Raw genomic sequence first — 72,089 nt, forward strand, 5'->3', positions numbered from 1 at the left:
GTGTATATGTATGTATGTATGTATGTATATGTATTTTATGTAAAGTACTTTACATATATAAAATACTATATAAACTATATAAAATAAATACTAATATATATAAAGTGTTTTAACATGCATCCTACAAAATAAAATTTTCTCGTTACTATATAAAATAAAAATAAATAAATATATATACACTAATAATAAACATTAATATATCGTTAACAAATTTTCTATTATATAATATGAAATAAATAATCGCAATTTATAAATAGCATTTTTTTTCCTGTATAATTTTTCCAAACTTGTAAAAATTTCCTAAACATATTTGTAGCGAAAATATTTAAGATTGCTAAACCCGCTGCAGTTTGTATGTACTTTATTAAATACTAGCTGGCGCTTGTTCCTCGCGCGCTCGGTATATTTGGAAAATATAAAGCATAAAGAACGTATTTTTTTTACGACGCACACATTTTTAGAAGTTGCAAGACGAGTGCACATAGCCTATGTTACTCAGGAAGATCTAAGCTATCCACCAGTGAAAGATTTTTTCAAATCGGTTTAGTAGTTTCTGAGATTACCCGAACAATGGAACAAACTTTACCTCTTTATATATTAGTATCATAGACATAGTAAGAATAGACCGAGCGTGTTCTCAACTTGGCAGTGAATCACAGGTAGAAAAAGAGAGAAAGCAGGTGAAGGATTGCTCTCTCTCTCTCTCTCTCTCTCTCTAAGGAAAGAAGAGTGGGGGTAAGAGCGGAGAGTGGGGAAGACGCGAACAGAGAGAGAAAGAGATCCTCCACCTACTTTCCGTCCTTTTCTAGCTGTGCTTCACGTTTTGCGCTTCACGCTCGGTCTATTCTTACTATGTCTATGATTAGTATAGAGTATAGACTAGTATAGATTACATTGAGAAAGGAAGATTTTTTATGCATGGCAACTTGGGACACCATATGGAATCATAACCACTTTTTAAAATTATCAATATGTAATGAAAAAAATATAGTACGGGTTTAGCAATCAAATAGTTTCGTGTGCTACAAATATTTTTAGTAAACTTTTAATATTTTTGAAAAATTATACAGGAAAAAAATGCTATTTATAAATTGCGATTATTTATTTTATATTATATAATAGAAAATTTGTTAATGATATAATGTTTATTAGTAGTCTATATATTTATTTATTTTTCTTTGATAATGACGAGAAAATGTTATTTCGCAGAATGCATGAAAACACTTCATTTATATATATTTATGTATATATATATATATATATATATTAATGAAGTGTGCATTACCGCATACAACATTACCGCATATTATCGAAATAATGTTGGGAAATTGCTTACAGTTCACTTGACGATCTAAATACTTCAGAGTTTTGAAGCGCACATGTCTTCCCGACATGTCGGTAATTCTCAAGTTTGTCGGTGATGTCGCTAGCGGACGGTCGCTGTAACGAGAGCTAGTGAAAAAATAGTTCACTTGCAACTCCAGGATCCCCTTAAGGGCCACTTCAACTAGAGACCTACATAATCAGAGAAGCGAAACGCATCGCCATTATTTTGGGCGCACCAATGAGACAAGTTTGGTATATGTAGTAGCAAATAGAGAACCTCAAGTAAGAGTATGGACATCGTGGATTCGCACCTGATTGGTGGGATCGAAAATGGCGGAATTGAGGTTTATCAATTAAGGGACTCTATCTAAATAAAATACATCTTTGTTAGAAAAAGAAATTACACCTAACATTAATTGTGAAAATAACAATATCTTTATAAAATAAATATTCCTGGTGGAAAAATTTATCATATTTTCTAAAAGAATTGGAACGTTTCTCAGAATAAATCAGAAAATTTAAAAAAATTTGAAAAATCATTACTTTTTATTATGTTTTATAAATTTTCATACATAGAGATACTAAAAATTCTCATCCAGTCATTTCTGAAAAATATTGAAGAAATAATTTTTCAAAATTTTTCAGAAATAACTGGATGAGAATTTTTTAAATATTTCAGTATCTCTAACAAGTAACACTACCCAAGTGCCACTCGCCGATTTTCTTGAAACTTTGCACACACGTAGTACATCGAAAAACACTAGACACGTGTCTTTTTATTTGTGCTAACAACGCATTTTAAGATTAGAAAACGCATTCGAAAATTTAACACTCTATAGCACAATGGTAACCACAGTGTAAGAAGATAAGGTGCTGTAACGAAGTACCTTTTCGTGTAAGAATCGTGTGATGTTAGCAACGTGCTTTGCACAGCGACCGCACGTAACGCTGACAGTTCGAAGCTCAATATATATAGCATTGCAAATGACGTGTGTACGGTGTGACGTGTGTGTGAATGTTTCTCGTAACATATAATAAAGAAATAATCGAAAAAATGGTGCGACGATGTGCTATACCACATTGTAAAAGCGGATATCGTGGGAAAGAAAATGAAAATGACAAAGTGTCTATATTTTCGGTGCCAAAAGATCAGTACGAACGCATGAAATGGGCTCAGATTTTATCATGTTCGTTGAGTGACAAATTATATGTGTGTGAAATACATTTTGATCCAATGAGTATTAAAAGGGAGAAGATTGCTAGTCATAATGGAATACTATTATATAAGGTATTATACAAGTTTTATTCTAATATGAAAAACGGCATTCATTAACATAACCTTTAACGTACTGATTTGCGTACTGATTTCGTTATCTGATTTATCTGATTTCAGCATATTTACAAACAGAAACGACTTATAGCTGGGGCACTGCCTATTCAAAGTAATAAATACCCTTTGAAGCGATTGAAAATGAATCCGGCCTCGACTGATCCGCAATCTGCACAAGCCTCAATTCTTGTATTAAATGACATAGATATTAATGCCAATGCAATTGACATAGATATTGACATAGATAACCTTGTTTATTAAAACAAGGGGAAAATTAGTGCATCCAAATATGACAATTTTTAAACTTTTTCAAACTATAGAAGCAGAATTCGAGGCACATGCGGACAGTGGTAATGTTTATCATCATGTTATCGAATCACTCATTGCAAATAATCATTGCATCACATTTCTGTGTAATGAACATAAAGTCGATGTTTTAACATATTGCATACATTATTATTTACTTTTAAGAATACGACAATTTGTGAAACAAAAAAATAAACAAGTACAAAAACTAAATCGTGAAAGAAAAAAACTTTCCAAATTAACGAAACATTAATTTCTATTTGTATTATTATGCATTTAATTATGCGAAGAATTTTTGTTGAAACATTAAAAAAGATTGAATATTATAAGTAATATTATGGAAGTAGTATTATAAGTATCACAAGTAGTATTAGTATTATACTATTATACGTATTATATATTATAAAATATATAAAATAAAATAAAAGTTCCACATTTTGTTCATCTTATAATACTAATACTACTTGTGATACTTTAATACTAATTCCATAATATTACTTATAATATTAAACCTTTTTTAATTTTATATTATAAGATGTTATGAAAACATGTTTTATTCCATTCAAATATGTTATTTTATTCAAATGTAAGAACTGAAATAAATCTGAAAAGCTTCTACATGTACTGGGTTGATATAATGATTTTCAGTGTGATTATCTCCCTTTCTCACTTCCCTTTCTCCCTGTCTACTATTACTATATATGTATGTACTTCGAACTGCCAGCGCCTCTAGCGGACACTTTATGAGATACGTCACTCAGAACACAGCCAAGGTAGGCCCGTTACATCATCTTATCTTCTTACACTGTGTGGTAACTAACGCTACTCCTGAGCGTTATTCTCTTACAGCTTTTACGACATTACTCTATTATGATTTCATTGTCTGAATGTTTGGTATTAATTTTACGAGATTCGGAATGGCAGATTCAAAATCGCGGACCAAAATCGCAGAATTTTCAAAACTTTTATTCAAAGTCAGTTTCGAAGAAGTGTTTTAGGCCGGTATTCATAGTCAAATCTTATATTTAAGACCGTCTTAAGTGAATCTTCAGATACTCCATAGCCAATGAAATGATCCATACAGCATCTTCAAATAAACTTAAGACGGTCTTAAATATAAGATTCGACTATGAATACCGTCCTTAGACCGTGATTACAATTTTGGTAACAGTTATATCAATCTAAAGGAATTTTGTCGAAATACTATTAACATTGTAAACAGTAACCTCGAAAACCACCACAAAAATGGTCTTTGAAACTAATTTAAAACAATTGGAATTTGGGTCCGCCATTTTGGATGCACCATATTGAATTTGTCATTTTTCATCCTCCACCTCTAGATTGATATAACTGTTACCAAAATCGTAATCACGGGTCTAAAACACTTCTTCGAAACTGACTGTGAATAAAATTTTTGAAAATTCTGCGATTTCGGTCCGCGATTTTGAATCTGCCATTCCGAATTTCGTAAAATTAATGCCAAACATTCAAACAATGAAATCATAATAGAATAATGTCGTAAAAGCTGTAAGAGAATAACGCTCAGGAGTAGCGTTAGTTACCATTGTGCTATAGAGTGTTAAATTTTCGAATGCGTTTTATAACCTTAAAATGCGTTGTTAGCACAAATAAAAAGACATGTGTCTAATGTTTTTCGATGTACTACGTGTGTGCAAAGTTTCAAGAAAATCGGCGAGTGGCACTTGGGTAATATTACTTGTAAGTATGAACATTTCTGTAAAATAGTAATAATTTTTGAGAATATTTCTGATTGTCTAAGTTATGAGGAATAAGAATCGTTACAATTCTAAAAAACATTCTGAGACATCCTGAGAAAATCTGAGAAAGTTTTCCACCAAGGATCCATACTGCTCGTTTTTCTGCATTTGTTGGCAAAGTTGCCATGTAACATCCTCTTTTATCCTTATTTGTACAACCTCATACACAACACCCAGTCATTTCGCTTAATATTTTTAACCCTAAAGTAAGGAAGGTTATATTGTATACTCCTCATAGATAGTGACCATACGAACGCCATTTTCGATCCACGATGTCCATACTCTTACTTGAGGTTCTCTAGTAGCAAAGAGGAACCTGAGAGCGGCCAGGCCGCCGTTTTACTTGATACCGTTTTACCGGGTCGCCTCCATTTGCACACGGAACGATTGGACACGTAATATTGGACATGGAACTATTGGACACCGACCGATTGGACACCGCACCAACCGCACCAACCGCACAATTAGACACTACACGATTGGACACCAATTTACAACCGATGATAAGACGCTACGACATTGTACAGGGTGGGGAAAAATTATTGGTCAAGCTTTTGCCAGTCGATTCTACTCGTCGAGTTTGCCAACATTGCATTATAAACATGGTGCCGCAAAATTAACTTTCAAGGTCATTTTCAATGTCAAAATTTTTTTATTGGCTTAGTCGATTCTACTCGTCAAGCTGAACAAAAGTCTCAAAGGGACCATATGCCGGAAATCAATATTTCATAGAGAAATCTTCGTTTGAAGTTTTTTTGCCTGAAATTTCACAAAAATCGAATTTTAAGAAGTCAGAAAATAAATCTGATGCTTATAAAGTTCTTAAAATCATGTTCTGAATATCCTGATCATGATTAGCGAAAATCACCCCCCAAAAATGACCCTGAAAAATTCGGTTTCAAGGTCAAAAATCTGCTTAATCTACTCTTAGCGCTACCCAGGAACAACGACGTGGACGTGGTAGATTTCTGTTCCCTTCGGGGTGACTTGATTACAGTGAGTTCCCCTCGCCTCTCACCTCGGGGTGACTTGATTACAGTGAGTTCCCCTCGCCTCTCACCTCGGGGTGACTTGATTACAGTGAGTTCCCCTTGCCTCTCACTTTATCGTCGTCGACGCTACCTACGAACAAACAGAACTGACCCATCGGCCCCAATAGCTCTGAGCAGTTGTGCTTGTCTGCCAGCTTCAATGTGACCACCACCGTTATCAATGCAAGCTTGGAGTCTCTCCACCAAATTATCTCGCACTCTACGGAGCACAGCTCGATTTCGTGCTAAAGTAGCAACCGCCTCTTCAATGCGATCTCGTAAATCCTAAGCTGTCCTTAAAGCTCTGCTTGACCCATAAACAATGGCTTTCAGAGCTTCCCAGAAATAAAAGTCCAGAGGATTCAGGTCAGGTGAACGGGCGGGCCATAAGTGTGGCGCAGAATTACGACCGATCCATCGAGTTCCAAAAACTCGTTGTAAAAAAGCGCGGACTTGCCTGTCGAAATGCGGTGGAGCACCGTCATGCATAAAAAAATTCGATTACGGGCATTCCTCGGAACCATACGTCGCAGTCGATTCAGGAGAGTATGACGTAGAAACCGCAAATACTCAACGCTTGACAATCGGTTTGAGAGAAACACAGGAGCAATATAATCATTCCCGAGTATCCCTGCCCAAACATTGACTGAAAAACGGCCCTGCTAAACTCTTTGGACCATTGCGTGTGGATTGCGTGTGCGCCAGATGCGAACATTTTGCCGGTTTAAAATGGAAGTGCTGGAAAAACTGGATTCATCAGTGAACACTATATTTTTCAGAAAGTGCCGATATCTTCGGATCTTGCGAAGCATCCACCGACAAAAACGAAGACGAGCTGTGCGATCACCAGGTCGTAACTCATGCACTACCTGCACTTTGTAGGGTCGTAGGCCTTCCTCACGGAGAATGCTCAAGACTGTTTTATGATCAACCCCTACTCGCGCGCCTGTGCGTCGTGATCCCATGACAGGATAAGTTCGAGCTAGAGCAATCACACGTTCCTCAATTCTCCAAGACACACGAGGACGACCTGCCCTACGGTGGTCAGCACCTGCAAAATTCATTTGCTCCTGATCATGTAATCGTTCATCGAGTCGTTGAAATTCTCGACGATCAGGCACGGACCCTGGACGTAATGGTCTACCATTAGCTTGGCGTCGCAACCAACTAGCATAAAGAGCTCGTGCTCGTGTGTAATTACCATGAGCACGATCAATTGCTCAAAGCATTAGACGTTGGTCACGCCCATCCCGAAGCGCCCGATCACGACCACCACGGCCACCACGTCGAGGCATGCTGCAGCAACGTTATTCTTAGAAAAAATTTGGTAAAAAATTAAAACAATTTTTTTTTAATTTTACACTGAAAATTGATTCAAGATCAGTGGCGGTCTTCTAATAATCACGAAAAAGGTCTGGATATGGATGGAAAGCTTCTTAAGCACAAGTAACGAATGTCTTATGGAGCGATATATTATTCCTCTCCGAGGCAAATGACCGTTGCTTTAAGGAACCAACAGCCGTTGAAATGTTACTGGGTACCAAGATACCCCGAAGAGAACAAAAATCTACCACGCCCACTTCGTTGTTCCTGGGTAGCGTTAAGAGTAGATTAAGCAGATTTTACATTCATCACAATTAATTTTACGAAATTTTTTGGCTTCTAAAAACTTCAAACGAAGATTTCTCTATGAAATATTGATTTCCGGCATATGGTCCTTTTGAGACTTTTGTTCAGCGCGACGAGTGGAATCGACTAAGCCAATAAAAAAAATTTGACATTGAAAATGACCTTGAAAGTTAATTTGGCGGCACCATGTTTATGATGCAATGTTGGCGATCTTGTAGAGTAGAATCGACTGGCGAAAGCTTGACCAATAATTTTTCCCCACCCTGTACATGCGCTGGCTCTAAGTCTGCAACATATTAGCAAAGTTCATTCTAATAAGTAAGAGTCAAAATTAGATGTAGAGTAAACATTGCTTTGTCTTGCAAAGTACATGCATGGATACTTTCCCTGTATAAACTTTCTTACTTTAATATTATTAATTTTTTATACTGGGAAATTATATGCTTGGGTGGAAGAGCACGAGGAGACGGGCTTCGCCCGTCACCTAGTACTCTTCCATATAAAAAAATAACAAAACTTTGGGGTGACCAAAAGTTTTGTAATTTTATTTATATGCTAATAATCTAAGCATATACTTTCCCAGGATAAAAAATTAATAATATTAAAGTAAGAAAGTTTATACCGGGAAAGTATCCACACTTTATCCACGCATGTATTTTGCAAGACAAAGCAATGTTTACTCTACATCTAATTTTGACTTTTACTTATTAGAATGAACTTTGCTAATATATTGCAGACAGAGCCAGCGCACGTACATTATCGTAGCGTCTTATCATCGGTTGTAAATTGGTGTCCAATCGTGCAGTGTCTAATAGTGCGGTTGGTGCCCAATCGTGCGTGTCCAATCGTTCCGTGTCCAATATTACGTGTCCAATCGTGCGGTGTCCAGTCGTTACGTGTCGAAACGGGATACGCTCCGTTAATCGGGTTCAATAAGATTCGTAGTTATAAGGCTGACCAATTACAGTCATTCCATTCTTTAGAAGAATAGTTGTGATTGGCCAGTTTTAGAACTCTGGAGGTTATTAAACCTCATTAACGTTGCTATGCAAACGTACTCATTGTTTTACTGATTTTGTTTCTTTTACGTTCTATTAAAATTATTTTAAGTTTTGTATATTAAATTACATATTTAAAAAAATATTTTTAATTTCAAGTTCTTCAAAATTCGTTACTGTGACAGTGACTTTATTTATAAAATTATTTATGCAATAATTTGCAAAATGAAATGTTCCATTCCTTATATTTTTATTTTAGATGGCCTCGTTTAAAAACAGTTTATGACAACGAGACGCAAAAAGGATATGCAGATTTTCAAGAAGCTGTAAAAACACGAGTAAAATGTGGGAACAGATTAAGGCCTTTTCTAACACAGATAAACAAGAAGTATTATCGTTCGTCTGAGATCATACCTATATTTGAAACTTCAGGCTCTTCCATTTTCACGTACTATAAGAACAATATAAATATTGATAAGAAGGATCTGAATTTATTAATTTATCCAGATGGGATAACACATTTTTCGAATTTTTATTTTGTTATAGATGAATTAATAAGGTTGCTTGAACGTCAGAAAGGTAAGAAAAAATAAATAATGAATATTTATTAAGAATTTTTATGTTTAATTTATGGATAGTTAGGCAGTTATATTATAACATATACATTAAGAAGATAAAACATTTGCCATATTGTTAATATACAAAAAATGTTAATCTTATAGAGAACATGAAGATGATTTGACAAATATGTATTACGGTAAAAAGCTTCTACCACTCCTGAGGCATTATCATCAAAGAAACGTATTGCAGGAATTTATAAAGCGCCCTGCTGAATAGCAACTGTTGGAAGAAGCGATAACGTTTGTCGCACAGTGGCATCAACCAGAGAAGGATATCTCTTACTCCTATATAGAAACGAAACTAGATAATATCGTACAAGAAGTGATGATGCATCTCAAAATTAAAAATCTCATGCATCCAATATTTTTGGCATCTTATGAACAGTTTTTATTTTGGAAAAGTAATAATATACCCAGTCAGCCAAACCTGCGAAGAAAAGACATTGGCAAAATCTGTTCGACAAAATATGTGAGCAGAGAGGCCACAGATTGGGTACAAAATCCAGCCAGTAAGCACACTGTCAGCAGTATGCCGACAGATTGGCAACAGATTCAATCAGAATAATGCAACAGATCCAGTACCATCTGTGTCCGCATTAAGATTGTGTTCTGCCAGCAGATCCTGCTTATAACATGATCTGACAGCAGATTGGCGGCAGAAACTGAACAGAGCCTGCCGACATAACCTGGCGGCAGATTGGCGGCAGAAATAGAGCAGGATCTACGCAGTGTAGTTGGCAGCAGATTGGCGACAGAAACCGAACAGAGCCTGCCGACATAACCTGGCACCAGGTTGGCGGCAGAAACCGAACAGAATCTGCAGCTTTTGACACTATTCAAAGTTACACGGCTAGGAATATGCGTTTTCGCTCCGCACCGCTAGGTGGTGAACATGTCGAGTTCTTACTAGAGCTCTAGATATTACAAGAGTAGCGCAAGCCCCGCCATGTTGGACCTAACCGGGCTGCGTTCCGATTCCTCGCCAGGGTACAAGGTTACAAGTGACTGTGTCTTCTCATTGGACGCCATGGTGATAGGTCCAACATGGCGGCACCGCGAAGATCAAACGTTTGCGCTACTCTTGTAATACCTAGAGCTCTAGTTCTTACTCGACGTTAAGATTTAGCCTGACAGTTATATAAGTTAATATATGCGTCTTGACATGATAATATTAATTTTTCTAAGAATTTTTGCACTTGCGGCACAGAGGTTCTCATGGACAACGTCCACACGCGCCGCAAGCAATCTGAAGGCATTAAATTTGCCCATTTAATCAACTTAAGTATTGATTAAAAAAACAGATTACTTTACAATAGTGGACCAATATAAGAAATTAATTCATACCCCACATAAAAAATTAGATTTATATTGTTAACCAATATTGCTCCAATAATTTGTACTACTACGGCACTTTCTCGCAGAGCCTGCTCGATTTCGGCTCCCAGTCTGCTGCCAACTACACTGCGCAAACCCTGCTCTATTTCTGCCGCCAATCTGCCGCCAGGTTATGTCAGCAGGCTCTGCTCGGTTTCTATCGCCAATCTGCTGTCAGATCATGTTAGCAGGATCTACTGGCAGAACACAATCTTAAGGGGATTTTGGAGTTGCAAGTGAACTATTTTTTCACTAGCTCTCGTTACAGCGACCGTCCGCTAGCGACATCACCGACAAACTTGAGAATTACCGACATGTCGGGAAGACATGTGCGCTTCAAAACTCTGAAGTATTTAGATCGTCAAGTGAACTGTAAGCAATTTCCCAACATTATTTCGATAATATGCGGTAATGTTGTATGCGGTAATGCACACTTCATTAATATATATATATATATATATATACATAAATATATATAAATGAAGTGTTTTCATGCATTCTGCGAAATAACATTTTCTCGTCATTATCAAAGAAAAATAAATAAATATATAGACTACTAATAAACATTATATCATTAACAAATTTTCTATTATATAATATAAAATAAATAATCGCAATTTATAAATAGCATTTTTTTCCTGTATAATTTTTCAAAAATATTAAAAGTTTACTAAAAATATTTGTAGCACACGAAACTATTTGATTGCTAAACCCGTACTATATTTTTTTTATTACATATTGATAATTTTAAAAAGTGGTTATGATTCCATATGGTGTCCCAAATTGCCATACATAAAAAATCTTCCTTTCTCAATGTAATCTATACTAGTCTATACTCTATACTAATCATAGACATAGTAAGAATAGACCGAGCGTGAAGCGCAAAACGTGAAGCACAGCTAGAAAAGGACGGAAAGTAGGTGGAGGATCTCTTTCTCTCTCTGTTCGCGTCTTCCCCACTCTCCGCTCTTACCCCCACTCTTCTTTCCTTAGAGAGAGAGAGAGAGAGAGAGAGAGCAATCCTTCACCTGCTTTCTCTCTTTTTCTACCTGTGATTCACCGCCAAGTTGAGAACACGCTCGGTCTATTCTTACTATGTCTATGATACTAATATATAAAGAGGTAAAGTTTGTTCCATTGTTCGGGGTAATCTCAGAAACTACTAAACCGATTTGAAAAAATCTTTCACTGGTGGATAGCTTAGATCTTCCTGAGTAACATAGGCTATGTGCACTCGTCTTGCAACTTCTAAAAATGTGTGCATCGTAAAAAAAATACGTTCTTTATGCTTTATATTTTCCAAATATACCGAGCGCGCGAGGAACAAGCGCCAGCTAGTATTTAATAAAGTACATACAAACTGCAGCGGGTTTAGCAATCTTAAATATTTTCGCTACAAATATGTTTAGGAAATTTTTACAAGTTTGGAAAAATTATACAGGAAAAAAAATGCTATTTATAAATTGCGATTATTTATTTCATATTATATAATAGAAAATTTGTTAACGATATATTAATGTTTATTATTAGTGTATATATATTTATTTATTTTTATTTTATATAGTAACGAGAAAATTTTATTTTGTAGGATGCATGTTAAAACACTTTATATATATTAGTATTTATTTTATATAGTTTATATAGTATTTTATATATGTAAAGTACTTTACATAAAATACATATACATACATACATACATACATATACACACACGCGCGCGCGCGTATATGTATATGTATGTATGTATAGGTAGGTAGGTATGTATGTATAAACGTTTATTATATATGTTATATAAAATAATAATGGTCCATATTCAGGACGTGCTTCTAAAGATGTTAGCGCGCCTTTTTGTCGTTCTATCTTTATCATTCAGTAGACATAAAACAAGGATAGAACGACAAAAAAGCGCGCTAACATCTTTAGAAGCACGTTTTGAATATGGATCAATGTATATATCCTTTCGTGACATATAAAATAGTAATCTTTTATAAATAGAATAGGCCCCTCCAACGCCTATTCCCGTAAGACGCAACCAATATATTGTCTCGTCTCTCCGATTGCTCATACGAGGCATATGAGCAGTAACGCATTTATTTGCAAGAAGCGTTCGTGTGATTAACGCAAACGCCTCGAGTAATAATGTATTACTACATATATGATATAAAGTCAACGCCACGTATGTGATGCCTTTGAAAATGACGTGATGTGTCAACATCACACATTCTTCAAGTCGGAGAAAGCGTCAGTTTGTTACTTCGTAAAATAGTTACAAAATGATGTTTCATGCCGACATTTTCACGTCATTCGAAATGGCATAGGACTTTACTTTTTATAGCAGCCCAGGAATTTATACATCTGGCTTTGTTGTACGTGCCAGATCACAAATTAATCGCATCTGGCTTTGTTGTACAGTTTTTATGTTGGGAAAAGCGTCAGTTCCTTACTTTGTAAAATAGTAAGAAAATAACGTCTCATGCGTTTCGTGTCATTGGAATATTTTTCCTCGTATGGATCTTTTCCCAACGCTACAGCTGTAGCGAAGGCGGCAGCATAAATACCACATCTCGTACTATGGTTGTGTTTGCACCTTTTCAAAAATTATATCGCTCACGTTTATTAGTGGGAAACGTTTGCGAATATAATCTTTTTCCTTTGCTGCTAATTTTTTATATGTACAGCCGGGTATGCTGTCATACACATGCAGTTTGGAACCGTCAAAGAAAATGCACCGCCAATGATCGGTACAATATTCCCTCTAATTATTTGAATGCTCATGTCGCTATTACTAGCGTCAATGAGTTGAGGAGATTCCAGGTACTGCACGCTTTGTGTCTCGAAAGGAGACGTCTCTCTGACGATGCGTAAAAATGCATCTAAAAAGATTCATCAGTCACTTTGCTGTGCAGAGGTAAAATATTCTGCTCCAGCAAAGAGAGACGAACATTTGTCTCGTCGAGAGTGTTTTTAATAATTCTTGCATCTTCTTGAGAATTGTATTGAGTAATAGTGAACGATATAAGTTAAAATAAAGGTAATCCTTGTAGTTGTGACGCGTAGCGTGGCATATTAGGTGTAGCGTCTCGCGCAATCATGGGTTTCAGTTTGTCACGGGTTCGATTCCTGGTATATGTGTTTTTTTATTAAACAATGTACGTATTATGCTAATATACAAGAGATATTTGTCATATTATATGAACTTTTTAAATCATATATACATGATGCAAGTGTAAAGAATGACCCGGTAAAAAATGTTTCATATATCATATCCTATAAAACTGTACGTAATTATATAGAAACATATAAAATTATGTATCAAATATGTCCATATATGTCCATGCATACTTCCTTTCTCTTGTATAATTTTTGATCACATACAGGGTGTCCCGGGTTTTAACCGACAAACTGCGGGAGCATATTCTACTAGTGGAAATAAGAAAAAATTCTTATATCGAGTTTGCTTAGAAATGCTTTATTACAAAGTTATAAACCAATATGGAAAAGAAATATGAGATAAGTAACAACGGAACATAGTGTAGAATTTGGAAGGTCGAAGATGTTTATGTTATGTGTATTCACATGTATTCATGTTCACTATGTTGAAACGATTCAGTATGATTGTTACTTTCACAACAGTAGCTGTTAGATTTCAATCGTCGTGTCAACTAGCAATTACTATCAGAATGCCAAAAGTGTTTTCAAATGAGGAATACACTGATATTCATTTCGTGTACCGGATTCTGTGACAGAAATGCACGAGCTGCCGTACGAGAGTATCAACGTAGATTTCCTAACAGGAGAGTACCAGATAGTTCTGTGTTTAGTAATACCCATTTGCAATTACGTACAAGTTAGAAACTGGTTAGATGAACATTATGCTCATAGGTGGATTGGTCGAGGAGGACCGGTTTTCTGGCCTCCAAGATCGTCCGATTTAACGCCTCTTGATTTTTATTTATGGGGAACTTTAAAAAATAAAGTTTACAGTACAGAAGTAATCTCGCTTGAAGATTTAAAGCAACGAATTACTAATTCAGTTACTGAGATGCAACAAAATTTTCAGGAATGTCGTACTGTAACAAATTCTGTACTACGTCGATGTCTAGCTTGTATCGATGTGCAAGGACAACATTTTGAAATGCGTCACTAAATCATTGCGTAGATAATTTTATTTTTGTGAAAAAATCCGTTGTTACTTATCTCATATTTCTTTTCAATATTGGTTTATAACTTTGTAATAAAGCATTTCTAAGCAAACTCGATATAAGAATTTTTTCTTATTTCCACTAGTAGAATATGCTCCCGCAGTTTGTCGGTTAAAACCCGGGACACCCTGTATAGATAATATTTTATACATCATCATACATAATCATATATAACATGTTTCTATATATAGAAATGTTATATACGTTATATATGATGATGTATAAAATATATTATCTCACAATTATACAAAATCACAATTTTACAAAAAGACAATGCGCAAATTACTTTTCTACTTATTTTTCAATTATTTTTTTTATTATTTGTTCTACATATGTGTGATCAAAAATTATACAAGAGAAAGGAAATATGTATGGACATATATGGACATATTTGATACATAATTTTATATGTTTCTATATAATTACGTACAGTTTTATAGGATGATGCATGAAAAATTTTTTACCGGGGACTGACGAATGCATACATGATCTATTTTTAATTTTGATTTCCTCTTTATGCATCTCGTATATGTATCTCGTTACATTTATGTGAGAAAGTATTATTGCTTCATATATAAAGAAAAAGTTATGGTATGCAATATATGATTAATAAAATTCATATAATATGATAAATATTCCTAGCATATTAGCATAATACAGTATGTAATAAAAAAAGAATATAGATCAGATACATATTAAAAAATACATTTATACAAAAAAACATATATAATAGTATTCGTGTATTACATACTACATACTTTCATTGAATATACAAAGCAACACTTTCTCACTTTCAAGGGGAGGTCGCGAGCTGGGGCACACGGAATTAAATAATTTTTTTATGTTGAATAAAATGTATGTCTGTACGTACAGCATACGTACAAACATACGTTTTACTCTTGGCCCTGATTTCACGCAAATCGTATGCATCAAAAGTTTTGCAGAAACGTATTTTTTTTACTACGCACGAAAACTTTCTTTTAAAAGCGTCCTTAATAATCCTTAATTCTATCCCGAGTCGGGGTCATTCATATTTTGTACGTACAAAGTGCATAAAGTATTGTATTGTAGAAAATATAAAGCATATGCTGGTGCGGGGGCCAGAGGCGTGTATCGCGGCACTAATGCCGGCACGGTCCCGTATTCCACATTTATCATTGCCGTAGCCGTATCGTCTGTCGCGTTGTTGCCACAATTTGCTTTTTTCCTTCTGGATATGTGCAACGCCGGTCCCAGCGCCCGAATACGCGCCCGTCGAGGGGACATATCGAGTAGCGCCGTCTCGCGCAATATCGAGCAACTAATCTTGTGCTCTTGGACATGATTTGACAAATGTAAATGTACAGAAAGTTTATTTCACATATTACGTTTTTATTACACTTCAGAATTCACTTTTACAAGCTTCCTTACATTCTTTCATTCTTTCCCTTTGTCAATGACTCTTCATTTTGTACGTACAAACTGCACAACTTTTATATTAAGCACATTATTGTACGAAGTTAGGTCACAAGCCGGTAATAAAAATGTACTGTTTAAATGTTTTTCGTTTTTAACATAAAATTGGAGTTATTGACAAACATTTCTATCTGTACTGTAATTGTGGAGAAGGATTTGTTGTTTTGTGCAACCAAAAAAGAGTTAATTATGTAATAAAATTCTTTAATTCCGCCAGTAATGTGTAGTTGGCAACACTGTTTCTCTAGCCGCTCCAGAATCGCCTTAATAAAATATCTAGAGTTAGTGATATTGCCGCTAGTTAGATATCCGTCATGTTACATGTCGTTCCGTATGGGGTTCTCTTCACGAAACGTCATAGATAAAAATCGTAATCGTCAAATTTACTCACTTTGCATACACATAGTGCGTACGTAACGCTAGAAATAGCGTACGGATGATAACTTAGTGTAGTAAGTATTATTTTATATGTTGGCTACGATTCATTAGCGGTTTATCGGGAAGGGCGAGCCTAGTTTGTCTCGTCGAAAAACAGGTGTCCAGTGACGGTTTTCTGTCATTTTCTGTCGTGACTCGTCGATGCGATTCGAAATTTCTCTTAAAATCTGATCGGCAAGAGGCGTACGTCCGTGTAAAAGAAAGTGACCACCGTTTACAGTTATCCTGACTGACAATACACCACTGTCTCGTGATAACATCTCACTGTCTCCGGTGACAGTAACGATCGAATGTCGTGAGCAGTGACTATATCTGTTCCCTATGAAATTGTTAATTAAAAGACGCCTTATGATTTTTTTATATTACTATTTTTTATTATTATTTGCAAAACAATTGAAATATTTTATAAAAGCATTATTATTAAAAAATCTGTACATAGACATTTTGTGACAGGGATGTCTCAAATCACGGTTACGTCAAGTGGAATGGAACGCAGTATTCACGAGATGTTGAAGGACGCACCTTCTCTGAACGAGAGCGACAGTGCTGTACATACTGGAACGCCACCACCCCATCTACCGAATAATTGTAGCAGTGATGGTCATCCGAAGCCAGCTACTATAAACTTGAGCTTAGGGAGTCCCACGTCCCAAACTTGTACGTATTACGTTTACTTTGCACTCTTTCGATCCTATTGCTCTTTGTCAGAGTGTGGTGATTCCACCAGAAGTGCCCGAAATCACTTCAATTTTTGAGGAATGTTCATGTAAAAGTACCTTGGTGGTTTGCCATTGCCTTTCGAGGGAGGACAATCCATAAAGATCCATCATGGTATGGATGGGATGTGAACTCTGGTCTTTTGGGTAGCGATCTCTGCACTAACCAACTACTTCACAGTATAGTTCCTGTCTTACTTTGCACAGTTATTGAATAAATAAAGCCTTCTCATAACTTCTCAGTTAAGAGATATCCATATTCTTATAGCAGTGGCAGTTTCGAGTACTCCCATTCAAAATGGTGATACGCAAACCATGCGTACTACTCAGAGTAAAATTGAGAGTCTCAAGAATTGGAGTATCTCTACATACAAATGTACTAAACAGTTAATGTACGAAAGATTAGGGAAAACCTCGCGTACCGTAGATTTTGGTGAGTTGTTTTTGTCGATAGGAATATATTTTTTTTTGTTTATCTTTCATGTATCGTTTCAAGTCTCTGATTGATTGCTTTTGTATTTCAGAATTAGAAACGCAAATCGAGCTGCTCAGAGACACTCAAAGGAAATATTGCAACGTTCTGCGATTATCGCGAGCCTTGGCGTCGCATTTTCATCACGTTGTTCAGACGCAACACGCCCTAGGAGAAGCATTTTCCGAACTGGCACAGAAGTCGCCTGAACTCCAAGAGGAATTTTTGTATAATTCGGAAACGCAAAGGAATTTAACAAAAAACGGTGAAACACTTTTAGGGGCCTTAAATTTCTTTGTCTCCTCGGTGAATACGTTGTGTAATAAAACGATCGAGGATACCTTGCTTACAATAAGACAATACGAAACCGCGAGGTATGTCAATTTTGTTATAAGTTTATTCTTTTCTCTTTTATCTTTCGCAGCCACATTTGTAATCTAAACATTTTATAGGATAGAATACGATGCATATAGGACAGATCTGGAGGCTCTCGTGCAAGCTACAAAGTCAGATGGTAGTAATGCAGCGAGATTGGAGGAAGCACAAGCTAACTATGAAGGACACAAGCAGAATTTCGAAAAATTGCGTTCAGATGTTTCCATTAAACTGAAGTTCTTAGATGAAAACAGGGTATTTCTTTTTTGAAAAATAAATAAAATTTGTATAAGTTATTATTCACAAATAACTAACAAGTACAATATTGTTTCCAGATCAAAGTGATGCACAAGCAATTGCTCTTATTTCATAATGCTGTATCCGCCTACTTCTCGGGTAATCAAACCGCATTGGAGGCTACTCTTAAGCAGTTCAACATCAAAGTGAAATCACCGAATTCCACTTTACCGTCATGGCTGGAGCAGTAGTTTAATTCAAATTAAAACAAAAACTGAATACATCACTGAAGAATGTGAATACGGGGAAGTGCGTTCGTCCACGGAGAAAGTAAAGGTATAGCAGTCATCGCAAACACTCGACAATTTGCTGATATATATATATATATATATATATCGAAACTACCATTTAGTCTGACAGTTTAAACAACAATATAATGAAAAATTGTGGGATTCATGATGTGTAAACAGACTGAATTCAAGTTACGGTGTGTCTAAATATTTATCATTATATATATATCTATATATATATATATATATATATGTATATATACACAGGGTGTTCCACGTAATGTTACAACTCAAAAACTCGACAAACAAGTGCTTTTGAAGAATAGAAGTATTTTTCAACGAAATGTTCCAAACAAAGTTTACTTGTTTCTTTGCCGTAGAATCCAAATATGTAACAATTTATAGGAGTTTCCATTTGAAATTACAAAGTTATCCTCCGGTCCCCTTCGAGGAGAAGCGGGGGCGAATTTTTGTTTATGTAATTAGAAAGATCCCTCGAATACGTGAAACTTTCTCATGAACAACTTTTTGAAACGACAAATATTTGTGGAGTTTTGGAATTGTAACACTTTACGTGAGACACCCTGTGTATATAAATTCTTTTAAGAGAATCACCAGACGATAGAAGATAGGAGAATCTCTATAAAACATAGTAACGTTTCCCGATAATTAATTTTGAATGCTTACGTATTTGAGAAGAGGCAGTATATATTTAATTTTTATATTTCTCTTAGAGGAAAAGTTCTCCAATGTAAATACGTAATAACGTGACACAACAGTATATAAATGAAGCTTTCTATTTTACAGTGTATTAGAGTGCTATTAATTGCTTATTTATATTACACTTTACACACGTAGTTTAACGATACGTGTGCTCACGATCTTGAAAGGCTATTCTTTAAGCTAGATAGTTTTGTGTAAATTTTAAACTTTAAGGCTATGATACTGCTGAATTATATAGATCTATTTATAAATATGTAATTACACTTAAACCAAATTATTTCCCAAACTATCTCGCAAATTGAAAATATCGAAAACCTTTGTAAGAAATTAAGGGTGTACATTAATTGTATCCAAAGAAAAGATTTTATTTTATTGTCAGAAGAATAGAAAGTTTATTTCTATTGAATGTGAATATTTGAAGATGATCTTATTGAATTTACATTAATATTAATATTAATTTATGAGCTTTCAATTTCTTGCATTGTATATTTTTATAATCAATCTTCGAAGTATTGGGTCAGTCAAAAAATTCAATTTTCAGTTTTTTTAAATCAAATTACATGTAATACAATGTTGATAATGTCTATATCATAGATAATACTGTTTGATCATAGATAACGATGGTAATTGCTTGATGATTGAAATAATTTATTTCTACTGCAAACAATAAAGCAAAATTTCATGTAAAAATCGAAATTATTTTCCGACTGACGCAATAAAATAAATAAATAAAAATCATCAGAAATTAAATGGAGACTGTAGATTGTACTATATTATTTGATGTCTCTAAGATTCAGTTTGTGAACATCTCTTTTTTTTCTAAAAAAAGATTGTTTAATTTCGAAAAGAATTCTCAGAAAAGTCATTTTCTTCTTTAAGTATCTATTTAAAAATTAATTGGAATTGAAATATCTTACCGAAATTAATAAATTTAATTGTACCTAAGTTAATAAATACATTATTATTTTTATGGTGAGATATAATATAGTTTAATGCACAGCACGCGCGCGCACACACACACACACACACACAGTTTTCAAATGAGGAAAACCTTCAAAAATACTTTACAGCAGTAAATAATTTTAATCATACATTTCCGATAGTGATTATTTATTAGTTGCCATATAATAGTGATAATCACTACAACTATCTATTAATGAAGAAATAAACTAGTTAGTAGTAATATAATATTACGAAAGTGTGTTATGTGCTGCAAGATTACAAAGTTGATTCTCTTCCAGTATGCATGGTAATGTAATAAACGTTTTACATGTGTGTATGCTGAATGTATACGAAGTAAATGTTAAAAGGTGTCTTGGAGAATCAGCGAGTTTCTATTATTTCATGCTTGTGTCTGTTATTCAGAGAATAACAACATGATAATACCAAATATTTAACAACTTTGGCCTTCAATATATAACTGCTACGTAATCGTGCTTGTATATATTCTTTACATATGGTATAAAGATTTTAAATATATGTTTCTTTAATTTATTTAATTTGTTACATAGCTAAATTATATTTTAAAGAATAATTGAAGTCGATCAAATATTCTATTCCTGTGCAAAGATCTGATTTTTCACTTTATTCTTATATAAAGAAAATAATGTATTGTTGCAATCTCTGATAAATTAAGAATGTAATGCTTTATTATTTGTAAAATGTATAATAATTAAGGGAGAAAAAGGAAGAGCGCGAGATAGAGAGAGAGAGAGAGAGAGAAAGATATTATGTTCCTAACTATGTTATTGTGTGTGTATATTATGTGTATACAAATTCTTAACAATAAACGAATGCTTATATAAAAAAATTAGCAATTTTTTAATTTGTTATAAAATGTGTTTATAAAAATATTGGTAAGGAATTACAAAATAGAATTGTTATTTAAATTTACTTTATATTATAAAAAATATTATAATATAATCAAATAGTAATATTGAATTGACCGTTTTCCTTTGCATTTAAAAAAAGTTTAGAATTTTAATTCTTAATAACTTGAAATAACTCTCATTTAAAAACTATCATTCGGATCAAATTTTCGTAAAGGAAAAAATTGTTTTGTTTGGTCTCAGGAATCTAAAAAATACAGAAGACATTTTAAAATTATTGTTTTACATACACATATATATTTTGATAGATTTTTACATTGTTCATAAAATGAAATTAATTAAAAAATCCTAGAGATTTGATATATAATTACAAGTGTTATTGCATGCTTGATTCCACTTGTTGATTTTCTGCTTCTAATGTTGTTTGAGCTGCATTCAATTCCTCTGTCCTTTTACGCAGCATTACAGGTTGTACTTCCACAAATATCTCCATTATTTTATGGTTGGCGTGAATAAATTTCTGTGCACAATTATTTACACAAGAATCCTGCAAATAAACAGTCAAATAAACAGAATTAAATAGAACTGAATTGAACATACTTTGTATGATCCACATTTATAATAAAAATGCTTACTTCATCCAAGTTGATTTCTCGAGAAAGAAAAGTATTGGCACATTTTTTGAAACATGTCTCGGATATTTGATTGTAGAGCAGAAGAAAGTCTTTGAACTACTGAAAACAGATTTACTGAAAATTTACATGAACATTTTCGTTGGTACGATTAATGTCTATAAAGTAATCACAAAAAGTAACGCAAAATAATTGATTACATGTAAAGATCAAATGATAATTATATTAATATGTACATTTCTTAGCTGTAACACATCCATGTTAGATAGTATATATTATGTATTTTTGATACTTTACACAAAAGTACACTCTGAAATAATACTATTTTAGTAACACTTTCTTATAAAATATTATATTATTTAGTGACACATCAGAGAAATCGAATAAACATTTTCATGTAAAATTTATAACACTGCAGTTATAATAGTTATAAATATAGCAGCGCAACTGGGGTCTAGGTTTGGTACTATGAATTGTGCAGTACGGATCATACGAATGGAGTGCGCATGCCTAAAGTCAGGGAGTGCAATAACAGAGAAAGGGCTCCTGCATACAGGACGCGGCAACGCGGTGGCCAATCACTGTCTTGCTTTTCTGATAATACTCGATGAATTGGAAACCTAGAAACATGCAAAGATTTTGACGTATAGGAATATTTCCCCAGAGAAAAGCTTTTTAAAGCGCAATCTAGTAGCGAAATAAGGCAGCGAGACACTACTTTGCAATTAGTCGATATCTGTAATATCTATGTTACCGACATGTATCGTAAAACCGTGCATCTACGATCAAGGTATCCTATACCTTCGAAATAGATATGGATTCTTTCGTAACGGTTCAAAATATTTTGCACGGTGCTTAGATAGGCTAGGTCTACACACGAGAGAGAGATCGGAAGTATCAAGCTCGGCTACTCTCGTGTGACCTGCCGTGACCTTCATCGCAGCGTGAAGAGTATCTCGCTTTGGTAAGACTGTGACGTTCGAAAAAAGTTCAGAAACGATGCTACAAGTCGATGACAGAAAGGTAAACAATTTAATTTTTATATTTTTCTTTGAAAAGTATTCATTAATTTGCTATCACATAATGTAGTACGCATTCTTTTTCTGCTCGTTCTTCCTCTCTCTCTCTCTCTCTCGTTTATCTTTCCTCGTCTCGCTTGATAAGCGCACACTGATAAGAAGCAAGTATGACACTAAAATGGAATCTATTGTCTCTGAAAATTATTGGAGCGATGAGTAACGTCATTCTCTTTCCACTATCGGTCAACAATTTGCTGTTTTGCGTTTGGCTGTCAAAGTGTGCCGCGAATTTCGAGGTTATGCGCGTTTCTAACACGGCGGTCGACTTGGAACAACAATTAACGATAATAAAAAAGATAGGATAAAATAATCATCGTATAATAATATTTCCTCAGTTTTATTGACATTGCATACGTTGTCGAGTTTAAATTACCTTAATAAATTATGCGCGTCCTAGAAGCAGCCTCTACTCGATAACCTTGAGACGCGATCCGTTTGAGATCTAATGAGAAAATCGCGCACCGTTTTTCAAGCAAAGATCGTCACGGACGAGTGACATGTCCCGCGTACGCGATCAACGACGCGCGTAATACTCAATGCATTATTATGCACCATAAATCTCCATGTCGTTCTAAGAAAATCTACTTGAGCTACTCGTACATTTAGACGAGCATTATACATTCTACAGATAAATTAAAATAGAATATTCGAGGAGACAGCGGAACGTCTATATTTGCCAGGTCTTTTACATATTGAATGAATTAATGAACAACTATATATATATTCATGTAGCAAAATGCGAAAATGTATATTGCTAAAGAATAGACGCGGGCATTTGTCGGATGAAACGCAAGAGAATAGCTGATCTTGAGCGGAAATATTCGGAAGAACCGGAGAACCACGTGGAGGTCCTCCACTTTCCGCTGGAGGATTCTTTCTCGCAGCAGTTTGTCACGTGTAATCTCACGCGTTCACGTCGTGCTCGAGAGCGCGCCTGCTGTCGCGCCTTCGGTCGACTGATGAATCGCGCTCGATGAATTCCCGCGCGCCGCAATGCCGTCGCATTCTGCGACCACCGATCGTCCGCGTCGCGTGTTCAAAGCAGCGCACATGGAGTACCTGCTGCAAGTAAGTAGTGACCTCGCTCGAATTAACGCGATGCGCTTATCGAGCTCTCCTCATGGAAAACTCCTGCTGTCATTTATCTTTTCAAGCGTGTGATGCGCGTCCCGTTTTTTTTTCGGTACCTTCAGTCGTACAAATCTGAGAGATCTAAGTAAACAATTATTATTTGCACTTTCCATTCGCGATATTCGTGTAACAGCTGATCGATACATCGCTGATGAATTCACGAATTCGTTAAGAGATAAAGTTTATAGCGCGTAGCTGTTCCTCGAAGGAATAAAATTTTCACTGAGGTGGAAATTATTCCGTTGTTTTTTCGTTATGATAAATGTATTACGAAATGTATTCAGGAAGAATCGTATTATCGTTAATTATTCAAACTTGATATCTTTGAAAAGCGGAAACCTGCGAGTCTTTCGAAAGTCGAAAACAAAAACTGATTTCGCAATGAGCAAGATCGGAAATTGAGTGCAAAATATTTAACTGTTTATATTTTTATGCTTTCGTTGATGAATCTTTGCAAGCATGTGTGCATGCGACAGATAATAATTGCTTTCAAAGTCCTGTGAGATTTTTATCAAAAGTGTAATTTTATTTTTTATATTAAGTGAATATAATTTTATTTTTCATATTAAGTGAAAAATCCTTTTCGAAGGATGCTTTTAGCTCGTGTTACTGCCCAAGAAACTTGCTGTCACTGCAATTCTAAATAGAGCAATTCGCGTGCGAGCTCTCAAAAGCTTTACTTTTCATGTAGATTAAACATTTATATAAGTTTTTGCGACGCACGTTAATCTGTCGTTATGTAAGCTATAATGATAGGCGAATCCACGTCAAGTGTGCAGCGTCACGTTGGAATATAATCGTTTGTAATACTGATCTTTTAATTCTCGGTGATCCTGTATCGATATGAATTTTTCTATCGAGTGACTTAGAGAGGGCAACGCTTATCGCATCTTTTTTTTATATCGTTGCATTTTTCTAATGAATAAATCTTGTTTGAAGTTTCTTGCGTGTAAGATCGTGATAGGAAGAGATGGACCAATTGAACCCAGAGCGGAGATAATTTAAAACGAAGAGATCAAGTTTATAGCACGTAGCCTTCCTTTCCGAGGCATTCCTTGAAATTATCTAATCGCGAGTCATAAGGGTTAACGGAGGCCAACATCTTTCGAGTATCAGTCATTGTATCGTAAAAGTATCATCGGCGACTGTTGATACAAAAATACAAGAAGAAAGAAAATTATTGTCGAAGAAACACACGATTGTAGAAATCTCTTATGTAATTATATTTATATATACACGTTTTCTCAGATAAATTTTCTTCTTTTACATAAAAATATTTAATTAAGCTTGTCCCTTGGTCTAAACGTTTCAAGGTGGAATTGTTTTTAATGCAAATCATTGTAAACAAAACGTTATCGATATATTTAAAAGCTACATTTTAACTATCCGATTATGGTATGCAGTTTATCCTTTATTCATAAGAAAGATAAAGTTAATTAGCTTTTTAAGTCAAGGTAATGTTTTACGGAAAAGTTTTTATTTACCGCAAAAATACATTCTGTTAAAGTAGAATTTCCAAAAATTCCATTTTTATAAAGCTGATATATCCCACTATAATCCAAGCCGTTTTCACTTTGATAATATATATATAATAATTAAAGACAGATTATAAGATGCGGTTGACATGTGATATACGTATTATTGAACGTTGATCATTGGTAAATACTTTATTAATTGTATAATTGTACATACACTTGTTTAACATTTAATACTTCAAGAATATTGAATTTAAATCAATTAATTCAGTTGTTAATATCTTCATTAAATATGCTGTAACATTTTAAAACCGAGGGGTTGGTCACTGAGGTAATCTTTGTACAAGGGCTAGGTAATTCTTAGGGTAGTCTCAGATAATCTGAGGTAATCTAAGGTAATCGTGATACCATGCGCGATATATATTCAGTATATTTAACCGCCGAGAGACAACCAAATATCGGAAACGCAACCTTTCATATGTTTTCGGGTCTATATGTCCGCCGAGCTGCCTACTCTGTGCTTGATTCTTTTGCTCTGTGCTAGTTTATTACTTTTTTCTGGTTTTATTATCGAAATCGATCAAAATGGAAAATTCTGAACAATCATCGAGGGAACTACCGGCTGAAATCAATACGGAAAATACGGCATTGATGAATTTTGACAGTAAATTGAAACTTTTGCCAAGTTATTTGATCGAACTGTTGTAGTATTAGGTAATCTTAAGGAATATGAGGTAATTTAAAGGTAATCCGTATCAAGGGTAATTTTTGTACACTATAACCGCTAGTGACCAACCCCTCGTTTAAAACATATAGTTTTTTTATTAATGATTATTTATGATAGCTTTTAATATAGAGCCTAGTAAAATACATATGTACTTATTTATGCATTTTAATATTATATTATAATTAATGTATAATAATATTAATAATAATAGTATTATAATATTTATCATGTATCCCCGTATGGGGAAATTACATAATTTACCATGATTTTAATTAACTACTGAACTATGAATTGTCACAATTTTCATCTTAGACTTACATTATCATTCGCCACGCGACACGCGACTCGTCACGGCATTAATTTTTCGACGAAATGTACATGCCATTGCCTAACAATGAGTAACCATTCTGTCATTTGCCTTTGAAGACTCTGCGAACGCGAATGCCGCAATCGTTCTCGCACTTTTCCGACAAAAGACGATTTGTTTCGATTCGTTGTAGAAAAAAAAAAGAAGGAACAGCAGATCCCTTCATGTTTATTTACGACATTATAGTTAGTAGACGCAGCCGATTTTGCATTACGCATTTCTACATGAGAATTTTACATCGGTCTCACAGGAGATTTTAACGAACTTTTGAGGAAGCATTTCAGTCGCGTAGACGTCAATTATCGTATACACGATTTATTTTATTTTATTTTTTTTAATTACACATTTTTACGGCTGCGATTTTGAAGTCATCATGCTCGCGCTTTTGCGTCCAACTATCAACGAACATCGGCTTACCGGCACGGAGGGACAAGATTTTTTACGGAGAATAGGTAAATCTTGATTTAGTTTTACTATCTTGGAGGGAAATTCCACAGGCTCGCGGTCATCAACGCAGCTCTTCAGATACGCAGGCATTTCGTGAGCGTACGAAGAGGGATGCGCAGGCCGAACTTCAACGTGAGCTCGAGAAGCTGGAGGCGACCGCCCGCGAGGACAAGAGGGAGATAATGGGCCGACAGTTCGCTGGATTCAAGCATTTGTTTGAGAGATTTCTACAGGAAGAGGGACCATCCTTGGAGTGGGACCACATTCAAAAATTGCCCGAAGATGCGGTAACAGAGATATATATTTATTATTAGAACATATTGTAAATTATTTTTATTAAATTGACAGACTGAATCAAAGTTATATTTGTTATTATAGGTAAAGGATTACAACTCGTTGCTATCACCGGAGACTCAGGAAATAAAGGCGCTTCTAGATAAATTGATCGTGGTTAAATTAAACGGTGGTCTCGGAACAAGCATGGGGTGCCACGGGCCGAAATCCGTTATTGCGGTGCGAAACGGCCTTACCTTCTTGGATCTCACTGTTCAACAAATCGAGGTATTTTAATAATTTTACTTTTAATTATTTATTTTAGTTGTATACATGACGAAACAATAGCGAACATAAATGACTGAAAAATAATTAATAATTACATTTTACGAATTGTAATAATTAATTTCCACGCATTTGAACAGCACTTAAATAAAACGTATAACGCCAACGTGCCACTCATATTGATGAATTCGTTCAACACGGACGACGATACGCAACGGATAATCAGGAAATATAAAGGAATTGATATAGACATTTACACTTTCAATCAGAGCTGTTATCCACGCATAAATAGGGATTCTTTGCTGCCAATCGCTAAGCACTGCCAAATTGATGAGGACATAGAAGCGTAAGAAGATATTAATAAAGTCATAATCTCATGAATTAATAACTTTTAATGGTTGTGTAAAATTATATACAATTTATTAATAGTTGGTATCCACCTGGCCATGGAGACTTTTACGAGAGTTTCCGGAATTCTGGTTTGCTTAAAAAGTTTATTCGAGAGGTATGAGATTTTATTTATTTTTGATACTTATTGATTCCGATAATAAAAATTTACTAAAAATATAAATAAATAATAATAACAATAAAAATAAAAATTTACTAAAAGATCTGGGTATATATATCAGGGCCGCGAATATTGTTTCATCTCGAACATAGATAATCTTGGTGCCACGGTGGACATCAAAATCTTGAAATCATTATTAGGCAAGGAACCAGAGACGCCTCTCGAATTTGTGATGGAAGTAACTGACAAAACACGAGCGGACGTTAAGGTATGTTTCATTAATCGAAATTATGAAATCTTTAAGTATTAATGGAAGTATTAATTATAAATTCAATTTTATTAAATAAATTAATTATAAATCTAATTATAAATTATAATTTCATTCAGGGTGGTACACTCATAAAGTACGAAGATAAGCTTCGTCTCCTTGAAATAGCCCAAGTTCCTAAAGACCATGTCGATGACTTTAAGTCGGTTAAGACGTTTAAATACTTCAACACCAATAACTTATGGGTTAAACTTAGTGGTAACGTATTTAGGCTTGATATAGTGAACAATAAATATCAGTATTTAATATTTTTCTATCTTAAACATTTTCATTTATTGTTATATATTTAAAACAGCCATCGAAAGAGTACTCGAGCAAAAGGCGTTGAATATGGAAATAATTGTAAACAACAAAACCTTTCCGAATGGTCTAAATATAATACAGCTCGAAACAGCTGTAGGAGCTGCAATGAAATCGTTCGAAGGAAGTATCGGTAAGTCGGGAAACTACTTATGTGTTTTCATCAAAAATTATAAATTATTTTATTTCTTTTAAAAGCTGTGCATCTGAAATATTCTGTTTCGCATCGTAAATGCTTCCTGTTTTATCAAGTATGCGCATTAATATATTACAGGTATAAATGTGCCACGTAGTAGATTTCTACCAGTAAAAAAGACATCCGATCTGATGCTCGTAATGAGTAATCTGTACACTTTGCGTAATGGATCTCTCGTAATGAGCCCTCAACGAATGTTTCCCACCACGCCTCTCATTAAATTGGGAGATAATCACTTCTCGAAGGTTTGAAAAATAAATTTCTTTCATACGTGAATCTTTAATTAATTTATGTAAATTTCGTCTTACAAATATTTACGTTTATTATATACCTAGTTACAAAAACATTATGTTTTTATACCCATTTTAAAATATTTATTTTACATACGTATGACGTAACTTTGCTTCTTTCTTTTTTACTTGCAGGTGAAAGAATTTCTTACTAGATTTCCGACAATACCAGATCTTCTTGAATTGGATCACTTGACAGTGTCGGGCGATGTTACATTTGGAAAAGGGGTAACGCTAAAAGGCACAGTCATCATAATTGCCAATCATGGAGAGCGCATAGACTTACCTTCCGGGACCGTTTTGGAAAATAAAATCGTGTCTGGCAATTTACGTATATTAGATCACTAAGTTGCAGCGGAATTCACAGGGGATAGTGTCTTGTCTCGCGGAGTTTGCGAGAAGTGTCTGAAGAAACAGCGATTTGGCCATCATTGTACCATAAATTAACTAGTCAAGCAATTAAATTGTATATATATATAATGTATTTTAAAGAAGGAAATCAGAGATATTTCTATAAAAATTATTTTGCAGAATATTGTACATATAAGAATTTTAACGCGTCAATCAAGCATCACAAAAAGCATCACGTAAGAAATTTATGATGTATAGAACATGTATGTTATATAACATTGTTATGTATAAGCTATTGAAGCTTATAAAGCATTGTATTATTATTATATATATATATATATTATGATGAATAGATTCTATCAAATTTTATTCGTCTAATTATTTATCAAAAAAAGTCCTATACTGTAAGTAATTAACACGTTGGCAAATAAAAATTTTGAATAATACAGATTAATCTAAAGCAAAATAATTTATAATTTGTATTTGTATTGATATATATAATATTTAATAAAAATTAAATCTATATAATTTAATTATTTAATAAATATGACATTCATAATATACACAATCATGTAAAATTGACTTCAAACAAAGGTGAGGCTGTCCATCACAAGTTTTACAAAACGTTACTTTTTTGGTACAATTTTTGCCCTTTTTCGCTTGACCTTTCTTTTTTTCGATTTCATGGGGCAACGTTTTGCGAGAAGATACGTTCAATGCAGCTGGATCTTGTGGATTCTCGTCGCGACATTGCGTCAAATGCATAGCGAGTGCCATTCTAAATTCGGTAACTTTGATTTTCCTGTCTATCATTTGTTTATACATTAACAATGCGTTTACAACTGAAGCGTTCAATAACAATTCTATTGCTAATTTTTGATACCATTTGCTTTTCCTGATCGGTATTCCGTATGCGGACATTCGATCAGACAATTCTGCAGCATATTTTCTCATATTAAAGTCCATGATTTTTGGTTTTGCGCACGCGAATATGTTTTCTTATCAATACCGACAGTTTCTGTGGAATGTTTTGTGTGGTGATTCGACCAGTCATTATTGTTGTGTTAATATAATTTTCGTTTGGCTATTCATCATTTTCACTCTCAGTGTCAGACTCCATTCCAGGACAGATGACGAAAGTCTTCCGACGAATCATTTGAAGAACAATCCTTGGATGACGTGATGATTGGAAGGCGAGATCGTTTGCTTGCAAGGACTTCTTCATCTGACTTCTTTATTCCTCGATGCCTCTTTACTTGGATTTTTTAATGTCTCATCTCATTTTTTTATATGTATTTAACGTGCCAACAATCAGCATATGCTTGTTATAAATGACACCTTCTCTTCGCTGTCCTTATTAGGGCCTCTGCCTCTTATACTTTTATTTCTGGCACTTGTCACTTTTACACCACTATCCTTATCTCCTTCAAGAAGGTCCAAACTGCCTTAAGTGGTTTCACATTAATCTTCTTCAGATGTCTCATCTCATATTTGTTCTTAGGAATAACCTAAGAGATAATCTATAAAGATAATATATAAATATATACTATATAGGATAATATAAATAAACATATTACACAGAAATAAACATATTGCAACATCAAATTGAATACATCACTATGACCCGGAGATCATCAGTGACCCCCACTAAAATAAACGGACCATTTATGATGTAATTTAATTTAATCATATTATCCAACATTTTATCATTGCAACCTATAATAATGAAAATTGTGGCCTACATGATGAGACGTACAGCAAGAATTCATTGGGTAGTCAATAATGTTCATTGAAGAGCAGTCTGATTTTATTATTATTATTATTACATAATCATGAGTATTATTTCATATTTTCAAAATTGTTAATAAACATATGTAACAGTATGGATTTGCATAAATATTAATGAAGAAATGTGTTAAAATCTGGAAAAGAATTTGAAAAGAAAAATGAATCTTCAATTAATCAAATTTTTCTGATCTAAATCATATAGTTCTGAAAGGTACGTAAAATTATAATAAATTATAATTATAATTAAATTATAATAATAAAATAATCACATATTTGCGATGTGCAATATAATAAATCTTCACAACGGTGTCGCACATCAGAAATTCCGGTCTTTATTTTTTATACTTTTTCCAATTTTTATTCATAATTTTTTCGGATAGACAAAACATATTAAATTTGAAATGAAATAATTCTTGTTTCGATAGCTGAATTGAAATATACTTATCGTTCTAGTGGATAAACGAAAAAAAGCGGGTATCGTGGAGAGAGAAAATCAACAATGGCGCAAACGTCATCTAGCGATGCAGGACGAATTTAACCTGTCGAAAACATCATGACCGACAAACTCGCAGTGGTTGACTCGCGAATCTCGCTAGTTCGCACTGGTTCGCGTTTCACGGTGCTTCACGGTAGCCAAAACGAGCAGATGACGATGTCTCGATAGAGTACGTGATCGGAAATACATTTATCGCGTACAAGAAGTGCAACGCGTACCTCCCCATGTCCGTCGTCCCGGCAGAACAATAACCCTTGCAGGTAAACGGATCCGAGAGTCACGAATCTATGGAGGAGCGCGTCTCGCGTAGGACGAACGTAACCGCGACTGGTTCGTCGCTATTCGCAGCTCCCAGTGATCGGTAATGAGCTTACGTCGATGTAATTGACCTCGTTAGCGAGTGTCGCGAGAAGGAAGCGTTCTCTCGATCGCGATAGCTACACATTAGTATTTAATCTTCCGCTTGGTTACACGGTGCCTCGTCGAGATCTCGTGAGATCGGTGCAGGCGCTTTTGGATCCAACATGCCTTAATAATATATCGGGTGTACGGCTTCGGATTTTTGTATCTGTTAAATACAGTTTTGAGGAAGCTTACTTCGACTTCAGCCTCTGGTTAGAAAGAGAATTAAAATTCTTTGTCTATATACGTATGTATATACATCTGTGTATGACGTGTGTCTGTACACGTATAAAAAGTGTCGTGTATGAAATTTCCTAGCGACCATTGTGATTAATGAAAATTACCTCAATATTATCTTGATCCTATTAATTTTCTTGAGCTTCATTTGAAGTGAATATAATGTGACGAACTTTGGTGTCAAGTCTGTGTTGGGACCATTTCGGATGCTTACCACTAACAAGACATTAATAGGATATTGTGATAGAGCGTGTTGATTGAGATTGAAGAAATTGAGTTTCCGCTTGCCTCATTGATTCATCCGAGAATAGATTATAAAATAAGATATTACACAGATGCAAGATACTCCAAAGATATTGGAGCACATAGTGTATATTTATTTGTTGATAGTGACAATTTTTTGATGATTTTGATTAAGTAGAATTTGCGCTGTGAGTAATAACCATAATGAAAAAAAAATAAAAAGATAATGTGATAAAGAGAAAAACAATACCAGAAAATATTTAAAATTGTTACTAGCAAAATATCAAAGTTACTTTTATCCTCTTAAAAAGAATATTGTATTACATGTAGGAATGTATGCACGCATGGAAAGAGTAATATGTTCTTTACCTAATTTAGAAGCTACAGAAAGGTAATCCTAAATGGGGAAGGTCAAGAAGAGACCGGAACTGCTCCATCGCAGCAAGTCACACAATGTATTACGTAACTTAATGCTAAGAGATTTTGGATTCCGCACAACGCATAAAACTAGCACGCGCGAATTAGAGCCAATAGCCGAAACAAAGCTCGTCCTGAGAGACCATAAGGAATTGGTACGTACTCACATATGTGCATATATATGCTCATAATTTAATCAAATTCAAAATGGATATAATACAGTGGTGAACGTCTTGTCTGGCAGAAGATCTTCTGTAATGGAAGTTTTGTTCTCCAATTTCGTCGATATACGACGATTGAGTTAATAATGATGTATTCATTGTCACATGTAACATAGCAAGGTAACACTGCCTCTTCGTTTGCAGAAATGTGATTTACCTGGTGTTCCTAAAGCCACTTTTTTGATGGTTTTTAGTCCCGATGGGTAAGATGTGATACACGTGCAAAATATAAGAGCATGCTTGTTGTATTTGTCAGTTGTTGTTAGAACAGAAAGAGATACGTCTACGGTCTCTCTCACAAGTTTTATCTGTAATATTAAGCGAGACTATGAAAAGAGTCAATTGCTTGTATATTTTATAAAATAATTTAAAATAATTGTAGAACCATGGTAGCATCTACGCATGGGAACCACAATGTTTATATCACGGACATCACAACGGGAAAACATATTAGGACTCTATCTGGACATCCGCGTACTCCATGGTGCATAGCTTTCCACCCATCTTCCAGTCAGATTTTAGCATCGGGCTGTTTAGGAGGCCAAGTTCGTGTATGGGATTTAAGTGTGAGTGTAGCTATTGGATTTATATAATCTGTTTTATTTCTTTAGAAATGATCGTAAATCTAACGATTCGTGATTTGAGAATTTGATTTTTTCAATAAGTTCATTCACATAGGGTGGCAGCGAGATTTGGAATGCCGATAGTCATACTGTTATTGCTTCATTAGCGTTCCACCCATTTGAAAGATTATTAGTTATAGCGACATACAATGAGATTCATTTTTGGGATTGGAGTAAATCGCAGCCCTTCGCTGTAGCTGCTACAAAGACTGATAAGGAAAAAGTAAGGTAAATACGTAATAGTTATTTTAAATAAAATTATGTAAACTAAAAGATACGTGAGAGGATATTGCGCACCATCAAGGTCATATATTTTATATTATACAGGGAGAGACACAAATATATTTCATAGAATATTAGTCAAAAACAGAATGATCCAAGATAATCAATGACGGTATTAATATTACATTTTAAATAAAAATTACAGATACGTAGCTTTCGACAGTTTAGGACGAAAACTAATCACTGGAATTGCAAACACGCCACAAGTTCAGTCATGGGATCGGACTCCCATGGGACAATTACTTAGAACTGATTTGATGTGAGTAGGAACACCTGACGAGGGTGATACATGTACATTGCAAGTAGAAATCAACTTTATATACAATCTGATCATTATTCATATTTAAATGCCTTCAAAAGAGAAGACATTTTAATTTTAGATAATTTTATCTATATTCATTTATTAATTAAGACATTAACTATAACAATTTTTTATTTAGTTGAATCTTCATACTTGCACGTGTAAATTACATATTTCATTTTTAATGTCGAAAAATATAATAATAATAATTTTTATTTTTCCATGATATTGAACTTCTTACATAGATAAATTTATGTTGGTTTTTTTAGATAGTTTGACAGCTTACATTGTAACTAATTCTGAAAGATTAGAAATTTTAGACATCGGTCACGAGAAAGTTTTCCAAACATCGAACTCTCACCCTGGCATTTGTGGAATCATGGTTCCATGTATGAGAGAGGCTCGGGGACGGAAACCGTGGATAGAACTCGGTATTCAAATCATATAATACAAAATCGTTGAAGTCAATCGGAGAGTTCGTGAGATTTTCATCAAAATCTTTTCAGTGCGTATCTGTTTATGCGCAGAAGCCATGAAATGTCCAGCTTTTCGCGATTTGCCAACAATAACCATCACCATCACCATCATCACCATCACTACCATCATCATCAACAATTCAGGAACAGTGCGCGGCAGGAAGAGGCGCGGTTTCAGCGGCGGCGTAATCTATCCGAAGGTAAAAAAATAATTTATTACAATGAACTCACAGCGATCGGAGTTAGCGTAGCATCTTGGAACTGTTGTCTCGTAAAAATGACATTCAATCTATATCGCAAGTACGACATCGCACTCTGCACTGCAGCAATTCGTCATAACCGTTATGCCTTACGGTGTAGAACTGAATCAAACTAGGGAAGCTGCATCTCGCACGAGCACGGTGGGAATTCCCTCCCGTCAGCTTCCCAACAATTCGACGAGCACGGATAACGTCGACAACAGATCGGCGGATGACAGCAACGATGACGATCTGCCGAGCAATTTGACCAGGCAGCACGATCGAGACCCTAATGTGACCAACCACGAACTGCGACCCCGTGACTCTCACCCTAGAGATGAATTGTACGAGCGATTAAACAATGCGTGGGTCGACGTGGATGAACGACTGCGCGGAAACAACTCTCAGGATTCGGAAAGACGGATGAACTTGTGCTACAGGAATCTCGTCGACCAATACGTAACGCTTGTCAGACGTTACTTTGATGTCTCCAGGAACAGAGACACGGTGAGCCATATAATAACATACTTTATTTTGATTGCAGTTAAAGTGCTTCTCCAGCACGTCACATTTTCTAGATATAATATGACGAAGTTTGTCAAAATAGCTCTTTTTTGCATCTTTAATTGCAAATTTCGCAAAATTGTAACGTGATGGAGCAATTTGGAAACCGGATTCGTGTTCAGCGCCGAAAAAACTATAAGAAACGACTAGTCTCGCTCCGGTGTTCGAAAAAAGTCATTTTTTTGTTGAACAGTGTTATCGTCACATGCGAATCTTCTGATGTGTAGCGAATTACCTATCGATTCCATTTAAAGATCGATCGTGGCACGGATCCCATGGACATGCCGGAAGCATCTTCCGCCAATCCCGAAGAGTCGAGCAGCAGAAGTGAATCTGCAGCAACCGAATCGTCTATACGATGGTTGAGAAATGAACTGAATTCAAGCGCCCAGGCGAACAACACGAATCTAGAAAGGCTGCAACGTTGCCAGCGATTGTTGATGGAGCGTTCCGAGCAGGAAGAGATCGGAACTACTCTTCAGAATTTAAGAGAGGCCTTGAACGCTGCCGCGGAGAATAACGGTTCGTGTTTGATACGACTGCAGAAATTACGGGAGAGACTGCAGCGGCAGACCGCGGCTTTGTTTGAACATTCTAACAATCGTAACTCTCGCCTCCAGTTGCTGCGCAACGCCTTGAACGATGAGATCGAGGCGCTTAACAATATGGAAGCGCAGTTTACAAACACGAGCTCCAGGATCGAACGGTTGCGAGACGAATTTGCGAGGTACGGCATTTTGCCGCGGAATCATATCGTGAATGATCTTTCGCAGAGAACTCTAACCGAAGCTAACTGGAGAGCGGTTTCCTCCGAGCTTACCCCGAACGACGGTCAGTTACCCAGTACCAGTTCCGCGTCAGCAGTGTCTTCGGCAATGCGTGATGATTTACGTGTGGAACTCGATGTGTTTCCTGGTACGAGTTCTACCAGAGAAAATGAAGAGCGTGGAGCGGCCACTTCGCTGAGAGGCACCGGCAGGGCTACGAGGAGACGATCCGAGACCACGAACACCGAGGATGAACCACCAAGAAGGCGAAAGCGTAAATGTGGGCCGTCACTGTCGTTAGCTTTCACTGGTAACGTAACTTTATAAATATAAATAAAGATAAAATATTAAAAATATTAAAATACTAATAAATATTAAAATATTAAAAAATTGTTGATTGCTTTGTGATTTTAGGCGATAGCTCATCCTCGAGTGACGAGAGCTACTTGCAAGCGTCAACGTCACGTTGCAGCACATCCAATTTTACCGTTTCGACTCATTCAGCGTTTCAATTAAACGTACCCAAGCCGATCGCGCAACGAGCCGTCACGCAAAACCAAGAAATGCCGTCTAATTTTTTCAGACTGGATGAAACGGATACAAACAGCTTGTCTGATAATTTAAATAACGAATCAAACAGGGATAACAATCAAGATAACAGAAATTCGAGGATTACGCGAAATGCACAGGAATCGACCAGACCTCAAGAATACAACACTAGGAGAGGGTACGTTTGCCGACTTTCGTAACATTTTATTGGCTTGGTTTTCTTTTTTTCTTATCGTATGTCCGTCACTACCGTCAAAAAGTTTTAAGACCAAAGTAACAAATAGAGATTAAGACAGAAAAAAGAAACACGAAATAGTAATAATAAGTAATTGACATTATCTTTTGGGGATGAAATTATATAATTAAATTCTTCTATTAATTTCTTTGGTCCTAAACTTTTTGACGGTAGTGTTGACGGACGTTTTATTATACGTTTTTGGATAATCCGTGTCTGTTTCTATATATTCGAAATTTTTAACATTTAGAAATTTACCCCTACTCAGGAGAGTGCTAGATGTCCTTCAACGAAATTTGCACGCAGCTCCGATGGAAAGTAATAATAACAATGTGCAACAAGTATCGTTAGATGATTCGGAGAACGGATATTGGCTCCTCGAGGAGAACAGCAATTCCGACTCGAATTTCGAGGATACAAATTCCAATACCAACTCGAATTCTCGTCGGTGGACCAGTCGATGGATACAGATAGACACTTCGAGCAGAAATCCGGAATACAGCGACGATTTGCCAAATGAGCGAACGCGCTCGAGATCTTTCTCGGAGGACGCCGATCAGAGTTCTAATGATAGATACAGAGATCAGAGGAATCGGCTATCGCCCATGTCCGCAAATCCCACTCGTTACGAGCAGCCACCGTTATTCCCCTTTAGGAGCTTGCGAGAAAACCAATCGCAGAGAGTAGAACGGAATCAGACATTAGCAAACGTTAGTTCTGACAACACGCTCCAATCAGACGTGCCGGAAAGCGTCGACGATTCCGCCACGTTAAGAATCAACTCTAATCGCGAGAGTGAGTCAAGAGCAAGCAATAGGCGACAACAACAACAACTAGTCCATGATCAACAAGATGCAAATGACGTGAATCTCGAATCTAACGATGTAGACCCGATAACGCTCGCTCTAGGCAATATCGATCCAAGAGAGAGTTCGCTGGGAGTACGGCAAGGGATTCAATTGCTCAGCCGTCACATCGACAATATGCAGCGTCTGTGTCGGTGAGTTAACAATACGAGAACCCTAGAAATCCTTAAGTTAAAAGTGCTAATTACACTGTTCAACAAAAAATGACTTTTTTCGAACACCCGAGCGAGACTAGTCGTTTCTTATAGTTTTTTGGACGTTGAACACGAATCCGGTTTCCAAATTGCTCCATCACGTCACAATTTTGCGAAATTTGCAATTAAAGTTGCAAAAAAGGGCTATTTTGACAAACCATCATATTATAGCTACAAAATGTAACGTACTGGAGAAGTTTAATTGCAATCAAAATAAAGTATGTTATTACGACTTTCAAGCTTCAAAAGAAATTTTTGGTGTCGGTTAAAATAGCCCTTTTTTGCAACTTTAATTGCAAATTTCTCAAAATCGTGACGTGATGGAGCAATTTGGAAACCGGATTCGTGTTCAACGTCCAAAAAACTATAAGAAATGACTAGTCTCCGGTGTTTTTTTTTTGGTTGAACCGTGTTATCACGTTCAGTCTGCGATTCAGCCGTGTAACAGGTTTCTTAATTTGCCAACACAGGGCACGTTTGGAGATAGTCCAGCTGTGTCAAGTACGCAAGATGTGGGAGGATCTGCAGCGACAGATACGCTCGTTACACGTGACGGTTCGCGTAGAAAGGCAAAACGATGATCAACCGGAAGCGCAAGAAGACACCGACAACGTCATTAGCAATCCCGGTCCGTCGACGTCGACTGCGAGTTCAACGAGTGAATCGGCAAGGAACTTCAAGAAGACTCTATTGGAGAATTACCAGAGGGAAAACGAGAGCGACGGCGACCTAAGAACGTACGATCAGAACCAACCGTCGACCTCGAGGGGCATAACTGGTCGCGAGAGGAGCTTCAGAAGCAAGCCGTCATCCAGTAACAGCGAAGAGAGCACAACGAATATGAGTCTCTCAAATCTGTTGCCAAGCGATGCCGAGTTACGGCGAATGCAGTGTTTCAAGCTGGGTTTGTACGCGCGATCGGCGTCGCGTTGCCAGAATTGCGATTCTCGCGTCGCCGACGATCACACGTATTCCGCCGTGACGACCGGTGACATGCAATTGCCCAGTATGTCCAGTGTTGTGTCGAATATTAGTTCCAACTCGAACTTGCCCGCAGTTACCGCAATAACGACGACGGAGCCGTCGGAATCGTCGGAGCATCCGTTACCCAGCATCTCGAGTTTTGCCAATGATGCCGATTGTGATATCGAGTCTAGTAGATCTGTCCAAGTGCCGAATACAAACATCGATGCCAGTAATAATGACGGCAACGGTGACAACAATGTTAATTCGAATTCCCTTACGCAGCATTCAACAAATCAAGGAAACGCATCCGCATCTTTACCCGAATCGTCTACCAGTAGCTACAATAGACTGCATGGCAAAAAAAAGATGTATCTCAGGTAATTACGTATTATTATTACATATTATTATTATTATTATTATTATTATTATTATTATTATTATTACTATTACTATTATTACTACTACTACTACTACTACTACATATTCTTCAAAAAATACAGCCTTATTTTTAATTATTTAGAGTTGTAAACTATAAAATAATATACGTTATATATTTGCTTAGTTTGTTTGCAATTAAGGTTGCACAAAGAAGAAACACAATTTCAAATGAATAAAATAAATAAATAAATTCTACAATAATTCTTTTTCTATATAATTTAATTTTAATATATAGTTTCTTTAACATTCACCGTACATATATTATTTTTAATTGACACTTTATATAACAATCAGATAATTACACTATAGTACGTCCATATAATAATTTTTTAAATTTTAATAAAATAAAATAAAGTTTAGAGATGTATTTTGTCCATTCTGCTTGTCTATTATTCTTAAACAGTCATTATCTTGCAAATATAAGTAATTGCGTGTCACACATATATAATCGACATATTTATTGCATGATAATCACCTGTGCTTGACAAGATATAAGCTAAAATCTTGGTGTCAGTCACCAGTGATAGTTACGGCAATGAATGATTAAAGAGAATTATATGTTGATATAATTCACCAAAATATAATATTTTTTATAATATATATAATATATTATATTTTTTATAAACCGACATTTAATGACGCACTTCATTTTTCAGACGTTTAAAGAACGTTTCAGACATTTGGTCGTTGAGACATCGTGGTGCGAGGCAAAGTCCTAGACCTCAGTCAGCTAATAATCCGTTCCGTCATTGCGAGCACGTCAGAAGATCGTGGCACTTACGTAGAAATGCATCTCCAAATAGTAGTGGCAGTAATAACGATTGCTTGGATACAGATATAGATGCACGCGAGAGGTTGCGAGGCTCGAATACGTCCGAGTATTTACAGAAGATGATTCTACGATTGGAATCGTTGGTCCGACAACAGAAAGCTCTAGCACGGAACAGTAACATGAATAGAAGATTGAATAGTAACAACCGCCAGTCGGAAGCCAATAGAGAAAACGACAATCGAGAAATGGAAGAGATTCGTGAAGCCACGCGATTAAGAGCTAGGTAAATAAAAGATTACATCAAAATATTTCTTTGATTATTAACTTTTTGAGGACGGGACAGCAATATTGAATGACTCTGTGTGGCTCCGAATGGTCAGACTTTGCGTGTGATGGTATGTGCTCTCTCCCCCCCCTCCCCTTTTTCTCTCTTCCTCCCTCTCTATACGGGTGTGACCGGATTTTTATTTTATATTAAATTTACTTATTTATATTAAAACATTAAAGTAAATTTTACGAATTAATATCTTTTAATGTTTTAGACAAGTTCTCGGTTTGATGGTGAGATCTTTGATCCAATTTTTTGAAGTAACAAGATCAGGAAATGGCTCTCAAAATAATGTTCTCTATGAACAGATGTACAGTAAGTTTCAAGCTACATGTTATAGCTTTGAAAGAAACTGTAACATGATAAATTATATATAATTATATAATTAACAGTATATAAAATATAACATGATAAATCATATATGATTCATGATAAAACTGACAAGTGATTGTACGTAAAAAAGTAAGTGAAAAAGAATCTCGCAGGGTATTTTTCCACACACGACTCTGTTTTCATGAAAATAAATGAATTAAGGGAAATTTAGGATTTAATAATACTTGTTGCTATTTGTAAACTTAAATAAATATATATAAATTGCCCATTGTATTTTAGTAGCAAATATTGAGGATACAAGCAACTAAATTCTAATCGAACAATGAGAGAAAATAATGAAGAAGAAGTTGAATAAATTATGTGACAAGATTGTTTTTATTGTATTTAATAGAATACTATATCTTTTTTTTATTCGTATTATATTTATTGCCAAATCAAATTTGCCAATAAAAATTATGCAAGCGTAATACTAAGAAAAAATATTTTATCGATGTTTCAAATTTTAGTTTTACGAATCTAAAAAACTTCGTATAAGAAAATATATTGTACATTTTTATTTATTTTTCACGTGGAGTTTTGCTCTTTATTATACAGGGTGTTCCGGATTTTAACCGACAAACTGCGGAAGCATATTCTACTAGTGGAAATAAGAAAACATTCTTATATCGAGTTTGCTTAGAAATGCTTTATTACAAAGTTATAAACCAATATTGAAAAGAAATATGAGATAAGTAACAACGGAACATAGTGTAGAATTTGGAAGGTCGAAGATGTTTATGTTATGTGTATTCACATGTATTCATGTTCACTATGTTGAAACGATTCAGTATGATTGTTACTTTCACAACAGTAGCTGTTAGATTTCAATCGTCGTGTGAACTAGCAATTACTATCAGAATGCCAAAAGTGTTTTCAAATGAGGAATACACTGATATTCATTTCGTGTACGGATTCTATGACGGAAATGCACGAGCTGCCGTACGAGAGTATCAACGTAGATTTCCTAACAGGAGAGTACCAGATAGATTTAAAGCAACGAATTACTAATTCAGTTACTGAGATGCAACAAAATTTTCAGGAATGTCGTACTGTAACAAATTCTGTACTACGTCGATGTCTAGCTTGTATCGATGTGCAAGGACAACATTTTGAAATGCGTCACTAAATCATTGCGTACATAATTTTTATTTTTATGAAAAAATCCGTTGTTACTTATCTCATATTTCTTTTCAATATTGGTTTATAACTTTATAATAAAGCATTTCTAAGCAAACTCGATATAAGAATTTTTTCTTATTTCCACTAGTAGAATATGCTCCCGCAGTTTGTCGGTTAAAACCCGGGACACCCTGTATATTATTAATATATTAATATGTTAATTTATATTCTTTTGTTTTCTTAGAAATGTACGTGTTGCTGCACCTGGCGCTGGAATTAACAGACTTGTTGCTAGCACAATTGGTAATAACGCGACGAGAATTGGAGTCCAGTCAATATGGCTCTTTGGCTACGAATTTATCAGTTGAAAATTCAGACAGAACAGACATGATTGACAATAACAACGTCGATAACAGTCTAGGAATAGAGAATAATCGTGCGAATGATAATTGTGCGCGCACATCGCGGCGAAACGCGGACAGAGAAAGACTTCCAACGAGTCGCGACGAGATGCCGAGTACCTCCAGGATGGTTTACCAGGATACCGCGGAGGATCTTCTCTCGGTACACAGGAATAAACATTATCGCATGATGGCGCAACGATTAAAGCGCTTACTGCTGTTTCGTCATCGACGGGGAGCGCAGAGCACCAGCAACTTGTCAGAAAACCAAACTAATAATTCAGCAGCAACTAGACCTAGTGATATCGGGGGAGGCGGTGACAATCTCGGTGAAGATAATCGGCAGTCGACTTCTGAGAGTGCACTGTCAGCGGAAGTGCAGAGCATCGTGGAGAGAATCCGTAGTAGTAGCTCGATCGACGACGATCATGGTGGTGAGTTTAGGACGGGAATTGAGAGCCGGACGATCAACACTGAACCGCAAAACTCGAACGAGAGTCGCTACGAGCCGGTGCCTAGCAGACGAGAGTATCGACGCAGTTACAGAAACGCTACGGTGTCTGAACCGACGATGAGATGCATCTATGAGTCCAGAAACTCTCAGGAACGTGATGTAGAGGCTGGAAGCACCAGCAGGAGCAATCACGTTGCTCACACTTCGTCGGGAGATGAGCAAAGCACCAGGTCGCTGCATCAGCCGCATCAGAGGGCTCGCTGGTACCGGCAGTACGCGCGAGGCGGTATGACCGCGTTACACGAGCATCCCTTGTATGCGTGCTTCGAGTTAGCCCAGTTGAATTATCCAGGCGCGTCCAGCAACCGCAGATTTCCTCACAGCAGCAGGGAAAGTGCTAGGTTACTGTACCAACCGCATCAAAGATCCCGGCGATCTCGCTGGTACCCGCAAGACTTACGCGAGTATTCTTTGCGCAGGTCCGGTAACTTCGATTCGAATTACCTGGATGCGTCCAACAGTCGCAGGTTCCCTCACGGTAACAGCGAGAGTGCCTCATCTTTTCGACGAGAATTTAACGTGCCCGAACTGCAAGTGAACAGCGTGCCCGTGAATGACTTGGATACCTCACCCGAAAGTCCTCTGAGCAGACAGAATACGCCACCGATTCCATCGACACCTCCACCCTTAATCGGTAATTTTGTTCATAATGCCGACAACAGGAATTATGATGGAATGAATGATTGGATGGATCAACCTGGACCGAGTGGAACCAACGCGCAATCGAACAACAATAGAAATCGGGTATGTTGTAAATCTCTGAAACACTCGTACTCTTCAACTGTTTGAGTCTTTCGCGCTGCTGGTTAGTGACTAAACCTGATATTGCTAAATTGTAAATGTTCATAAATTATTTTCAAGTTTAGTTTTTTATTGGCAATATAATTCTTATTTTATAGATATTTCATAGATTATTTAATTAATCGTAGCTATATTTCAAAATTATCGATAAAAGATTTCAAAAATAAGCTCTGTAGCAAATCCGTGTTTAAAAACTCTGTTACTCAGTAAAATTTTTTAATTTCTTGAATTGAAATTGAATTGAATAATATTTGATTTCTTTATCAGGACTCATAATCTCAGTTAACTCTCAGTTATTAATTCAAATAATTATCAATTCATCAATTAATATAAAAAAAGTATGCATTTTCCATTTGTATCCTTGGGTCCCTAGTCACTTGCATTTATCTATCTTATTATCAATATTCGTTTTATTAAATTTCAAGTCTTCTAATATTTTTAATAATAAGTAGGAAAAAGTATACTTGATATACACTAAGTGATATAAATCGAATGTTGTTCAATTAGGTGTCAAGGTTTCTAACATTATGGCGCAATCGGTTTGCACCTCCTTTTGCATCTCTTCATATTCAGGGACCATTAATTGGAGGAAATGCTAGTGCCAATTTCAATGGCAGTAATACTGCCGGAGGCGAAGATGAAGACGGAGACGGAGACGGAGACGGAGACGGAGACGGAGATGGAGATGCTGCCAATGGCAATGGCAGTGGTAGTGCTAGTATCAGTGTCAGTGTCGATGCCGGTGCCGGTGGCGGTGTCGATACTGATGCTGGTGGCAGCAGCGATATCAATGGCGATGGCAATGGCAGTAGCAATAACGGTGCCGGTGCTGGCACTGGTGCCGATGCCGTTGGCGTTGGCATTGGGGTTGGAGTTGGAGTTGGAGTTGGAGTTGGAGTTGGAGTTGGCGGTGGTAGAGGCGGAGGCGGAGGTGGTCGCGGACGTGGAGGTGGAGGTGGAGGTGGAGGTGGAGGTGGTGATGGTGATGATGATGGTGATGGTGATGGTGATGGTGATGGTGATGGTGATGGTGATGGTGATAGTGGCGGTAGCGGTAACGGTAATGGTGGCAGAGGTGGCAACAGAGGAGAAGGAACAGGAGAAGAAAGAGGAGGAGGAACAGGACGAGAGGGAGGGAGCGGAGGACAGGACCCAGGAAACGATGATAATGATTATTGGGACATTGGTAACTTAATTATTTTTTTTAACTTTTATATTCATGTCCAATATATGCATCTAAAGGCAGTAAAAAAAGGATAAAAAGGAGTAATTTTGTAAAAGCTAAATCGGAAATATGAAATAACAGTTTTTTATACAAAATTATTTTTTATTTTTCGAAGAAGAATAAAATTTAGAGAAATGGGAAAATTGATGTAATAAACCTCAATTTTCCTCGACCAACTCTGGCTCAATATATTTCAATAAATGCACACAACGGAAAATTGATATTATATTAATATTCCGTATAATTTTCTTCTCTACTATTTAATTTTTAGTAGCATTGTTTTATATGAAATATGTAAAAATATCTAATCAAGTATTTTTTTTAGAACATCATATACCAGCGGGCATGTTATTTAATCCAGCATTGGAAATTCAAAGTTTCCGCATTCAAGCGTGGGACTTTTCCGACGGTGATATACCTGATATAACGGATTGTGAGTAAAATATTACAATTGGTAAAATATCAATATCTAATAACATTAACAACAATTGTCTTTTTAATTAAATAAAAATTAAAAAATATAAGCATCAGGAAATACACAATATAATTGTGAAAAAGAATGGGTTTGAAGCTACATCAATTCAAACACTGATTGTATGTATAAAAATCGTTTATTATATTTAAGGATAATATGTTAAATTTTACCGCGAATTATAAACATCGTAAAATACTTCAAACAATTAGCGCTATAAAATCCACTCTTAAAAACCGTGTTAAATCAAATCGAAATCATTGTTGCCTCTTTTCCGCGACGCTGATTGGTTATCTCGATTCGCGTTGTGCGTTATGTTCAGTTTAGATTACCATCGCGCGGCTGTCTTCGCGTGGAGGTTAACAACTTGGTAGAGTGTGATAATTGTGCATATAATAAATAATAGAAATTACAACGCGAATCAAGATAACCAATCAGCGTCGCGGAAAAGTGGCAAAAATGATTTCGATTTGATTTAACACGGCTTTTTTAAGAGTGGATTATTATTCGAAAACATTAATATTAAAAAATAAAATAGCGCGCGCCTGTGTTGTACTAGTATGTATAAAAATCGTTTATTATATTTAAAGTATATCCTTTTGGCATTGATACAACATTAAACACGATTAATCAATATGTATATAGACTTCTGGAGGTTTGCTTTCGGAATTCTTGAAGCATTAAAACTCTTTGTTATAGTTACTTGTTAGTGGAAATTCCAACTTAGAATATATGGTAGCAAGCTTTTGGTTATTAGAAAACAGTAGTAACAGGGCTGCGTTCCGATTCCACGCCAGGGTGCTCTCTCTCTCTCTCTCTCTCTTTATCTTATTCTTGTATCTTTCTCACTCCAACATAGCGGGTGCACCTGGGTAAGGAATCGGAACGCAGCCCAGCAGTAATCGTCTGCTATATTTGTCAAACATTTTCAAGGTGTTTCCAAAAGCAGACTTTCAGAATTCGAATGTTTTATTTGTATGTTATTTCACATTCCAATATTGAAGGGATGATACTTTGAATAAAATGAACAATTTTTGCACATACGTTCAATTTTTAAATTAATATAGTGTCTTGAATTAATATAGTTTCGAACTAATATAGAATAATATAGTGTCCCCTTATTTTTTAAATGTATTGTGTAAACAAAAAATTAGTATAGTTTCGTTATATAAGTTTATGAATGATCGAATCGAATTAATATAATGTTTCAGCCGAGAAGAATGTCGTAGTACGCGAATGTAAGATTCATAATGATGCTAGTATCGATATATCCGCGGATGGGAAATTATTGGCAACACTCATGCCGTCAGGTCGTATCAATGTAACGACCATGTTAGGTAAGGAATAATATATATTCATTTTTTTAATAATAAATATATTATTTTTTGGTGATACAATCAGGAAGCTGATAATACACGAAAATATTAGTTGCAAATATGAAATAAAACTTTTTTATATAAAATCTTAAAAATTTTCAAGAAGCTTCATTTTGAGATATAGAAAGTTAATGATCCTTCTTACGATTTTAATCGTAACTTTGATAACGTTTTTAAACTTACTTTAAAAACTGATATAATTTGTCCAAATATCTGCTATCAAAGCATTAATTAAAATGCATTACAAAGCGAAATATTATTTCGGTTTAGGTATTTACAGTTTACAGTGGGAAACATTAGGAGAGAGAATTTACTCAACGAAGATCGATCAAACGGTAGTGTCTGTCTCGATATCGCCCACGCAGCAGCATCTTTTGGTAGGTTTGGCACGTAGGATTCACGTTCCCGCCAGACCCTTTCCGATGGCTTTAATTTACAAGCTAATGGAGAAGCAAACTGATGACAAGAAGAAGAAAGTCCCGTCGACAGATCCCGTCTTGGAGTACGATTCCTCCGACAGTTACAGATCCGACGAACAGCTCGTCGATAACACGTCCGCGAATAACACCGTGAGATCAAACAACGTTACGGTCGGCGCTTACAGACCGCGCGTTCAGGAATGGCGAATTCGCAATATGAGAACCGAGTTGGACGTCAAGGGTAACCGAGAGAGCATGGTGCTTATACGGGAATTGTTGCAAAGCAGTCGGGAGACCTCGGGCTACGTCAGCTTGAATTGCATCAGATGGGCGCCGCACCCGGGTCAGGGGATGGTATACGCCACGAATACCGGACAATTGAATATCCTGCAGTGAGAGACGGGACTAAACACTCTTTTGGCTTATAGTATGAATGTATCATAAACGTAAGACATCATATGGTATCGCGAATATCCTCTCTTCAGTAGACTAAGGAAGAATTTAATGTATGACGTGTGCTAATAATGTTTTTATCACGATTGAGTATCAATCTCTGCGAATTGCGTAAGAGCGATGGGCTGAAGCACGGGATTGCGATTTGTATTTTATTTTTCTTTTCGCCGATATATTTCGTTCTACAATAAAGCAAGTGTAAAAAGAGCAAGTTGTATAGGTATCATAATGTACGTTTGATTTCTGTATCATTGTATAGCTTATGAAGTTTTTGTTATTACTATAATTTAAAAGGCCCTGTATTCTTTTTATTAGACTGAATTTGTAGAATACGATCGATCTTTTTACGAGAATTTCTGTTACGCTATATGATACAAAAGTGAAATTGTGAAATTATATAGAATATGTATTTACCGATCAATGAACGCTAATAAAATTATTCAGATCGCATTTCCCACTTTAACTATCTTAATCATGAAGAATATACATGGAACAATTCATTGTGCCATAATAAATCTCGTATTGTAATATTTTTCCTGTTGAAATTTTAATATTAATCTATTTAGAAAGAGATTGTTAATTTTGTTTGCAACGTAAAGATTATGCCTATTTGCTTTCTTTATGTAGTCCTATATTAAAATTTCTAATATATTTCTTTCTCATACATTTATACAAATATTAAAAGTTTTGACATTTAATACAAATACAAAATATGTATTAGATGAATAAATGAGGTACGATTTTATTTTCATCAAGCGACGCGGTAGCGTCGCGACGCCAAGTACATAAAACAATAAATAGCCACATGAGAAATAGCCGCTTGATACAGCACTGGCACGACATCGTCGAGGCGCTACCAAGTAGCTTATCCGGAATTTACATCATTTGACAGGTCACATAAACTTGTGATTAAAATATCTCAGGAACTAAAGCCGTAATAAAAAATCTAACGGCACTTTTATAAGATAATATGAGTCCACGCTTTCGAACGCGATCAATTCGAATTAAATTGGTGCAGGCAATCCTGAGATATTGCAATCGGTATGTTAAAACTGTGACGTTTCGGTTTTCATGGAATTCAGACCACTCACGTACGTATGCTCACATAACACATGCAAAGCGATTTGTCCCTCAAGGTCCCACACAGAACAAAATGTTCATTAAATATCTAATAAATATCTACATATCTATTTGATGTCCATATCTAACCGCCGTATAGTTAGCAGACAAATATGATAAATCTTTTTTTTATTGCAATCATTTGGGAATCGTTTGGGAAAGTTTAGGAAACCACTTTTAGAGTTTGGGAAATAATAGTTTTTTAATAATTAATGAAAATTAGTTGAGCGTATAGTTATCATTCCAAATAGTGTTCTTTTTCGCTTCTTTCAACGCCAAATCATTTGGGAAATACGCCTGTAATGTTTTTAGAGTTTGGGAAATAATAATTGCATCTTCAAATAAAGTCATGTCATCAACCAGACTTCAAGCCAAAACGCTAGGGATTTTTTGACCATACCCTATATAATGGAAAATGTTTATAATCTTCGATATATCTCATTGTTTTCTAATGTTTTCTATTGTAATCATTTGGGAATCGTTTGGGCAAGTTTAGGAAGGCACTTTCACAGTTTGGGAAGCAATAATTTTTATAATTAACGAAGATTAATGAAGCGTATAGTTAGCAGACATCATGCTAAGGGCCAATTTCTTATTCTTTGATCGCAAGGAAAATAGCAAACTGTGATTGGTCAATTCTACGACTCCATTTACGACTACAATTCATTGTAGACGGTCCTTTATGTACCTTACACCTACGTTGTATCCACTGGACCTCTTGAATCTCTAATAGGATATTTACAATAATTTTTTCATAAATTTCGTAGAGCTTTCGAGAAAGTTTGAATCAGTTATATCCACATTGATCTAATAACAAAGAAAATTCTAGAAAGATTAAGTAAAATGCAGACGTTCATAAAATGCAAAACATAATGAAATGAAGAAGGAAACATGACATTTGCATCGTTTATCATGTTTCTATTATAAACAGCCAAAAGAAAATCATGTCGATGCTACTCTAGCTAAAAAGTATATACATGCAACAAATCTAGTGATATTTATGTCAAAATTACATATCTGACATATGAGATACTAAACATTTCAACATTTTCTTGTTAAATTATTATTGTATTATTTCAGTGAACAATATAAGATATTTTTGCATAAGATAAAATAATTTTATTGTAAGTTTATGGTTTTTCCCATCACAAGTTTGTTATATCTTTATTTTCCACATCACAGGCAGTCTGTATACAAAGCATATAGAAGGAAAACGTCTAAGATATATGTTAACTTATAAAAACATTAACAAACAACGCGTATTGTATTTAATTCCATATTGTAAACTGAAACTTTGTATCTATGTACTATGTGATGTCTCGATATTAAGACGTTTCAATTTGGATACATAATAAATTTAGTTTTTGAAACAATAAAAATACCAAATGAAAATATAATATTTTACGTTATATATACATTAGAACATATAGATATTATACATATAGTACTCATTTTAATTATTTGTTAATCATTTGTTTTATCACTGGATTTGTACATTAATCTATTTATACATATATTTTTCTCTGTAAATCCATGTTTTTCACTTGTCCAAGAAAATTAATGAATCTATAATTAATAACAACCTATATTTATTACCATAGTAAATCTGACAACATTCACGTTTTTCAACGTTGTCCAATTAGAATACATAAATTTAATCTAATAGTATTAATGACACATGATTAAAAGTTACCGAGAAAGTTAAATCACACTTTACACATGTATCATTTAAATCAGAATAATATTCATTAGATTACATGTTAAAAATATCGACTACATATCTAGTATACCAGCATAGATATCAATTTTACTTATTTGATAGAATCATTATTTTTAATTGCTATTGCTGTTATTCAAAGATCAAAAATTCTGAGCGAATAACTATATGCTGAATTGCATAGTTTTATTTTTCTAAATGGTTTTCATAATGATCGGGAAAGTATGTCGAATCACTATTTTTCATCGCCATCATATTCTTTGTTTATTTAATTGCACTTCTGTTTTGAAAATAAAAATTCTGAGAATACTATATGCTGAATTGCTAGTTTTATTTTCTAAAGTTTCATAAATCAAAGTATTGAATCACTTTTTTTCTGCATGAATATTTTTTATTATAATATGCATTCGTTCGATAAATGTTTAAAAATTTCTGACGATTACATCTTATTCGGGATTCTAATAGATATATTAACTACGTGGTTTAAAATTGATAGAATATTTATCACAAAGTATTTTTATGCGAGAAAAAATGTTAAAAGTGAATTCTTGTCTTAAATGTACGTTAAAGTAGAAACAGAGTAAACAAAAACAAAGAAAATCTTTTTCTGATAACCATAGGATTCACGTTGTATTAAATACGTTTAGTAAAAACATCTAACGCACTGTACATTCAATATTATGCTTACAAATACGGTCATTTCCGCCGTCTTCACAAGTATGTTTTAATCATCATTTTCATTGAAAACCTTTACATACACATATTGCTATTGACTACCATGTTTCCACACATGCACAATTTATCGATCGGCATATTTTATCTTCCTTTTTATCTGTTATACTTTAAATGACGCAATGACGATGAAATGTTATAAAAGTTTCCAACCCTAATTGTTGTGTACATAAGAAAAAGTAAATTCGCCTTCTTGAAATATTCTTCTTTGAATAATATGTACAATGGAGTTCTTGTATATAATGTAAGAAAATAACACCACGCTCGGTCGATCCTGATTGAAGACAATCATCAATGATCGCCTTTGGGGGGATAAGTTCTTCGTTCACGTGTGTGGATCATAAAAAGTCTTTATATATCTTAAGAAATACCCATGGTGGGACTCTCAGCATCCGTTTGGCATGTATTGAATACAATAAATAAATAACGAACTGTTTGATGAATCGAGTGACTCATCATTTCCATGAGGTTAACTGACGAAACAGCTCAGGCTCCTTCACTGTAATCGCGGTCACCTACATTAATACGATCGGGTGCCGCGGTTACACTGAAGCCAAGAATTCTGTTATCCACTTTGAATATCTATCCCTTCTTTGGTTTCTTGGATTTTCCCTGAATAAGAAAAGAGATACTTAATATGTAACGTTGTGCACACATCTGCCACAGACTACGTTTACATGGCCAAATTTACGTCGAAGTTACAAGATTGATGTTATAACAACTAACGTTAAATGCCGTGTAAACAGTACTTTACGCAGGAGTTATTATACCGGTGTAATAACTCTAGCGTAAAACATTGTTCATATGGCATTTAACGTTACTTGTTATAACATTAATGTTATAACTTCGGCGTAAATCTGGCCGTGTAAACGTAGTCACTGTGTGACATTATGATTCTATTCTTACTTAATATTTAAAAAATATTAATATTAATATCTAATTTACTTTCTACTTTGCGAATGTACCTTTACTTCCTGAAATTGTGCAGGTGCATTTGGATTAACTGCCAGCGCTGGCTTACACAGATCATCCGCTTGTGCCTGAGAACGTTACGCTGATCGCCACTTGTTTCGTTTCTCCAGGAATTGCTTATTAAATTCCGTGCTCTGCTTAGTGTCACCAAGATACAGGCGAACGTAATTTTTAACCTCATACGCCGATTCAACGTCCCGCACAAATCCAAGAAATGTAGGGACTGTGAATGCATATGTACGTGTACAAAAATTCAAAGATACATAAGAGAATTGTAGTTGTAGCACAAGACTTACTATCCACAGACGCCTGTATGCTACTCAACGCTTTATTGCACCATTGTGTAAACTCGTCGGTCCTTGACTGTCATCGAAGATTATAAACATAGGCTAGGGTCAAAAAATCCCTAGAATTTTGGCTTCACGTCTGGTTGATGACATGAAACTTTATTTTGAGATGCAATTATTATTTCCCAAACTCTAAAAGTGGTTTCCTAAACTTTCCCAAACGATTCCCAAATTATTGAAATGGAAAACAATGAGAAATATCAAAGATTATAAACGTTTTTCCATTATATAGCCTATAGTCAAAAAGTCCCTAGATTCTGACTGCAGGTCTGGTTGATGACTTTAAACTGGATTTTGAGGGGAAATCATTATTTCCCAAACTCTGAAAACATTATAGGCGTATTTCCCAAATGATTTGGCGTTGAAATAAGCGAAAAAGAAAATTATTTGGAATGATGTCTGCTAACTATACGCTCAACTAATTTTCATTAATTATTAAAAAACTATTATTTCCCAAACTCTAAAAGTGGTTTCCTAAACTTTCCCAAACGATTCCCAAACGATCGCAATAAAAAAAAGATTTATCATATTTGTCTGCTAACTATACGGCGGTCCATATCTATTATGGATAACGTATCGATATTTAAGGGGATGCTGGAGTGGCTAGGGACATTTTATATTAACCGATATTTTATATTACGAATATCTTTGAATTTGCTTTACAAAATTGCAAAATTCTTCCACACGATTAAAGTACGCAGAAAAATGACGAGGGCGACACTCAACTTTATAGGAAAAACGAAAAAAAGTAAAAATAGCATTTTGTCTTGGCATGTAGAGCTGTCACCTGACAACAATATTGACTGAATACAAGAAAATCTACAAATATATATGCCAAATAAGACTGTCGCCCTCTAGGGACAACATTTAAGACAAATATTATGTAATTAGAACTAAGATTAAAAGCCTAGAAAAAAAGATATTAGTAATATAAATTTTATAACCTCAAATACAGATGGAGATGATAAAAAAGAGCAGTAATTCGTATAAAAGTAGGTGCCGGATCTTACGAGAGATGGTGCCACAATCTGTTAGCACGGCAGCATTATCTTCGTCTGTTCATGGTGTGAAAGTATTAGACATACATGTCGCCACACATATGTGTCTACTTTCACTTGATCGCATGCTCGCTCGATTGCTCGTTTTGGCTTCTTCGCGCCTCGCCAGGGTCGGATTATGATTTTTAGGGACCCGAATTATGAATTATTGCAATTCATAAATCAATACCCGGTAAAAAATTTTTTTACATATCATCATATAAAACTGTACGTAATTATATAGAAACATATAAAATTATGTATTAAATATATCCATACATACTTCCTTTCTCTTGTATAATTTCTCATATATGTAGAACAAATAATAAGAAAAATAATTGAAAAATAAGTAGAAAAGTAATTTGCGCATTGTCTTTTTGTAAAATTGTGATTTTGTATAATTGTGAGATAATATTTTATACATCATCATATATAATCGTATATAACATATTTCTATATATAGAAACATGTTATATACGATTATATATGATGATGTATAAAATATTATCTCACAATTATACAAAATCACAATTTTACAAAAAGACAATGCGCAAATTACTTTTCTACTTATTTTTCAATTATTTTTCTTATTACTTGTTCTACATATATGTGATCAGAAATTATACAAGAGAAAGGAAGTATGTATGGACATATATGGACATATTTGATACATAATTACGTATAGTTTTATATGATGATCTATAAAAAATTTTTTACCGGGATTGTTCTTCCAAATCTTGAAAGTAAACCTCTACAAGAGTTTTGGTGCTTACTTGCATTTCATCGCTCGCTCTTTCTGTCTCTCATTCACTCACGCAGTCATTCAGTCTCTTTCTAATCAGTCGATCGTTGTTTCATACTTTTGGAATATTTCATTTCACGTTCTCGCTTCTCTCCTTCACTATATTTATGATTACCCGTTATGATATTCTTTCTTTCATACTGCTTGTATTCTTTACATTCTTTGCATTTTTGCAAACATAGAAATAAATGTATATTGTATATATAAAATTTTTATGCATTGATTGCTCGCAGATAATGTCCATTCATGCCTATTTATTTTATTTCTTTGCCGTATAACTTACGTATGAATGTATTAAATAAATGTATATAATATGAATATATTATATGTATATATACATATACACATTTTTATTTTATAGTAGATATGAAGTATTAAAAATATAAGTTATAGTTTTCTTTTATTTTAATAAATATAACTATAATATAATAATATAATAATATAATAACATAATATAATATGTATTCTTTACATGTACTAAATGTTCTTAACATGTACTACATAAACATAATTTAAATATATGTATATGATTATATGAATATATGTATGTTTGTTTACAACTAATTGTTAAAAAATTATGTTTATTGTATACATGTAAAGAATACATGTTATATTATATTATTATTTTATGTTACATTATCATAGGCATATTTATTAATATAAAATAACTTATACGTATAGAATGTTGCGTCCGGGGCATCTTCGGAGCGCGCAGCTGATTGCGATCAGCTCGTAACACCGGGTGGTTCCAAAACACAGAGCCACCCCGGACACAACAATAATACTTCATGTATATTATAAAATAAAATATATACATATACATATGTGTGTGTGTGTGTGTGTGTATGATATAGATTTTATAATATTCATTACATTTATTTTATGGATTCATACATAACTTATACGGCAAAGAAATAAAATAAATAGAAGTGATTGGGCATTATATCTGTGAATAATCAATGCATAAAAATTATATATATATATAATATACAGTTCTTCTTACGTTTGCGAAAATGTAAACGACGTAAAAAGTAAAAGGGACATGAAAGAATATTCGGATAATCAGTGTGAAAACAGAGAAGCGCAAACATGATGAAACCAAACATGTCAAAGGCATTAAACAACGATATAGTAAACGACTGATTAGAAAGAAACTGAATGACTGCGTGAGGGAGGGAGGGAGGGAGGGAGGGAGGGAGGGGGAGGGAGAGAGAGAGAGAGAGAGAGAGAGACGAGCGAAGGAACCAGAACAAGCAATCGAATATGAGGTAACTTTTCAATATTGTACGTTTTTGATCATTTTTTTCTAAGCAATCTAATGCAGGTAAAAGGATGTCTGGGAATTTATTGGGAAATTGTGCACATGTAATAAAAAATTAAATACATCAATATATTTTTTATGATATTTATTATATAGAATGGAATGGAGAAGGCATATTTTTAAAGACAATTTTTAATATCTGTATGGATATGGGTACGGTGCATACGGTGTGGGCGGCGGCGGTGCGTACGGTGCATACGGTGTGGGCGGCGGCGGCGCGTACGGTGAATACGGTGTGAGAGGCGGCGGTGGTGGGGGTAGTGTATACCCCATTTTCCTCCTCTCCACTTGCAGCGCCCGACGAATGATATTTTTCACTTGCTGAAAAAATACATTTTTTAACTGTAAACAAATTATATTAATCGACCAACTCGCTGTATGTAATTTTTATTCAAATGTGAATTTATTAATAAACACAACGTTTCGATCGTGATTCCGAAACTTTTCAAGCGCTAGTTCAGTCAGAAATATGAAATTGTTGTATGTCAGATTGTACAAACCATGAAGTACTCAAATTAAATTAAAAATGTATAAAAACATAAAAAGTAGTCAATTATAATTGAAATGTATGTTAACTGTAAGACTTGTCAAAAGAATGGAAAGAAAACGTGTAAACAAAAAAAGTACTTATTTTGTTTCCACGTTTCCTTTCTTTTCATTCGTTTTCATTCTTTTGACAAGTCTGACGGTTAACATACATTTTATTTATAATTAACTACTTTTTATGTTTTTATACATTTTAAATTTAATTTGACTACTCCATGGTTTGTACAATCTGACATACAACAATTTCATATTTCTGACTTGACTAGCGCTTGAAAAGGATCGGAATCACGATCGAAACGTTGTGTTTATTTGAATAAAAATAACATATAGCCAGTTGGTCGATTAATATAATTTGTTTACAGTTAATTATTACTGGCGAAAAATTGCGTGCATGCGTATGTGTGCGCGCGCGTGTGCATGCGTGTGATGCGTAACGTAAGCGTATTTGCGTGTAACAGAAAAAAGTAAGGAATGAGTGAACGAAGGAATGAGCGAGTGAGCGAATATGTCAACGAGCAAAGAAGCAAGAGAGAGAGAGAAAGCGAGCGAACGAGCGAACGAGCGAATGAATGAAGAAACATGCGCGCGCGAACGAACAAAACCGAACCTAACCAAATATAATTATAGAAAAAGTACTTACTTTATGCGATACGGGCGCCCCTCTTCCTCTTCCTCTTCCTTTTCCTGCATCCCGTGACGGTGGATGATCCGTTGTTTGTTGCCCCGTCGGCGATGGTGGTTGCGATGATGGTGGCGGTGGTACTATCGCCGTCGTCGTTGTTTGTTGCCCCGTCGGCGGTGGTGGTTGCGACGGTGGTGGCGATGGTACCATCGCCGTCGTCGTTGTTTGTTGCTCCGTCAGCGGTGGTGGTTGCGATGGTGGTGGCGGTGGTATTATCGCCGTCGTCGTTTCCGGATACGTTGTTTCCGGATGCGTTGCGCCTTCGCTTTTTGCTGTAATAACAAAAATATTATAATGTATTAATATATATATATATATATATATATGTATATGTATATGTATATACAGGGTGTCCCAGAATTCGCGGATACGGAATGCACAGTATGATTGTCTGTATCAATAGAAACAAGTTTTTCCTCTGGCAAAATTACATCTGAACACTACTTTTTAAACAATAGCAATTTTAAGCTAAGCAATGAGCTCTCTGGGTTACGCGTGAATCAGGAGCGGCACGCGCACGGTGTTCATGGCGCATAAGAGCGTCTACGCTATTTTACTATTTCACGAAAGATTTTGTAAGAACAATGTATGAAATCTAAATATCGCTATTTTGATTATAACTTACGTAATAAGAGAACATTTTTTAATCAATATCATTGAAGTAAAGACTGAAAGTAAAATAAATAAATTAGATAACATTTTAGTGAATAATTTTGTGAATAATTGTTCTAACGTTTTAAAAATGTTTGTGGCCCTGAAAAGGGCCGATTACATATTTTAGAGCATATGCTCGAAATGCAGGCCTTCCATTTGTATACACATATTTGCTCTGCGGATAAGATTTTGTTGATAAGATATTAATTTATTTATTTTACTTTCAGTCTTTACTTCAATGATATTGATTAAAAAATGTTCTCTTATTACGTAAGTTATAATCAAAATAGCGATATTTAGATTTCATACATTGTTCTTACAAAATCTTTCGTGAAATAGTAAAATAGCGTAGACGCTCTCATGCGCCATGAATACCGTGCGCGTGCCGCTCCTGATTCACGCGTAACCCAGAGCGCTCATTGCTTAGCTTAAAATTGCTATTGTTTAAAAAGTAGTGTTCAGACGTAATTTTGCCAGAGGAAAAACTTGTTTCTATTGGTACAGACAATCATACTGTGCATTCTGTATCCGCGAATTCTGGGACACCCTGTATATCATGGGTGTGTGTGTATATATCACATACACACACACATACAGGGTGTCTCGCGTAAGTTGTCCAATCGCTCAGCTGCAGGTAGATCTCGTTAAGTTGAACGAAAAAGTCTTATACCATTTTGCATTTTGCACGCAAAATTTTGAGATATTAATGAAAGAAGCTGAGCGAATCGTTACGCGCGATACGGCGCGAGGCGGGTAGGCGGGAATAGTAGGCTAGCCGCGCGTGCGACGCGATGGCTGCGAGTATCGGATTACAGCAGCAGGCGGAACGACGCGTGGACAATAATTTCTCGGCGTCTCATTCACGCGCACGTGTTGACAGTCTCGTTCGCGCGCCGAGAATGTGTTGTCACACATTTCTTTTTTATACAGTTTTCAAGTTTTATTAATTTATTAATATTATTATTATTACTATTACTATTAATTATATTAATTTATTACTATTATTAATTAATATGGTTAATAATATTAATTGATATTATTACTCAGTATTTTCATGCTATCTTTTCCACACCACCTGGCGGTAGATAGCATGGCGCGTTTTTTTTTAAGTGGTTTCCCCAATAGGCCTAATCCACTCTAATTACTTAATGTAATAATTGTTCGAAGTGCCGTCCTCCCTCTTGTACACAGATTTCGGCTCTTCGACTAATATTGCACGTCGCACGGTACGCCATGTTCGGCGTGATGGTATCGAAGGCCGCAACAATAGCTTCACGGACTTCTTGTTCTGCACCATCACGCCGGTGCTCTATCGCATTTTTAATATACCCCCATACGAAATAATCTAATACATTTAAATCAGGCGACCGTGCCGGCCAGATGATTGGGCCACCTCGACCCATCCACCTGTCCGGAAAACGCGCGTCTAAAATATCCCGCACTTGCCTGCTGTAATGTGCAGGAGCTCCATCGTGTTGATAAATCAACTTCTGCCGTATGTCGAGGGGAACATCTTCAAGGAGCAATGGAAGTTGATTCTGAATAAAAGCCGTGTACAGTGGTCCGTTTAGCCGCGGCGGAAGAAAATACGGACTGATCTGAAAATTATCATGAAACGTTAGCAGATAGGAGCGGAAGAAAAGTTGAAATAAAAGCTGAAATAAAAGATGTACTCACCACTCGATTTCCAATTACGCCAGCCCAAACATTTATGCTCCAACGATATTGGAATGCACCTTCTCGAACGGCGTGCGGATTTTCTTCTTGCCATTGCAAGAAGTTGCGTGAATTAAACACGCCGTTCGGTGTGAAGGTGGCCTCGTCCGTCCACAGGATGCAGTCGGGGAAGGAAATATTCCGCCGACACTGCGCGAGGAACCCTATACGTATTTCACTGATAATTAAGACGAATAGGCGATAAATACACTGCAAATGTCAAATAAAGATAATAGAAATACCTTCACAAAAAAAGACGCGCGATTGTAAATCGCCGGGAAGAAGCTGCTGCACCCGTTGGTAATGATACGGATGCAGTCTATTCCTCCGTAATGTGCGATGTATTACATCCTTGGATATGCCGAGTGTATTTGTTGCTCGACGCACACTGTATCCGGGATTTCTCTCAAATTCCCGTAGAATTCGTTCCTCGTCGCGGACGTGCAGATGCACTGCTCTTCCGGGTCGTACATTTGAAAGGAGAGACCCCGTTTCTCGCAATCTTTGGACGTTTCGTAAGATTGTTCTTCGCGATGGATGTTGACGTTCGGGGAATCTTTCCGCGTATAAGCGTTCCGCGGCCAATGCATTTTCGCCCGCCATTCCATACGTGATAATCATATCCGTATATTCACTTGCGGTAAATTGGGCCATAATGCAATAAAAGCTCGATTTGCCTCGTACGGAACCAAATCGTGCACTGCAGCGTAAGCGTCGAAGACGAGCATTTCGACAATAAACAATTGACGCTCGCAAACTGCCAGTGCCGGAAGAAAGACATTCTGTACCTTTGACTTAATTTTATAACATTGAAAAATTTCTCTATAAAAACATCTTTAGAAACGTGGTGACACATTATTGCATTAGATCGTACGCGGTTTGAATCGACAGATCCTGTTTCGCATAATCTTTGGACATTTTTCGATGTTTTTATAGAGAATTTTTTATAGTTATAAAATTAAGTCAAAGGTACAGAATGTCTTTCTTCCGGCACTGGCAGTTTGCGAGTGTCAATTGTTTATTATCGAAAAAATAAAATAATTAATGAAGCAAATAAAAAATAGACTTTATTAATAAATCTTAATTAAAAAATGAAAGAATTTTTAGAAAAAGTAACGAAGTCAACCAAATTCTTTCATTTTTGAATGAAGATTTATTAATAAAGTCTATTTCTTATTTGCTTAATTAATTATTTTATTTTTTCTTTTCTGAGTCCTTTCGTTCCGTCATTTAATCTTCAATATCGTAAACTGAATGTTGAAAGAGTTATCAAGTTTTTTTTGAATATCTTAAAAACTATTAGGTAAATAAAAAAATGCTTTAGATAAAATTGTTCAAATTAATTAGTAGAAAAAGATGTAATAATAAAAAATATGGGTTTCCATTTAAAAAATTCATTCTCACCTCCACTTGACCTTGGAGGCGCCGCCCAAGGTTATATGAATATTACTATGTTATGTTCCCTCCGAAACCCTATAACTTTTGTAGGAAACATTGTTTTCTAAAATGCATTGTTTACGAGATATTCCACCTGTTACGTTTAAAATTTAACACCCTGTATATATATATATATATATATATATATGTATGTATGTATGTATGTATATATTATAAATATATCCATAATCTGATATCACTGTGAGGTAAAAATTAATATAATTATTATTTATTTATATAAATATATTTATATATATGTATGTATGTACAAATATTTTTTTATACCAATCTAAACTATTATGCGCAGGGATACGTGTAAATGTAGTGAATAAATGCATACTGCAGACTGCATGCTATCGTACATTATTGCGCTTTCCAAACACTACACATACACAACTATTACAAAACTACTAATTGAATTGCACTGAGCGACAACAGAGGGTGCGTTCCGGAGCGCGCATTATATATATTATGCGTAACATTTATTATATATAAATGCGCGCATATGCGCGATTCCGAACGCATCCAGAGTGAGAAGGATAGTGTCGCGCGGTAGAAATAGTTGAACTTCAACTGTTGAAGCAGATCGGATAGTATCCGTTGAAGCTAACGCGAAAGTGTGTGTGCAAATATTATTTTCACTATCTATGATATAACACACAGCATAATAATTAATAAATTATTACTGTTGTGATGGGTGTACATTGTGGAAAGAAGTTGCGTCCGTCTTTGACCAGGTTCTCCAGGAGAAAAGCATACGTACAAAGGTTAGTGTCTTGTATATGAGATTTTCATAACAATGAGATGGACGGACGGACGGACGGACGGACGGACAGATACTTCATCACTTTATCATTCTCTGTGTATAACGAAAAAATTATTTTTACAGATTTAATAAACATTTATTATTTTGTTAAATATTGTAGGTTATTAAAGTAATAAAGTTCTAAATATTGTTTTTCGTAATGCAGAAAAATGCAACCGTTGAAAAATAAAAATGTTTGTTTGTTCATCTTTATCTTGAATTAAAAATAAACTGTATGCAGTTATTCTGTTTATAATTTATAGTAACAATTGTAATGTTATGCTAGAAGCGTCTACTCGACGATATAGATTAAAATAAATATCGGAAGCGTCTATTCCGGCGGTACTAATTCAAATAAAAATCAGAAGCGTCTATCCCGACAGTACTAATTGCAATAAATATCAGAATCGTCTATCCCGACGGTACTGATTCCAATAAATATTGGACGCATCTATTCCGACAGTACTAATTCAAATAAAAATCAGAAGCGTCTATCCTGACGGTACTGATTGCAATAAATATCAGAAGCGTCTATCCCGACGGTACTGATTACAATAAAAATCAGAGACATCTGGTCTGACAGTACTACTTATTACAAATAGAATAACAGCATACAGTTAATTTTTAATTCAAGTTGAAGTCCATAAAATAAGTGTTATATATATATATATATATATATATATATATATATATGACTTATACAACAAAACAAAACATTATATCTTTGATTAATTATTATTGATTATTAATATTTTATAAAATGCTTTTTCCTTTATCGTTATGTATATTAATATATTTACTATTTTTTATAGGCGGAAGTTAAAAAGGGTGAGCAAAGAAACGAGTTGCAAGAACAATGAGAGTACGGACGAATCCATCAATGTCGGACAATCAATAAAATCATTGGTTGCTCCCAATATGATGGAATCAGAATTGCGTATCCAAGAAACGTGCCAGGATAAAATAACAAAGTACGAAGGTACGTGTAAAAATTTTCAATGCGAAGATGACAATAGTATTGTCATCGAAAAAGGCTTGGATGTATATCGAATCCAAGAACACGAGCCCGCAGGTCGTCGCATTGTCGACGATAATTTAAGTATTAAAAGTGGCTGTCTGGATACAAATTGTATCCAGGAAAGCATGTCTGAAGGCCGTCGCATTGTTGACGATAATTTAAGTATTGAAAGTGGCTGTCTGGATACAAATTGTATCCAGGAAAGCATGCCTGAAGGCCGTCGCATTGTCGACATTTCTTATATGTGGAATGAAATCCACAGAACGTTTGATAATCACGCGCGAGGAATCGAGTGCCAATTTAAAGATTGGAAACGCATACATTCTCTTCGGCATGGGTTAAAGACGCAGTTGTTCTTCAAATGCCAAATGTGCCATTACGAAGACATCTGGTCAGAACCTACGGAACCGCATGTTTTAGCCATTGATACAGCTGCTGCAGCAGGCAGTATTACAACGGGAATTGGTTACGCCCAACTGGAAGAGTTGTGTGCAGCTGTAAACATGCCTTGTATGTCTGAAAAGACATACATAAATCGTCGAGATACTTTAGTCGACGATTTCTTGAATACTGCCATGCAAAGCATGAAAATGGCAGGCGAGGAGGAAAAACAACTCGCAATTGAAAGAAATGAAACTATAAATGGCATTCCATATATAACCGTCGTTGCAGATGGTAGTTGGGGGAAGAGGTCGTACGGCTCTGCGTACGATTCACTTTCCGGCGTCGGTGTTATAATCGGTTACCGCACGAGAAAAGTTCTCTTCATCGGTATCCGTAACAAATATTGCGCGCCATGCGACATGGCGGAGCGACGAGGTCTCCAGGTACGGAAGCATAAATGCTACAAAAATTTCGATCGCAACGCTAGCTCGACAAGCATGGAGAGCAACGCTGTTGCGGAAGGCTTCAACAGTAGCCTTGAATGCATGGACTGATTTACAAAACAGTTATTGCCGATGGCGATAGCAGCGTATATCAATCCATCATTAATAATGCACCGTACCGCGAAATGCATGTGATGGTGCGAAAAGATTTAATGCACCAATCATTTGCTTCGCAACTTATACAAAAAGCTGAAAGCTGTAGCAGAAACAACTCAGCCAAGCATGCATAAGAAGCGTGAGTTTGTACAGCTGCGAAATGTTGTGAAAATCAACATTTTAAAAATACGCAAAAAAGTGTTGCGATTAGCCGCTGTACAAAGAAAACGATCGCAATCTGACCATGTGAAGGCTATGGATTTACAAAAAGCTATATTAAACATCCCTAGCCATATATTTGGTGAACATAAGCGATGCAAAGAACATGGTATAGACAAAAGCAACTGCGATAACAGCAAGAATTATGTCCCACTTCTGCAGTTGTATGGTCTGTACCAAAAAGTTGACAGTGCTGTGAAGTGGCCGAGCACTCATTCTGACAGTTTGTTATTAAATTTAACAAACAATCCTGCAGAAGCGTTCAATTCCATCATCTGCAAACTAATTGGTGGAAAACGCATACATTTTGGCCAACGAGGTTCATATAATGCCAGAATTGCAGGAAGTGTTGTGTAGTACAACACGCAACAAGTTCTTACACAAGTGCATGAAAATATGTGTAAGAATGTGCCTCTTGTTGCCAGTAATTTAGAAAGACGACGCCAAATCAAAGTTGCGCAAAGCAAACAATACAGAGAGGTGGAAGGGAGGCAGAAAAGGTTTAAACGAGATGCAGGGCCAGATTCTTATTACGGCCCACAATCGCAAAAACCAGATCTTGCACCTCATGTTTTCGAGCAATTAAAGCAAAATCATGTTGAAAGGTTGCTCGAAAACGCAGCTAATCGTAACCAAATTGAATGTCAGACAAGAGGTCAAAGTGATTGCGAATTGTGGCACTCATTGAGACGCGAAATATTAACGGCATCCAATTTTGGAATCGTATGTCACATGAGACCAACAACGTCTTGCGCAGCGACAGTAAAAAGCATTTTGTTTCCTTCTTCCATCGAGACCGCTGCCATGAAATATGGACGCGACATGGAGGAAGTCGCAAGGAAACAGATTGCTGTAAAATTAAAAAAGGACATTACAGCATGTGGATTGTTTATTGATGAAGAAAATCCATGCTTAGGCGCTTCTCCTGACGGTCTTATTGATGAATACAGTCTCCTGGAGATTAAATGTCCAGTGTCAGCTGAGAATTTGACAGCTGATGAGGCTTCACAGAAATTGCCTCAATTCAAAACTGTGTTTGACCGAAAGAATCCTGATAAAATGAATCCGAAACACCGATACTTTTATCAGGTTCAAGGTCAATTAAATATCACACGGCGAGATTATTGCATCTTTGTTGTGTGGACGCCTAAAAGCTTCAAAATAGTGCGTGTTAGCAGAGATGAAGGTTTTTGGAAAAACCAAATGCTACCTTTCCTAACACGTTTCTATTATGAATGCATGCTGCCTGAGATATTGGACAGTTGCTTCAATAGGCACTTGCCAATAAGAGATCCGCAGTACATACGTGAGGCTAAAGAAAGTAAAAATGCATGTAAAAGGACCAATAGTTCAGTAGGTCAGCGGAAAATTTTCCTGAAGGATGAAACTGCTCAACAGATCAGTCCACTAACAGAACCATCTGCTGTTTCTCATTCTGAGAAACAAGATGATGATTGCATCATCATCAGTTATTCTAATGAAAAAAGAGAAATAACTGAAGAAGATGCAAAAAGAATGAAAAACACTCTCGACGATACGATTGTTCCTTTATCTTTGCTGGAGCAGAATATTTTACCTCTGCACAGCAAAGTGAACGATGAATCTTTAGATGCATTTTTACGCATCGTCAGAGAGACGTCTCCTTTCGAGACACAAAGCGTGCAGTACCTGGAATGTCCTCAGCTCATTGACGCTAGTACTAGCGTCATGAGCATTCAAATAATTGGAGAGAATTGTACCGATCATTGGCGGTGCATTTTCTTTGACGGTTCCAAACTGTATGTGTATGACAGCATACCCGGCTGTACATACCACAAATTAGCAGCAAAGGAAAAAGATTATATTCTCAAACGTTTCCCACAAATAAACGTGAGCGATATAATTTTTGAAAAGGTGCAAACACAACCGGATTATACGAGTTGTGGTATTTATGCTGCCGCCTTTGCTACTGCTATAGCGTTGGGAAAAGATCCATGCGAGGAAAAATATTGCAATGACGTGAAGCGCATGAGACGTCATTTTCTTACTATTTTACAAAGTAAGGAACTGACGCTTTTCCCGACCTAAAAATGTTTACACATCATATTTTCAAAGGCATCACATGCGTGGCAATGACTTCATAATCAATGATGTCATAAATGTTGAGTAAAACATTGTTGCTCGATGCGTGCGTTATTCGCGCGAACGCTTCTTGCAACAAATGCGTTATTGCTCACATGCCTCCTATGATCAATTGGAGAGACGAAAAAATAAATTGGTTGCGTTCTCACGGGAATGGGCGTTGGAGGGACCCATTCTATTTCTAAACTTTTATAAATATTTTAAATTTTCTAAATATTTAATGTCACTGAAGGATGTTATTAGTAAGTAACTTATTTGAAATACTTGGCGCTGCTAAACCGACTCAAGAGGACGGTGTTCCATTGCTGTACTAGTTCAGAATGTTTCTTTTTTCTTCTAATATGTAATAAAAACATTGCCTTCTTTCTTACTCTTATTTAAAAATATTTTAGATACTTTATATATTATACATAACACAAGTTCTCACAAAACAGTTGCATGAACTTGGAGAACACATAGAGCAAGTATTTGGATTTGTCAACATTTAAATTGTTGCAAATACAGGAAGAGGTGGCGATTCGAAGACGAATAAATGCACTCATGGAAGACATGACAGACAAACAGAAGGAGAACGCTCGTTACAAATGCGGTATGCTCAGTTACAAGACCAGTTGCATCAGTGTTGATTAAATAATACATAATTATTTAAAAATACATCATTATGCTTGTTAAATGTTATGTAGCAAGCTTTATTGCAACATGTATTATTTTCCAGACTATATTTAATTTTAATAAATACTAATTAGTGTCATTTTCAGATTTATTTAGTTTATATTTTTATATACTCCCATCACATTTATTCAAAATCGACGGAGATTCTGCGTTATTAAAAATAATTTAAAGTATTCTGACACATTCACAATCATTTCACATCATTTTATTAACTTATTATTCACAATCATTTCACATCATTTTATTAACTTATAAGTAATCTGGCTCTAGATTTTGATACAAATAGTAGCGATGTTTCGGTGAATTTGGTTTTTTGTTTTATAAAGACATCCTATCAAAGTTTCATATACGAGAAGCTACAAAATATAATGATTGTATGAAAAAAATTTTATTGGAATGTTCATATGCACATTTGATATATATTGTAAAAAGTAAGTTTGTTGTGATCATAGACATAATAAGAATAGACCGAGCGTGAAGCGCAAAACGTGAAGCACAGCTAGAAAAGGACGGAAAGTAGGTGGAGGATCTCTTTCTCTCTCTGTTCGCGTCTTCCCCACTCTCCGCTCTTACCCCCACTCTTCTTTCCTTAGAGAGAGAGAAAGAGCAATCCTTCGCCTGCTTTCTCTCTTTTTCTACCTGTGATTCACTGCCAAGTTGAGAACACGCTCGGTCTATTCTTACTATGTCTATGGTTGTGATATATAATACATCATTATAGATAAATGCGCGCTTATGCGCGCATATGTGCAACTCGGAATGCACCCTAAATGTTGAAAGACTCTTACAGTCCAGTTGACGTTCCAAATGCTTCAGAGTTTTGAAGCATTCACGTCTTCCCGACATGTCGGTAATGTCAATTCTGTCAGCCACTGATATTTTAGTTCCATCGAAGTGGCAGCACTTTCACAAAAAGTTCACTAGCAGCTCCAGCATCCCCTTAAGAAGAGCCAATTGTTTTGAATGTACTTGTACGTCTGACTCTCTACATTCGGAAATTTTGATTAACTTTTGTAAGCCACTATTTTTGGTTAATATATTAACCAAATTTTAATAATTTATTTTTAATAATTTATTTATTTTAGATACCTATATATAATATTTTAAATAATAATTTTTAATAATAATTAAATAATAATATAATAATTTAAATCTATATATAATATTTAAATCTATATATAATATTTTAAATATATAAACATATATATTTATATAATAATTTTTATATATTGTATATATTGTTTATATATATGTAGGTATATGTATATATTTATTATATAGATATTTTTAGTATATAGATATTTTTGCATTCTACGCGACGATGCCCCCTTAGACTGGCGCAGTGACGGTATTGCTTCTCGTGGCGCTCGGCCGCTAGCACGCGCTTGGAGGGGGGAAAACGGCACCGTGATCCGGTCTCTGCTCATCATAAACATAAAGACTAATAACAAGAAGATTAATAAATTTTTAATATATTATCATATTGTATATCTATATTCTATATACTTAACACATATGGGTAATATTAACATTGTAAGCGTTCAAAGTTTTTTAAGTTAAGATTTATTTTATAATATGTATGTATGTGATACTAATGTTTCTGTAACAAAATGTTCAATTTAATTTCTAGGTTTTAAATAAGATTTTCAATGCGTAATATTTCCAGTCAATGAAAAATGATATTTCTTTGATATATCTTATATAAATACCGTCAAGGCACTAGTTTCTGGACAGTCCCTAATTTCTGATCAGTTTTGTGAATATATCATTTTTTTCCATTCACCGTGATAAAACTTCATTGAAAAAAATTTTTATAATAAAAATTGAACATAGGAAAATATTAGTGTAAAATTTGAAAGTTCCAAATGAGCGTATTTTCATGAAAATAAATTCGGCAAATTAAACGGTTGAAAAGAGTGTAGCGAGCGTATTATTTATTTGATTGTTATGCTACATTTAAGGCAGTTTTAACGCACGAGGAACTATTACAACATTTCGGTTTAGGTGCAAATATATAAAGATGCTGACTTTATTTAATACAGACTAGAACTGATTACTTAATGCACGTGTGACTTATAGCGCGAGCAATTAGCTTCTCTTTGTTCTCTGATTCCTTCCAAGGCTCTCCATCTCGGTATTCGTGCTGCCCTCTCATTGGTCGGGCTAGTTCTGCCTTGTACTCCTTAGATGCCGCCACAAGAGACACAGGTGCTGCCATCTGTTATGGTTGGGCGTAAGGGAGGTCCTCTGGTCAGTCAGCTTGCTATTTGCCCGTGTTCAACGAAATCAAGGTAATTCCTATATATTTCGTTCACAGAATAATTTACTAATAGGTATGTCGTGAAAAGAAAAAACATTTTGCAACTATTATGTCGAAAAAATGGGTGATTACTTTTAGGTTACGATTTTCTCACACATCCCTAATTTTCGATCAGTCAAGTAATACATAACCTATCTTGCAACTTACTTTAGTACTTTTATAAAATCTATTTTTTTCCTGATTAACATTTAAAAAAAGTGTATAAAAATAAATATATATGAAAAAAATGTTTTCAGTCGTTTCATATTACAAAATATCTATGATCAGAATCTGGTCTTCATCTGATCAGAAATTAGTTCTGTAGATAAAATCAATGTGTACAAAAAGTACAATCTAGAGGATATAAAAAGAGCTCTAGACGATATTTCCTTGAATTATACAATATTTTACGATATTTTATAGACTTTCAATGAGTTTTCAGTCGTTTCATATTACAAAATATCTATGATCAGAATCTGATCTTCACCTGATCAGAAATTAGTTCTGTAGATAAAATGGGTAATCAGAAATTAGTTCTCTGTAATTCACGAAGATTTTATTTTATTATCAACTTAATTGTGGTTATTTCATAATTCTTCCAATTATAACTTGAAGTTTGAATGTTAATTTATCGTTTGAAAACAAAAAAGCTTATATTTTCGCTTTACATTGCATTTAAATATTGAAGGCAACGTGAAAATGCTCCTTACCTGACCAGAAACTAGTGCCTTGACGATAATAAGCCATACATATATGTTAGATTTTCATATTATTATAATTAATATATATTATAATTGTTCTCAAATATACAGATTGTCAGGAAAAAATTGTGAGCAGATAAACCATTGTAGTAAACTAAACAGAAAAATCTTATATCGAATTTAGCAAAACGATATAAGACTTTTCTATTCAGTTTACTGTATTCTACCTACTCACGAGTGTTGGCCCAATCTTTACCCGACATCCTGTATATAATATATATAATTTTTATATATTATATTATATATTTTTGTACATATATATTATGTATAAAAATAAATGTATAATATATAAAGATTATTATATATATTATTATGTATTGACAAAACAGTATTTTCAATACCAAACTCAAGAGCCAATAAATGCTTATATTTAAATAATCAATTGTTTTATTATTTTTAAATAAATTTTATTAGATCCGCGAGTATATATATCCCAAAAATTATGTCCATGATATGTCCGAAATAAGACCGCTCTCGACCTATTTTGGATATCGTTAATACGTCCAAGATAATCCAAAATAAGTCCAAAACAGGTTCAACAACAGATATTTTATGGACGTCCAAGGTTGTGTCAAACGTATGTGATATGGATGTCCATCAGACGTCCGACGAATCTTATTTGGACCAAAAATAGATGTCCGACGTCCAGAAAGTAGACGTTCAATGGACATCCATTGAATGTCCATGTGCTATCTGGATGCCTAGTTTTAAAAAACAATTTTTTAATTAAAATATTGATAAATATATAAACCTATATTGAAATATCAGCTATATGTTATGTTGCAGAAACTATTTCGAGGGTCAAGAATGTTCCTAAGAGTGACATTGAAAGTATTATAAAAAAGGGGCTGCAGCACGCTAGTGATCGATTAATAAAAGATAAGACATAATGGCTGCATTCGGCAGAAAAAGCTGCTTTGCAACCGTTGTAAAATTCGTGAATATGATTGGCGTATGCTTTTAGATTCAATCAAAATTAAGCGCATACGCCAATCAGATTCATGATTTTTACAACAGTTGCAAAGCAGCTTTTTCTGCCGAACGCAGCCAATGTCTGTGATTTGAAACAATATGTTATAAAACATATATGTACAAGTATATGTAAGTACTTTATAAAAAAAATATTTAATGTGCAATAAAAACCAAATATTTTAATTTACACTGTATTCTTTACATTCAGGACATTCAATAAGAAAAATTTTAATGATCTATCTGAGAACAGCTCCTGAATCAGAAAGAACGTTAAATGTATTAATGAAGTATTTCAAATACTTCATATTCAATACATTTTAAGTTCTTTCTGATGTACGAACTGTTCTCAGATAGATCATAAAAATTTTTCTTATAGATCATAAAAGATCCTTTACAATTCTTCTTCAGATACAAAAGAGAATTCGCAATGAATGCGAAATAGTGTTTAGATAGAGTTCCATTAGAATACTATGTAAGCACTATCTTTGGAATTCATTGCAAATTCTTATAGAGCATAAAAGGAATTCCTTTTATAATATTTAAAGGACTCAGAACTGGTGACATACAAATGATATCTTTTTGAACTCTTAAGAGTACTTTTCGAATAGAAATGGGATGGAAAAAGACTTCATTTCCTAATTCGGGAATTTAAAGAGAATTCTTTTTAAATTCTGTTTGCTATCTGGGATCGCTTCTCGGTCAGTGGTCCTGAAAATATTATGATTAATTTGAATACACATATTATTATTGCAAGATTAGCATTTTCATTATAAGATTACAATAGCAGAAATTTAAAACTTCCGTTACATTAGAAGGTACAAGAAACTCGTTGCTTCGAAGAGTGTCGTATAATAAAATTATATGTTGTAAAAAATAAAAAATAAAAATTTTGTTTATTTCTCTAATGTTTATAAACTAGAAGTTAGAAAATGTCTTTAGTCGTAACAAATATTAAGCACAATTTTGAATTGAACCCTCTACCTCGATTCGAACATAAAAAAGCACTCTCGCATTAATGCATCAGACAAACAAGCATTAAAACAAAAATTTTTAACGAAAATTCGAAGAAGAATCTTTCCTCGA

The 72,089-nt window shown here is 35.1% G+C and overlaps 5 protein-coding genes and 3 long non-coding RNA genes across 14 annotated transcripts; 4 read left to right on the forward strand and 4 right to left on the reverse strand.

Annotated features, from left to right (window-relative positions):
• The first annotated feature begins 2,265 nt into the window (after window positions 1–2,265).
• LOC113562066 lies at window positions 2,266–3,170 on the forward strand. Its single transcript, XM_026970141.1, has 2 exons — window positions 2,266–2,614; window positions 2,720–3,170. The coding sequence occupies exons 1-2, from the start codon at window positions 2,342–2,344 to the stop codon at window positions 2,915–2,917; spliced, it is 471 nt and encodes a 156-aa protein (XP_026825942.1). The 5' UTR covers window positions 2,266–2,341; the 3' UTR covers window positions 2,918–3,170.
• A 13,158-nt stretch (window positions 3,171–16,328) lies between these two features.
• Window positions 16,329–20,142, forward strand: LOC105284848 (arfaptin-2). Of its 3 annotated transcripts, none has more exons than XM_011348648.3 (7): window positions 16,329–16,501; window positions 16,941–17,144; window positions 17,291–17,383; window positions 17,472–17,636; window positions 17,728–18,049; window positions 18,128–18,305; window positions 18,386–20,142. In XM_011348648.3, the coding sequence occupies exons 2-7, from the start codon at window positions 16,943–16,945 to the stop codon at window positions 18,536–18,538; spliced, it is 1,113 nt and encodes a 370-aa protein (XP_011346950.1). In that variant the 5' UTR covers window positions 16,329–16,501; window positions 16,941–16,942; the 3' UTR covers window positions 18,539–20,142. The 3 variants fall into 3 exon arrangements, with proteins under 3 accessions (XP_011346950.1, XP_011346953.1, XP_011346952.1); XM_011348650.3 differs by lacking the exon at window positions 16,329–16,501 and adding an exon at window positions 16,528–16,782; XM_011348651.3 differs by lacking the exon at window positions 17,291–17,383 and having other exon boundaries at window positions 16,336–16,501.
• Window positions 20,143–21,361: 1,219 nt separating this feature from the next.
• Window positions 21,362–22,259, reverse strand: LOC105284846 (mitochondrial import inner membrane translocase subunit Tim10 B). 2 transcript variants are annotated; one of them, XM_011348645.3, is made up of 4 exons: window positions 21,998–22,259; window positions 21,765–21,860; window positions 21,501–21,676; window positions 21,362–21,376 (listed from the first exon to the last, which is right to left on the reverse strand). In XM_011348645.3, the coding sequence occupies exons 1-3, from the start codon at window positions 22,019–22,021 to the stop codon at window positions 21,506–21,508; spliced, it is 291 nt and encodes a 96-aa protein (XP_011346947.1). In that variant the 5' UTR covers window positions 22,022–22,259; the 3' UTR covers window positions 21,362–21,376; window positions 21,501–21,505. The 2 variants fall into 2 exon arrangements, with proteins under 2 accessions (XP_011346947.1, XP_011346946.1); XM_011348644.3 differs by lacking the exon at window positions 21,362–21,376 and having other exon boundaries at window positions 21,439–21,676; window positions 21,998–22,258.
• A 279-nt stretch (window positions 22,260–22,538) lies between these two features.
• Window positions 22,539–29,887, forward strand: LOC105284847 (UTP--glucose-1-phosphate uridylyltransferase). Of its 2 annotated transcripts, none has more exons than XM_011348647.3 (10): window positions 22,539–22,784; window positions 27,038–27,274; window positions 27,366–27,548; window positions 27,686–27,891; window positions 27,975–28,050; window positions 28,175–28,321; window positions 28,441–28,579; window positions 28,677–28,814; window positions 28,956–29,122; window positions 29,303–29,515. In XM_011348647.3, exons 1-10 carry the CDS (start codon window positions 22,761–22,763, stop codon window positions 29,513–29,515), a joined length of 1,530 nt encoding a protein of 509 aa, XP_011346949.1. In that variant the 5' UTR covers window positions 22,539–22,760. The 2 variants fall into 2 exon arrangements, with proteins under 2 accessions (XP_011346949.1, XP_011346948.1); XM_011348646.3 differs by lacking the exon at window positions 22,539–22,784 and adding an exon at window positions 22,833–23,908 and having other exon boundaries at window positions 29,303–29,887.
• A 599-nt stretch (window positions 29,888–30,486) lies between these two features.
• LOC105284844 lies at window positions 30,487–31,366 on the reverse strand. Its single transcript, XR_002193693.2, has 2 exons — window positions 31,275–31,366; window positions 30,487–31,038 (listed from the first exon to the last, which is right to left on the reverse strand). It is a non-coding gene; the product is annotated as an uncharacterized LOC105284844 (long non-coding RNA).
• Window positions 31,045–48,524, forward strand: LOC105284845. 3 transcript variants are annotated; one of them, XM_026970195.1, is made up of 20 exons: window positions 31,045–32,062; window positions 33,063–33,256; window positions 33,467–33,525; window positions 33,705–33,888; window positions 34,001–34,173; window positions 34,373–34,486; window positions 34,840–34,959; window positions 35,035–35,204; window positions 35,365–35,750; window positions 36,062–36,884; window positions 36,989–37,301; window positions 37,609–38,358; window positions 38,889–39,761; window positions 40,479–40,877; window positions 41,137–41,237; window positions 42,658–44,072; window positions 44,637–45,315; window positions 45,680–45,787; window positions 47,038–47,163; window positions 47,473–48,524. In XM_026970195.1, exons 2-20 carry the CDS (start codon window positions 33,086–33,088, stop codon window positions 48,015–48,017), a joined length of 7,509 nt encoding a protein of 2,502 aa, XP_026825996.1. In that variant the 5' UTR covers window positions 31,045–32,062; window positions 33,063–33,085; the 3' UTR covers window positions 48,018–48,524. The 3 variants fall into 3 exon arrangements, with proteins under 3 accessions (XP_026825996.1, XP_026825997.1, XP_026825998.1); XM_026970196.1 differs by having other exon boundaries at window positions 34,849–34,959; XM_026970197.1 differs by having other exon boundaries at window positions 34,849–34,959; window positions 37,627–38,358.
• A 3,090-nt stretch (window positions 48,525–51,614) lies between these two features.
• Window positions 51,615–53,027, reverse strand: LOC113562135. The gene is made up of 3 exons (XR_003406680.1): window positions 52,911–53,027; window positions 52,608–52,837; window positions 51,615–52,254 (listed from the first exon to the last, which is right to left on the reverse strand). It is a non-coding gene; the product is annotated as an uncharacterized LOC113562135 (long non-coding RNA).
• A 3,171-nt stretch (window positions 53,028–56,198) lies between these two features.
• Window positions 56,199–57,392, reverse strand: LOC113562153. Its single transcript, XR_003406688.1, has 2 exons — window positions 57,308–57,392; window positions 56,199–56,442 (listed from the first exon to the last, which is right to left on the reverse strand). It is a non-coding gene; the product is annotated as an uncharacterized LOC113562153 (long non-coding RNA).
• Between the last annotated feature and the right edge of the window lie 14,697 nt (window positions 57,393–72,089).

Source organism: Ooceraea biroi, chromosome 6, assembly GCF_003672135.1.
Source record: "Ooceraea biroi isolate clonal line C1 chromosome 6, Obir_v5.4, whole genome shotgun sequence".
NCBI classification, from domain to species: Eukaryota; Metazoa; Arthropoda; class Insecta; order Hymenoptera; family Formicidae; genus Ooceraea; species Ooceraea biroi.

What these genes read in the sequence shown, in the direction of transcription:
- LOC113562066 (XM_026970141.1), top strand. Translation starts at nt 2,342, where the DNA reads ATGTTTCTCGTAACATATAATAAAGAAATAATCGAAAAAATGGTGCGA. An exon ending in ATGGAATACTATTATATAAG is followed by an intron (nt 2,615 to 2,719) that starts GTATTATACAAG and finishes ATCTGATTTCAG; the next exon opens with CATATTTACAAACAGAAACG.
- LOC105284846 (XM_011348645.3), bottom strand. Translation starts at nt 22,021, where the DNA reads ATGGATGTGTTACAGCTAAGAAAT. An exon ending in ATGTGTTACAGCTAAGAAAT is followed by an intron (nt 21,861 to 21,997) that starts GTACATATTAAT and finishes TGTTTTCAGTAG; the next exon opens with TTCAAAGACTTTCTTCTGCT. An exon ending in GAGAAATCAACTTGGATGAA is followed by an intron (nt 21,677 to 21,764) that starts GTAAGCATTTTT and finishes GTTTATTTGCAG; the next exon opens with GATTCTTGTGTAAATAATTG.
- LOC105284847 (XM_011348646.3), top strand. Translation starts at nt 23,834, where the DNA reads ATGCCGTCGCATTCTGCGACCACCGATCGTCCGCGTCGCGTGTTCAAA. An exon ending in AAAAATTGCCCGAAGATGCG is followed by an intron (nt 27,275 to 27,365) that starts GTAACAGAGATA and finishes TTGTTATTATAG; the next exon opens with GTAAAGGATTACAACTCGTT. An exon ending in GAGATAATCACTTCTCGAAG is followed by an intron (nt 29,123 to 29,302) that starts GTTTGAAAAATA and finishes TTTTACTTGCAG; the next exon opens with GTGAAAGAATTTCTTACTAG.
- LOC105284848 (XM_011348648.3), top strand. Translation starts at nt 16,943, where the DNA reads ATGTCTCAAATCACGGTTACGTCAAGTGGAATGGAACGCAGTATTCAC. An exon ending in GAGTCCCACGTCCCAAACTT is followed by an intron (nt 17,145 to 17,290) that starts GTACGTATTACG and finishes TTGCCTTTCGAG; the next exon opens with GGAGGACAATCCATAAAGAT. An exon ending in CTCGCGTACCGTAGATTTTG is followed by an intron (nt 17,637 to 17,727) that starts GTGAGTTGTTTT and finishes TTTGTATTTCAG; the next exon opens with AATTAGAAACGCAAATCGAG.
- LOC105284845 (XM_026970195.1), top strand. Translation starts at nt 33,086, where the DNA reads ATGGGGAAGGTCAAGAAGAGACCGGAACTGCTCCATCGCAGCAAGTCA. An exon ending in TGAGAGACCATAAGGAATTG is followed by an intron (nt 33,257 to 33,466) that starts GTACGTACTCAC and finishes CTTCGTTTGCAG; the next exon opens with AAATGTGATTTACCTGGTGT. An exon ending in TAATGATTATTGGGACATTG is followed by an intron (nt 45,316 to 45,679) that starts GTAACTTAATTA and finishes TATTTTTTTTAG; the next exon opens with AACATCATATACCAGCGGGC.